General features: G+C 43.5%; 3 protein-coding genes across 3 annotated transcripts; all 3 read left to right on the forward strand.

The window, feature by feature from the left end:
- The first annotated feature begins 20,349 nt into the window (after window positions 1-20,349).
- LOC142445942 (upstream-binding factor 1-like protein 1) lies at window positions 20,350-21,438 on the forward strand. The gene has a single exon (XM_075547791.1). It carries the CDS (start codon window positions 20,350-20,352, stop codon window positions 21,436-21,438), a length of 1,089 nt encoding a protein of 362 aa, XP_075403906.1.
- Window positions 21,439-47,986: 26,548 nt separating this feature from the next.
- Window positions 47,987-49,075, forward strand: LOC142445943 (upstream-binding factor 1-like protein 1). The gene has a single exon (XM_075547792.1). It carries the CDS (start codon window positions 47,987-47,989, stop codon window positions 49,073-49,075), a length of 1,089 nt encoding a protein of 362 aa, XP_075403907.1.
- A 21,361-nt stretch (window positions 49,076-70,436) lies between these two features.
- Window positions 70,437-71,525, forward strand: LOC142445944 (upstream-binding factor 1-like protein 1). The gene has a single exon (XM_075547794.1). It carries the CDS (start codon window positions 70,437-70,439, stop codon window positions 71,523-71,525), a length of 1,089 nt encoding a protein of 362 aa, XP_075403909.1.
- Window positions 71,526-72,089: the final 564 nt, after the last annotated feature.

Consider the following 72,089-nt stretch of genomic DNA (forward strand, 5'->3'; position numbering starts at 1 on the left):
TGTCTGGCCACTGACACGCACGGACTTGGTTTACAGGCACTAGAGGGGAAGATGAGCGTGGGGTGACTGGTCGGAAATTCAAGACCTAGCAAAACGGGGCGAGGGTTGTTGAGAATTTATGATAAATCCATGGTCTAAAGGCAAGGCCAATAATGAACTCCTCGGTGAGGCTAAGCGAGGTGGTCCACATTGAGTTGACCAGAATCTGACCAGATGAAGAGAAAATTTTGAGCCTGTGAAATGGTGCATTTTTGTTGCTGACTTTATGAATGGCCTTCCTGATTTGACTTTGCTTATGGATGCAGATTTCACAGGGTTCCAACTGGAATGAAGTTCATTCACATCAAAGAATATGATTGTCTCCTCAGAGCACTGGGTTGATGAGGGAAGAACGGAAATCGGATACCCAAAATTGGGGGGATAACGGCATGAAGTGATTGGCTTACAAACTTTCATAGGTGGGGGAATATATTCATAGATAGGATTAAGGTGTAGGTGTTCCTTAACTGCAATTGTTAGGCATAGGATATTTTTGCTTTAATCACTTATAGAATGTTATGTTTAAATGAGAGTGGCACATATTTTAATTGTATGCATTTTAGCTTTATCCTATTGGGTACACATAGGAGCCATTGGCTGATGAAGGTGTTTACTAATGGGTGACCAATTAATCCCCTGTGCCTCTGTGTCTTTGCAGACAAAAGCATTGCCAAATGACTGTTATTTGTGACCTTGCTGCTAAAAACATTGAGATAACTCTGTTATTTAGATCTCTTTAAGGTTCTTTTGAATCTTGCATATCCATGTGATTGTCTTAGAACCTAGTGCTTTTATTATTCAAATGTTAAGAAAGCATGATTAGTTAAGTAACATTTGCATAGATAAGAGTTTAAGAATGTTTTTTAAGTTCCTTGATGTTTGTATTGTAAGCAATCCCTAAGAAGGGTATAAAAACCAAGCTTTAAATATACTCTGGACTTCAGTCCATCAGACTGTTGTCCTCCCAATCCCATACTTTGTATATATTTCTTTCTTTTCCTTTCATCCACACGCCTCATTTTGCACCCAGCTTGAGACAGGATAGCTGGTGTAATGGCCCGCATTAGGTGCAGATAAGTTTTTATTATTGTGTCAAATTATATATGGTTAAAGAATTATGTGAAAATGTCAAATTGACAAGGGGTGGTCTGCTGTAGTTACATCATCACAATTTAAGGTGTCAATTTGAGAATTAAGAGTGTAGGGGTGGGGTCTAGCCTGTCAATCGTGATATAGCCAATGAGGCCTCTGTATGGGCGTGGCCTTCTCCTGAGGATTCTGGCAACTCTGGTTTTCCTCCTGGAAGTTGGAGAGACACTGTCGCTTTCTCTCTCTGCTCACTCACTTGGAGACACTCTACCAACAAGTCACGTGGCCTTACGCTAATAGACCATGTGCCCTGGGAACTGGAAATTCCACATGTAGAACTCTGGCCAATGCTGAGATGCTTCTACTGCCACTAGATCTACAAGATTTTGCACACATGGCCCTGTGATCTTCGTGCATTCAGCGTCATTGCATGTGTTTCATGAGTCCGAAGAGGACTTTATAGATTAGTATCAGATGTATGGGCTAATATGGGACTTATGGACTTGTTCTGGACTGGGCTGGGAGGTTTTTCAACATTCACTTGCTCTGTATATAGCTCTTTCTTCTACACCCATGAGTCGGCCTGGATTTGTCTCTCTGGTGACTCAGACTAACACATTATGTTGGTATTGTTTTACCCTGACCACTGCATTTTGCTTTTGTTCTTTATTCTCTGTTGGATTACCAGTTTATGACGCACTGGAGGAGTGAGTGCAGAGAGATAAGAACTAGATGCAAGGATGAGTAGGGGATGTGGAGTGGGGGGGCAGAGATGGGGAAGGTGAAGGGATGTCAGGAGTAAGCACTGAGGGCGGGGTGGGGAGACAGCCCTTTTACTGAATGTGACCACACAGCATATTTTAAAGGTGATATAGTCCTGGGCGAAGGAAAACGTTCTGAAATTGATTGTGGTAATGATTGTACAATTCTTCTTGACATTTGAATGATATAATTGTATGATGTGTATTATGTGCCAATAAAACTGAAGGGGGGGAAAAGAAAGAAATAGGTTGTTCACATCTGAGGAATTAGACACTGAAAACCCTATGGGCAGAATGGAAACATGGTCAGATACAGAAAGCCCCTGTGAAAGAGCCGGGCTTTTTTTTAGATAATGAACTCTTTGAATGAAAAATAAAAAAGAAAAGAAAGCAAACGAACTCTTCAGGTTGGAAAACACTCAAAGTATGATTGAGAAAGCATTGCCTTTTCTTTTTTCTGTTTTTCCCCAAAACCATTTTATTGGGAGCGAATACCGATATCATATATAGTTCAATCACATCAAGCAATAATGTACAATTGCTACCACACTCCATTTCAAAATATTCTCTTCCTTCTTGAGCAACTAGATATCAGCTACCTTCACCAAACACATACATCCCTCACTGTACTCCCCGAAACCCTTATTCTATTTCCTGTCTCTATAGGTCCAACATTGGGTCTCATATGCTGAAAGGATTTTAACCATTCAAATCAGGTTTATCATTTTGATCTCCCATAATCATCTCTCCAAAGCACTCGGTTTGGTATCCAGTTTCTTCCCATTTCTCTTTTATGTGTAGAGGGAAGGCACCTGAGGCTTACTTCCCATGTAGAGCTCCCATCTGTGTCTAGGGTTCCCACTGCCATCCATAGTCTCACAGTTTAGGCTCTGATACTATTCCCTCCTTCATTTTTGGGTATGATTTACAATCCTTCAGTCACTGATGTGGACTTCTTCCATGTGGGCTTAGGTGACATCTCAACAAGCCTTTAAGACCCCAATCAATACTTTATGTGATCACTGGGCATCATCTAATTTCTTCAACACACTTTGCTCTGACACCCATATTTGATGTGTTCCCTTCCTGAGGATGAGTATCAAGCGGGGCTATGATGTAAGGATTAATTGTTCTTAAATTAGAATTAGGATTAGGTGAGCCCCAAACCCATCCCTGCGTCTATGTTTTTTGTTTGGTTTTGTTTTACCTTCCTTTGGCTCCCTTTAGAGACTTCCTTGTTAATGTATGGTAAAGAGTATTATTGACCACCTCCCTGGGGAATAAAGCTCTTCCATTAATATTGTCACTAATTAGCCCCTGGCACTAAGTTTTAAAGCACTGTTGAGGGAGGAGTAATGGGCCAATGAAGGCTAATTGCATATTGCAATATCTGAATTATTCACTTGTACAGAAATAATCCTTTCCTGACTCGATGCTAGTTACATAATCAATTGGAGTTGGTTGTCAAAGAAAGTGTACAGTTATATTCACTGAGAAGTCAGTCAAGGTTGGTCAGAATAACGTATATCTTAATATAGCATGTAGGGCACTGATGTAGTAAGTCAAGGAGTGTCGATCTATAACCACAGTATAGCAGGCCTCTGATTCTTTAAACCCCATGAATTTCAGTTTTAATTCTTCAGGTTACAAGTGTGGGTGAGGTGGAGTTCTTTTAACCTAGTGGAGCATTTATTGAACAGAGCATCCTTTTCCCATCTTATACTTATTGAGCCTTTGTCAAAATCAGTTTTTTATGCGTGTTTTTTGGGGGAGGGTTCTGTCCTGATTGATTCATCTATGAATCTATAATTATACCAGTGTCAGGATATTTTGACACATTAGTTGCATAGTAGGTTTTGAGGTCACGTAGTGTAAGACCACCTGCTTTGTTCATCTCTTGTGGAAGTTGTTTGCCTATCCTGGACATCTCTCTCCATATGTAGTTGATAGTGTTTTCATTTCTTTGAAGAATGATGCTGGAATTTGGAAGGGATTGAATTGAATTTGTAGATTCCTTTAGGTACTGTTGACATTTCCATGATATGGAGTGTTCTGATCCATGAACACAAGATATTGATGCCTTTGTTCAATCCCTTTTTGTTCCTTGTAATAATGTTCTGAATTTTTATTTGTACGGGTCTTTTGTTTCTTTGGTTAGATTTACTCCCAGGTTATTTCAGCTTTAGTGTTATGTGTTATTCCTGGTTGACTAGAGAAACAAATGCAGAGGCACTCATGTATGTATAAGAAAGACGGAAGTAGGGGGAAAATCAGGAGCTGATACCAAAGGCTCAAATACAAAGAAAATGCTTTGAAAATGATGATGGCAACCTATGTATAAAGGTGCTTGAGACAATGGATGGATGGGCGGATTGTGCTGAGTGGTACGAGCCCCCAGGAAAATGATTTAAGATATTCATGTCAAAGGGTAATTTTATATTAAGCAATCTTCCACACTGAACCCAGATCAAGTATAATTCCAATATTAACCCATATGTCCGATACGAGTCTATAAATTCCTTTTCAGACTCAGTACATGCAATGATGCACGCTCTTTCTGCTTCACCTTGCTGATGAGAAGCTTCCTGCATTGTGTTTTATCGCATGCACTGCGTGAGCTCAAAGAGGATTTTATGGATTAGTATTGGTCATGTGAAGTAATATTACAATTATGGACTTGATCTGAAGAGGCTGAGATGTTTCCCCAACATACAACTGCTCTTTGATATAAAGCTTTCTCATCCATTTAGAGAAGTGTGTCTGGATTTGTTTCTCTCGAACCGGAACTGTAAATGATAGATAGATAGATAGATAGATAGATAGATAGATAGATAGATAGATAGATAGATAGATAGATAGATAGATAGACAGACAGACAGACAGACAAACCCAGACAGACAAATGTGGCTATTGTGTTCTTGAGGTCTTTTTTCATATTCCCATCACTAGTATGTAGGAATCCAATTGATTCCTGCTTGTGGCTCTTGAATCCTGCTACCTACTTACCTCCTCAATTGTTTCCAACAATACAATGTTGACACCTTTGGATTGTTTCTATATAAAATTATATCGTCTGTAAATAGCTAAAGTTCCAGTTCTTCTTTGCCAGTTGTACTCGCTTGATTTCTTGCTGTGTCTATTGGTTCTGGCTAGCCCTCTTGGCACAATGTTGAATAAGAGTGGAGATATGGGAGGGACATCCTTGTCGGGTTCCCTTATTTGTTGAGCATGTTTTCAGCTTTTTTCCATTTAATATCATATTAGCTATTGCTGTTACTTACTGACAGGTCTTCAGCAGTGAATGAGTTCCTATCTCTCAACAGCCCCTCCAACACTTGTTACTTTCTGATTTCTTGAATTGGGCTGTCTTTGGGGGTATTAAGAGATATCTCATAGTTGTTTTAATTTACATTTATCTTCTGGCTAATAATAGGAAACATCTTGTCATATATTTATTGGCCATTTGGATGTCCACCCTTGTGGAAACTCTGTTCAGGTCTTTTGTCCACCTCTGTGAGCAATTAGTTTTTTTTCTTATTGTAAGCTAGCATAGTATTGTAGATTTTAGTAATAAGACCTTTATCTGATGTGTCATTGCTAAAGATGTTTTCACAGTCTGTGGGCTCTCTTATACCCTCTTGATGAATTCTTTCAATGTACACAGGTGTTTTAGCTTACAGACAGGGTTTTAACCATTCAAATCAGGTTTATCAGTTTGATCTCCTATCATCAACTCTCCAATGCACTCTGTCTGGTAACCAGTTTCTTTCCATCCCTCTATTATGTATAGCGGGGAATTAGCAACAGACATCTTTCCTGTGTCAATCTCACATATGTATCTTGGGCTCCCACTGTCGTCCATAACCTTCTGCAAACCAGAATCTCACAGTTTAAGCTCTGATACTATTCCCTCCATCATCTTCAGATTATCTGTTTTAAAAGCCTTCAGTCACAGATATTTGTTTGCTTCTTCCATGAGGACTTACTTGACAGCTCAAATAGCCCTTAAAATCCCAGTCCTTATTTTATCTGATAGCCAGGTACCATCTAATTTCTTCTCACACTTTGCTATAACACCCATATTTTCTGTGTTCACTCCCTGACGATTAGTATAAAGCAGGGATATGATGTAAGAATTAACTGTTCTTAAATTAGAGCTTGTTTTTTGCAAGCCCAAAACACGTTCCTGGGTCAACGTTTGTTTTTTACCTGCCTTTGAGTCCCTTTGGAGACCTCCTTGTCAATGGATGGTATGAAGTATTATTGATCATCTCCCTGGGTAATAAAGGTCTTCCATTAATATTGTCACTGATTAGCCCCTGGTAGTAATTTTTTAAAGCACTGTTGAGAGAAGGAAAATAATTAAATAATTTGTAAAAAGCAGGGCTGAGATTCATGAGAGGAAAAACAAGGAAACTATGAAAAAATTAATGCAGCTAAATGTTGGTTCTTTGAAAGGATTAACAGAATTGACAGCCCACTGGCAAACCCAACCAAAGAAAAGAAGGGAAAAAAATGTCAATAGCAAGGATGAAAGATGAAACAGGAGACATAACACTGGACTCAAATGAAATGTGAAGAATAATTACACAGTACTATGAAGGCCTGTCCTCCAATGAATTCAACACCTAGGAACACATGGACAAATACTTGGAAAACCCATCCCTCCCTAGACTATCCCCGATGGACATCAAGGATATCAACAGACCCATAGCAATAAAAGTAATAGACAAGGTTATCACCGGATTATGAACAACAAAATCTCCTGGGCCTGATAGTTTCACAGGATAATTCTACTAAGCATCCAGGGAAGAACTGTTACCTATCCTACACAACCTCTTGCAGAACACAGAAAAAGACGGCAAATTCCCAAACTCTTTCTGTGAAGTCAGTGTAACTCTGATAAAGAAACCAGGCAAGGATCCCACAAGAATCAAGAACTATAAGCCAATTTCCCTAATGAATGTTGATGCAAAAATCCTTAACAAATTACTGGCCAATAGAATACAAAATTATATAAAACAAATAAATCACCATGACCAAGTGGGATTCATATCATGAATGTAGGATGGTTCCACATACAAAAGACTTTTAGTAATGTTCGCCATTTTGACATGGAAAGTTTGAAGAACCGCATGATAACATCTATACATGCGGAAAAAGCACTAGACAATATCCAACACTCATTCCTTTTTAAAGACACTCAAAAAGATAGAAATGTAAGGAAAATTCCTCAATATAATACTAGCTATATATAAAAAAAAAACAACAGCAAACATGGTAGTCAATGACAAAAACACAAATACATTCCCTCTGAAAAAAGGGACAAGGATGCCCTTTGTCCCCACTCTTATTTCACATCATACTGGAGATTTTAGCTAATAAGGCAAAGAAAAGACATCAAAGGTATTCATCTGGAAAATAAGAGAGGAAACTATCATTATTCACAGATGATATGATTTTATATATGGAAAATCCCAAAAACTCTATAAGGGGAGTGCTGGAAGCGATAAAGGAATATGGCAGAGTGGCAGGAGACAAGATCAACAAACAGAAGTCTATTGGACAAGACCGCAGAAGAGGGGATCAAAAAGGCAGTACCCTTCACAAGAGCCAAGCAAAAATGGAAATATCTAGGGATATAACTGACAACAAAAAAAAAAACAAAAAAAAATGTAAGAAAAAACTACAGAACACTATTACAAGAAAGACTTAATATAATAAAGATGACAATTCTGCCCAAGTAACTATATAAGTTCAATGCTATCCCAATATGAATACCACCATCCTTCTTCAAAGAATTGGGGAAAAAAAGATTACCAACTTCATATGGAAGTTGCGTAGAAATAGCAGAGGGAAAAAGCGCAGAAATAGCAGAGAAGGACAGAGTGGGAGGGCTTGCTCTACCTGACTTTGGCACATATTAGACAGCCTCGATGGTAAAAACCTCATGGTATTGGTATGGCAGATACTCAGAACAATGGAAAAGAACTGAGAACCCAGAAATAAACTCATCAGCATACAGACAACTGATATTTGATAATGGCCCAAATATTATCACATGAGAAGTGGATGTTCTCAAGTGGTGCTGGGAAAAAAATGGATACCTACAAAAAAAAAACGGAGCAGACCCTTGCCTCACTCCATGCACAAGAATAAACTCAAGGTGGATCACAGACCTTGAGCTAAAACCCCAAACTATTAGGGCCATCAATGAGGCAATTGAGACAAACCTGAGAACTTTGGATCAGAGAATACATAAGCTATCAGAAACAGGAAAGGACATAAACACAGAGGAGGTACAAATTGACAAATAAGATATACACCGTGTACATCAAAAACTTCACCAAGAGAGTAATAAGAGAGCCACGGATGTGGGAAACATATTTAGCACTGACACGCCAGACCAAAGGCCTTATTACTAAAATCTACAATTCTCTGATAACTTACAATAAGAGAAAAAAAAACTGCCCGCTGAGGAGGTGGGCAAATGACCTGAACAGAGTTTTCACAAGTACAGAAACCCAAATGGCCAATAAATAGATGAGAAAAGGTTCTCGATCATTAGCCCCATAAGATATGTACTTTTAAACAACTATGAGATACTAGCTAACACCCTCAAAGATACGAATTCAAAAAATCACAAAGTAACAAGTGTTGAAGGGGCTGTGCTAAGATAGGAAAGCTGGTAAAAAAAAACTCTGGTACATATATACAATGGAGTCTATGAATCCCTAAAAAGCAGTGATGAACGCATGAAGCACATATCTGCATGGACAAAACTGGGGGATATTAAGCTAAGCGAAGTAACCCAAGCACAAAAAGACAAGTACATGAGCCCACTGAGGTAAGGTTAAAAGTGAAATTATTGTTTCTTTCCTGTCTGTCTAGGCAAGAAGGAGGTATAAACAATCCGGGGGAGAAAACAACATGACCAATGGCTCCAGGGAAATGGGAGAGAGGGCAGAAGGGGGAAAAGAAAAGGGGTACCAACAAACGCAGGGATAAGAGAACAACAAGTGATCAAAAATCCATGGTGAGGAGGGCATGGGATGCCTGGTGGGGCTTGATCAAGGGCAATGTAGCCAAAAGGAATTACTGAAACCTGAATGAAAGCCAAACGTGGTAGCAGGACAAGAGGAAAGTAAAAGGAAATAGAGAAAAGAACTAGGTGGCAAAGGGCATTTATAGAGGTCTAAATACAGGCATGTACATAAGTAAATATATTTATATATAACGATAGGGAAATATATCTATGTGTATAGATTTATATGTTAACTATTAAGGTAGTAGTCAGTCATTGGGATGAGAGCTGTAAGAGCCCCCAATAGATTGATTTTTTTTAAAGCATTTTCATTGTTGCAAATAATTGAGTTCTCTTTGAGAGCAGTTTACTACAAGTATTTCACTCATGAGCACATCATTTGTAAGTTTGTTGTGTCAGTCTGGGTAGAGTAGAGAAGCAAATCCATAGAAACTCATATGAGGCCAAGAAAGAGTTTTCGGGCGGCGGCAGAGAAAGAGGAAGAGCCGGCTCAGGGCCAGCGGAGGGCTCGGCCGGGGAGGGCTCGCTCTGAGGGGCCCCAGAGCAGCGCATCTCGCCAGCACCGTCGGGGTCCAGCGCCCGACCGCGAGCCCGGTGAAGCCAGCCCGGTGAAGCGACATCAGGCATCCGAAGGTGAAGACATGGGGAAGGCTTGCTTGCGCTCTAGGGAATTCATCATACCCTGGCCACGCTGGACACTCGTGGCCTGAAGGGTTGAGCTAACAGTGCTCCGTCACATGTCGAACACTTACGACACAGGTTGGAGTCGACGTGTCGGACGAAGGTGAGAGCAGCGAGCGCAGCGTTATCATTCGTTGCTTCAAAACTTAAAAGTGCAAGTAGAGCAGTGAGTGGTAGTACCCCAAGACTCGCAGGCCATACCCAGAGCTGTGCTCACAAAGGGAGTGGGCCCTGCGCCCCTTTCTCACGTCCTCTAAGTGGCCTTGCTGCGTGTCCCCTGGGAGTGTCTTGGGGCCAGTGGACTGGGCAGAAAGCAGTTAATAGAGAAGGACCCATGGCCGCAGCACAAATGATTCACAAGATCAATCAATAGCTCGCGGCATTGAGTTAGACGTTGCTAATGGCACAGGTGCTGGCGGAGACCTTGGCAGAGCTGCGGGGGACAGGGACAAGGTGCCTGGGGTGAGCTTTCAAAGACGACTAAGTGCTTTCTCCAGCTCCTGCCCAGGCAAAGACCCCGATTTTCTCCAGACGGATAGTATCAGGAAAGTGACTCATGTCGAATCCAAGGTTAAAAAAACGAGCAAACAAACAAAACTCACCACCATCAAGTCAATTCCAACTCTACGGGATAGGATGAACCTGTCCCCGTGGGCTGCTGAGACTGTAACTCTTTACGGAAGCAGAAAGCCTCATCTTTCTCCTGAAGAGCAACTGGTGGTTTCAAACTGCCGACCTTGTAGTTAGTAGCCCAACTGGTAACTGACTACACCACCAGGGCTCCCTCATGAACGGTGAGACACGTGGTAAGGAGAGGAGACGGCGGTGACATGAACACGGCACAGGAGGCAGCGGCGCTGTGAATCTGTTTCTGGACTGTGAAAGCTTTCAGTGACGTGGGCAAGCCCCGCTGTTCGACAGCTGGTGAAGGGCAGGAGGGTGTCCCCAACCTTACCTGAGGGACAGAGTATGTCACGTAAAAACCAAGCCGAAGACAACCGCTCAGCGCTTGCTTCCTCAGAAGAGGGTGGCCTTGGGAAGGAGGAACTAGGTCCTCTTCCTGACATTGAGAATTAGGGGATTTCTGGAACAGCGTGTCCTCAGCTTGGTAGAATGCTGGGAACTGGTTTGGATCAAAAACAAAGATGGGGAAGGAGGCTTCATGGTCTAATGAGCATAGTGAGTCCTCCCCCATTTCTGCAGGGCCTTCCACCTGGCCCTTTTGAACGCAGAGGCCCCGAGGGCAGGGATGCCCAGAGGTATTAAGCCCTGAATACCATCTCCTGTCCCTTCCCCCGTGCCATGCCTTTTAGTGTGTAACCCATTGCTGCGTCAATCTGTGGGCGAGAGTTGGTGCACGCAGATTGAAGGCCGAGAATGGGGAAAGAAAGGGCTCAATCGTGACGACAAAGCGAGGGGACGGCAGGACGAGGCAGCTGACGTTCTCCTTGACGCGTGGCTGTGTGTTGGGACTGACCCGATGGCCCCTCATAACAGTAGCAGGAAAGAGAAGGTCAGGGGTGGTGGCTCAGTCCCACCCAGCCACGGAAGCAAGGCCTGGAAATCTTCCATAAGGGTGACAGCCAAGAAAGAACTATGTAGCAGTTTTCACTCGGTAACATGTGCCGTTGCTGGAGTCATCTGCTCCAAGGTAGGAGGTGTGGCCTGGTTTTTTTTCATTGCCACCTGTGCCTGTGGGAGGGGCCAGGAGAGGGGGCGTGGTCAGAGTCAAGCTCAGTACAAGTCACTCCACACACTGCCCCATCCTTCCAGTACTGAGAGTCCCTGGCCAATTACCCTCCCCCGGGACTGACCTGGAAGTCCCTTGTAGAAAAATGTATGGGGTGACTTGAAGCGTCTCACTAACCTCACTGGCGTGAAGAGCAGCAGAGAATGGCATTTAGCATTTCAGATCCTGGTGTGAAGGGGCCTTTCTGTAGGTCAGTGTGGCTCCACCTTCCTAATGCTGCGACCCTTTCATACAGTTCCTCAGGTGATGGTGACCACCCCAACCATCAAATTATTTTCATTGCTACTTCATGACTGTAATTTTGTTACTCTTATGAATTGTCATGTAAATATCTGATCTGCAGGATGTATTTTCATTGCTACCAATTGAACATCATTAAAGCATAGTGATGAATCACAAAAACAAACAACAAAAAAGAGTCTTCCCTAATGAAATATTTTTTTAAAAAGAGAAAGAGTTTTATAAAAAGGGTAATATACATTAAGAAAGCATCCGCCCCCGCCCCCTCAAAAAAGGAAAGCATCCCAACCCAATCCAGTCCAAATCCATAAGTCTGATATTAGCCCATATGTCTGATACCAATTTATAAAGTCCTGTACTCACTCACAAAACACAGTGAATGATGCCAAATCCAGGAGGATCAAGGCCAGTGCATAGTAAGTCTTTGGATCCAGTGGCGATGTAAGCATCTCAGGGCTGGCAGGGGTCTCCACGTGGCTTCGTTAGCGCCCAGGGCTGCATCAGGGTAGGTCCATGCATCAGGGTAGGTGCAGTGGCTTCTCCTCGGGGATAACTCACAGGGATTCAGTCTTCTCAGTAGAGACTCTCCAAGGGAGTAAACAGACAAAGACAGTGTCTTCGGCCTCCAAGGAGGAAATCCTAGAGTTTTTCCAGAATCGTCAGGGGAAGGACATGCCCACAGAGAGGTCTCATTGGTTAGCTCCTGATTGACAGGCCAAACTCCGCACCTTCACTCCTAAGGAAAGTGTAACTGGCTTCAGGACTGTACAACAGTCAGGAAAGCCTCTAGTCTGATACCTGGCCCTGGACTTGAACCTTGTTTCACTCCAAAAACTGTCTGAGCCACAAACCGATGAGAAACAGAAACCTGGTTTTTGTGCAAACTCATGTGGCTGTCTACTGGAGAAAGATGCACTAAGCCTTAGAAACGCATGATCGGGTCCTTTGGAGTCACAATCCACTAAGGGTGAGTTTGGATTGACTTCCGGATACGGACCTAGGAAGCTTAGATGGCTGAGTTGGGTGAGAGTTGTACTGTAGCCCTTTAGATTGGCTTCTAAACCCACCGGTCTACAGGAGGGGAGCAATGAGGTGAGCTGCTCCCCTATAGATTGACAGCCTCACAGCTCCATACAGGGTGGATGCGGGTTGGAGGTGACACAGTGACAGTGGGTTCTGGATTGGTATATCCCTAGAGAGAGGCCACACAGTATAGTTGGTCACTGTTTGGGTGACTAATGCAAGGACCTGGGGTTCCAACTCGCAGGCAGCTCTGCTTCAGAAGGACGCTTCTGTGCTCCAGCACAATGACTTCATAAGGACACAAAGGTCACCTCGTTCTGAGTTAACGGATTTAGAAGTTAAAGGTTCAGGTTTGCTATCTTCCATGGAAGCTAAATACAATGCTCACGACTCTGCTACAGAAGAGCCCTTTTTAAGTGACAGATGAGGTCCCATCTGGCTTGGGCTTTCTGGAGAGCATACCGGCTTTCGTGACTGTCACATGGCCACCCAAAGACCACCAGTGAGGGAGCTCCTTCTCTGGATGAAGTGAAAATGATAGTCTGATGTCTGGGAGGCTTGTGGAATTTCCCTCAGCTAGACATAGATCTTGTTGTACCACACCCTTCCCTTGCACACAAAATAAATCATTCACTGCTCATGCAAATGCAAACTTAATCCACTCTTGACTGCCCCAGGGACCTGGATCAGCCATTTCAGATAACCCTTTGTTTGGAAGAAATCCCGTGGCTTACTTTAGAGCCAATGGGAAAGCCCTATTTGTGTAAGCACTGGGAGGGAAAGGGTGTGGACTCCAGGGTCCAATCACAGGGCACCCTGGAACCTAATGCCATCTTCCCCAGAGGAGCCTCAGTGTTCACAGAACTGGCTGACCGCAAGGTCTGAAATCTCTCGCTCCCATCCCTGGCGGACCTGGTGCCTGCGCTGACCTCCAAAGCTGCGGTCCACTAGAAGGAACGCTTGCCAGAGCCTTCAGGTGAGCACACACAGTCTAGGCCATTAGTGGTAGGAAACCTTTGCCGTTCTGTGTGGCTCTGTGGGGAAGCTGGTTTGCTTCTCTCTTGCTCGAGATCCTCCACGGGCCTCCTCTGGTAACCTCCTTGTCAAGAAACTCAACTTACTCAATTACTATGGAGTCGATTCTGACCTGTGGCCACCCCATAGGACTGACTACAGATGCCCCTGTGAGCTTCCGAGGCAGAAAGCCTTGGCTGGAGTACAAAGCCAAGGATGTCTCCTGCGGAAGAGCTGCTGGTCCCCAGCTGTGGACCTGCTGGTTATCAGCCCGAGTCCTGACCACTCTGCTACCAGGACTCCTCTGTTACAAGTGGCAGTCATGTAACCTGCCCATGACATTTCATGAAACCCTGACTACAGCAGTCAGGAAAACCTTGAGCCTGATATCCAGCCATGGACTTGGAACTTGCTTGACTCCATAACTGTCTGAGCCAGAACCAGTTAGGAACCTGTTATCTGTACAAACACATGTGGCTGTCTACTGGAGATAGATGGACAATGCCTTAGAAATGCTAGATCGGGTCCTTTTGGGTCACAGGCCACTATTGCAGCTGTTCTCAACCTGTGGGTCGTGAACCCTTTGGGGGCTGAATGACCCTTTCACAGTGGCCGCCGAAGACCATAGGAAAACACATTTCTGATGGTCTTGGCAACTGAGATGCCACTCCTCTAGCCATCTCCTGCCAGGTTCACCCACATGCAGATATGCCCACCTATGAGTACCTGGCTTGAAGACTGTTACCCATGCTATGCCAAGCCTTAAGACAAAATTTCATTTATTTGCAATTAGAAATAAATATTTCACAATATATCATTACATATTGTTTTCATGATTAATCATTATGCATTAACTATGTTCAATGTGTAATAAGGATAATATATCCTGCATATCAGATATTTACATTCGGATTCATAACAGGAGAAAATTACAGTTATGAAGTAGCAACGAAAATAATTTTATGGCTGGGGGGATCACCACAACATGAGGAACAATGTGAAAGGGTCACAGCATTAGGAAAGGGGATGAGATTTAACTTTGACTTCCGGATAGGACCTAGGAGGTTTAAATCGCTGAGTTGGGTGAGAGTTGTACTGTAGCCCTTTGGATCGGCTTCTAAATCCACCACTCCATCGAAGGGAGCAATGAGGTGAGCTGCTCCCCTATAGATTTACAGCCTCACAGCTCCATACAGGGTGGATGTGAGTTGGAAGTGACTCAGTGGCAGTGGGTTCTGGATTGGTATATCCCCAGAGAGAGGCCGCGCAGTATAGTTGGTCACTGGTCGGCGACTAGCACAAGGACCTGGGGTTCCAATTAGCAGGCAGCTCTGCTTCAGAAGGACACTTCTGTGCTCCAGCACAATGACTTCATACAGACACACAGGTCGCCTTTTTCCAGGTTATGGATTTAGAAGTGAAAGGTACAGGTTTGCCCTCTTCCATGGAAGCTAAATACAATGCTCATGACTCTGCCACAGAAGAGCCCTTTTTAAGTGACAGATGAGGTCCCATCTGGCTTGGGCTTTCTGGAGAGCATACAGGCTTTTACCCAAAGCCGGCTTTCATGACCCAAAGACCACCAGTGAGGGAACTTCTCTGGATGAAGTGAAAATGATAGTCTGATGTCTGGGAGGCTGGTGGAATTTCCCTCAACTAGACATTCATCTTGTTTTACCACACTTTTCCCTTGAAAGCAAAGGAAATTGTTTACTGCTCATGCAAATGCAACCTTATTCACTCCTGACTGCCCCAGGGGATTGGAGCAGCCATTTAAGAGAGCTCTGTGTTTGGAAGAAATTCCATGGTTTCCTTTAGAGCCAATGGCAAGGCCTGTTTGTGTTACAATGGGAGGGAAAGGGTGTGGTCCCCAGGGTCCAATCAGAGGGCACCCTGGAACCTAATCCTATCTTCCCCAGGAGGGCTACAGCTTGCCCAGAACTCCACTGACTGCAAGGTCTGAAATCTACTGCTTCAGTCCTTGGCGGACCTGGTTCCTGCGCTGACCTCTGATGCTCCAGTTCTGCAGTGCACACTGAAGAAACTCTTGTCAACGTCTTCAGGTGAGCACTCAAATTCGAGTCATTTAATGCTAAGAAATTCTCAGTTACGTGTGGCTCTGTGGGAAAGCTGGCTTACTTTTCCCCTACTAATGATCCTTCATGGAGCTCCTCTGTTGACCTCATAGCCTTTTTCAAGGAACTAGTTTACCTTATTACCATTGATTCAGTTCTGGCTTCGGATGTAGACTTAAGGATTGTAGCTGCCTCTCTTGTTTAAGAGTTCATCTGTAAACACTTGCATTCGCTTTGACTGCAGCAGCCCAGCAGTTGGGGATAGATGAGGTGATATGCTCCCCTAAAGAGTTACAGCCTCATAATTCCAGAAAAGATTGGTTTTTGTTGGAAGTGACACAATGGGTTTGGGTTTAAAGTCTATCTAGAAGATCACTGGTCATTACTATTTGTATTCCTGACCTATGATCAGTGTGTCCAGGTCTCCTACAGCTTCACTCCAAATAGATAACCATTTCCACCTCTTTAAAAATAAACTTCAGAAATCCCAGGGCCCGAGCTACTGTAGGATCTTCATTACATAAGTCAACCTCATGACGTTGATTTGACAACTTTCCGTTTTCTTTTATCCCCCAACCCATTGTTAAACTAGGGCAGTAATATGTTATTTTTAAAGGGGTTATTTTTTTTTGCATGATCTCATACTGATCCTTAAACATAGTAATTACACCTTACAGAACAGAATACCTAATTCTTTGCTTGGTGGATTATCAGGTCTTTCAGCCTCTTAATTAGCCATAGTTGCTTAGAAGCAGTGATTGGTGTTCTAACATTTTTGTGAAATTTCCTTTGGTAGACACTTATTTTCCCTTGTTTTCTTACTCTTTCCCATTTGAAAACAAAGGAAATGGGTTACCATGGACGCAAATGCAACTGTAAGCACTCTTGACTGCATTAACAGAAGTGTTCATTTAAGATAACCCTTTGTTTGAAAGAAATAACATGGTTTACTTTAGAAACAATGGAAAGGCCTATTGTGTAAACATAGGGGAGGAAAGGGTGTGGTCTCCAGTGTCCAGTCACAGGGCACCTGGGAACTTAATACCATCTTCTCCAGGACGGCCACACCTTGCAGACAAATGCACTGAGTGCAAACTCTTCTGAAATCTACTGCTCCTGTCCCTGGAGTCCTGGTTCCTGCGCTGACCTATGCTCCAGTTCTGCAGCACACACTGAAGGACCTCTGGGCAACGTCTTTAGGTGAGCACTGAAGTTTCAGGCCATTAATGTTAAGAACGTCTTTCAGTTTCGTGTGGCTCTGTGGGAATGCTGGTTTACTTCTCCCTTAATAAGACCCTTCATGAGTCTCCTCTTGTTATTCCATGTGCCCTGGGTCAAGGAACGAAAGGTACCTAATTACCAAGGAGTCGATACTGACCCATGTTTACCCCATAGGATAGGCTACCAATAGCCCTGTGAGTAAGGCTTGACTGGAGTCTGGAGCCCAGGATTTCTCCCTCCGAAGAGCTGGTGGTTGCAATTATAAACCTGGTGGTTGTTAGGCCAAGTCCTACCCACGATGCACCAGGACTCCTGTGTTACAAATGGCAGTCCTCTAACCTGCCCATGACCTTTCATGAAACGTGACTGCAACAGTCAGGAAAGCCTCTAGCATGAGTCCCAGCCATGGACTTGGAAGTGGTTTCAGTCCCAAACTGCGTGAGTCATGAACCATTTAAAAACCTGTCAGAAATCCCTCCGTTCAGACTCACAGGACAGTCTACTTAAGAAGTAGAAATTCATATTGTTTAGTCTAATACCTTTGTGAAATTTCCCTAAGTAGACTTTTAGCTTGACTTGGTTTATTACTCTTTCCCATTTGAAAACAAAAGAAATAGGTTACTGTGGATGCAGATGCAAATGTAATCCCTCCTGACTGCATTAACAGAAGAGTTAATTTAAGATAACCCTTTGTTTGAAAGAAAAACCATGGTGTATTTTAGAGTTTATGGCAAGGCCTTTTTGTGTAAACCCAGGGGAGGAAATGATGTGGTCTCCAGGGGCCAAACACAGGGCACATGGGAACCTAATACCATCTTCCCCAGGAGGTCCACACCTTGCACACAACTGCACTGAGTGCATAGTCTTCTGAAATCTACTGCTCTAGTCCCTGGAGACCCTGGTTCCTGAGCTGACTTCTGATGCTCCAGTTCTGCAGCGCACACTGAAGGATCTCTTGGCAACGTCTTCAGGTGAGCACTCAAATTTGAGGCCATTAATGTTAAGAATGTCTTTCAGTTTTATGTGGCTCTGTGGGAATGCTAGCTTGCTTCTCCCTCACTTCAGATCCCTCATGCCCCTACTTTTTTGACCTCATATCCTTTATTTCAAAGAACTAAATTTAGCTCTATATGATTGAGTCACTTCTGACTTAGATATAAACTTGAATTGCGTAGATGCCCCTCTTGATTTAGAGTCATTTATAAACCTTTGGGTTAGCTTTTAAACCCCACAGCCCATCACTTGGTGCAAGATGAGGTGATACGCTCTCCTAAAGTATTCCTGCCTCATAGTTGGAAACACGATGGCTTGTTGTTGCAAGTGACACAATGGGTTTAAGTTCGGCATAACTCTAACAAAGCACTGGCGATTCTCAGTTGCATTTCTAACCCATGATCAGTGTGTGCCGTTCTTGTGCAGCTCCACTCTCAATAGATAACCATTTCTACCCCTTAAAAATGAATTCCAGAGATCCCAAGACCCGGCTCCTACAGGATCTTCATTAGATAGAGTCAACTTCATGACATTGACTTGAGCATATGTGCACACTACATTTCAGTGAGAGTTTGTCCCCCCTTTTCACAAGTCAATTAAAACTAGGGCTTTATTTTGTATAAAGTTTATTGTTGCATGTTCTCACGCTGATTCTTAAATATAGTAATTCCTCCTTGCAGAACAGATTACCTGATTCTTTTCTTGGGAGATTGTCAGGTCTCTCAGTTTCTTCATTAGCTATAGTTGCTAAGAAGCAATGATTGCTTTTCTTTTGCTGACCCGATTTAGTGAGTACTGCCTGTGTGGCTTTTTGTTTGGAAAATTATAGGTATGGAAGCAACATTATGTAGAAATGCAATCTTAGATATTCCACCCTGATACATTCAAGTCTGTGAAAACTTATTTTTCCTAATTTTTAGTCTAGGCTCATAATTTATTTTTGTAACTGATTATGTAAATTAGAAATAGAAATGTAGAAAGAATCCAATGTGACTGTTTACTTTTCAAGTTGATTTGTCCTCTGTACTAGAAAGCACAATGAAATGCGGTTCACACAAAAACATTGGAGTTTTTTTTTTTAATACTTTAAAGTGTAGGATATTTTGAAAGGGTTTCCAAAATCAGGTAGACCTGTCATTGAAAGTTAAAGATGAGAAATATTTAGCAGATAAATTTTATAAAGTTATATAATTTCCTTTGCATCTTTCCTATTTTTAATAAGGAGTCAATATGGCTCATCACAAAGCCTTTATATTTCTGGCTGGGCCTAAATGAAATCTAAATCAGTTTATTTTCATATTTTGAGATACAACTATAACAATTTACAAAATACTTTGAATTAAAAAATATATAATTTTGATTCCCTGAGTTCTCTAGGGAGACTGTGATTCTGCATGGTCTAGAAAATAAAGTACTTTATACCATGATTTCCCCAGTAATATTGTTATAGCCTCATTCTTCTGTACGTGTATGTATGTAGATATATTTTTATCCAGATAGACCACATAACAATATAGAAGTGGTTCGTCCACTCCAAGTCAAGGCTGGAATGTAACTTGGAGATTTCTCCTGACCAATATAGCTAGAGAGGTTATAAAAATGGATATCAGGGAAGCTCTCAGGTTGCTGGATCCAAAGCTTGTATTAAAGAGAGGGCTGTTCTCAGGAGGAAATTGAACAGGAGCTTAGCAACCATACACAGCACCCAAATGCAGCTGTTGAAGGGAGCTAGCCCCTACACCTGTCAATCATTGCAAAGCTAATGAAACCTCCCGGACTCATTCCAATCTATGACCACACTCACATAGCATCCCATCCTGGAACTGGCAAGTGTGAATTAAATTTTTTCTTGGAAGAATCCAGGCTAATCCAAGCTTAGCTAACACTTCATAAACCCAAGTAGCAATGCACCCACCTTCAGGATGCTGTGACTTTCAACTAAGTTCCTTAGAATCAGTTCTCTTTACATTGTAATTTTCTCATAGCGTATTTACACCCCCCAACTCTCCTATAACTCACTCATCTTGATTAAAAGCCCCATTTTCACTTCACATCTATTGAACGGGGTTGGGGAAGGGGAGAGCGGTGGCTAGTGTGTTTTAGAAGTCAGAGTCAGCAATAGGAATCAATACAGATGCAGCTAGGGAAGCTGAACCTAATGGTTAATTCAAAGTATGAGTAACTTATAAGCATACCCTTACGGTTCATTTCTATTACCCAAGGTACATGCTACAAGCAAACTGTGGTTGATTTTACAGATTGTTCCAGAATGAGAGTTACTCTTGTTCGTTTTCTCTTCAGAACACTGGCATCATACTCCCAGTGGAATCTCAAGGACTAACTCCCTGGCTGCACCTTCAGAAAAAGAAGGATTCTCACCAGCTGGGATTGCCCATCCACTGGTCCAGAGCCCTAACCATGCCCCTGCCAACAGGCCAAGACCGCTGGTCTGAAGCAGACATCCAGACGCTGCTGGAGCGCATAAAGAACGATGTCCCACCAAATGACAACAAGTCTTTCCACAAAACCCTGAAGACCATGAACTGGGAAAGGGTAGCTTTCAAAGACTTTTCTGGGGAAATGTGCAAACACAAATGGTTGGAGATTTCTGACAACCTGAGGAAGTCGCGGACTTTGACAGAATTAGTCCTAGAAGCTCAGCAACATGCTCAAAACCCCTTGAGGAGGAAAGAGGTGATGAAGCATGCAGACTTACCCAAGAAGCCCTTGTCGGCTTATATCCGTTTCTACAAGGAGAATCATTCCCAGTATACTCAACGGTACCCTAAGCTAAGCAGCGTGGAGGTGACTAAACTTCTAGCGAAGAAATATAAAGAGCTTCCAGAAGAAGTGAAGCAGAAATATAGTCAAGATTTCCAAGAGGAGAGAAAAATATATAAAGAGAAGCTGTCTCAGTTCAAGCTGTCTCAACTCAAACCAACAACTCATCTGAAGCACACTTCCAAAAGAAATCATGTCCCCAAGAGGCCACAGCTTCAAATGACTGCTCAAGGAAAGGGGAAAGAAAGGAAGTCCTCTCTGGAAACAGATCACCTCTCCATGCACATGACAGTCTGTGGAGAGCCCAAGAAGCCCCCTATGAATGGATACCACAAATTCTACCAGGATTTGTGGTCCAGTGAGAAGCTGAAACATGTGCCACCCAGGGAGCGCATGGTGGAGATTGGCAGGCTCTGGCAGCCTATCCCCCAGAGCCAGAAGGACCACTATACGAAGCTGGCTCAGGCGATGCAGAAACAGTATAAGATAGACCTAGCTCTCTGGCTGAAGAGCCTCTCTCCTCAGTCATACGCAGCATTCAGAAAGGCAGGCTATGGGAAGGGTAAGGAAATGAGCATGTTAGGAAGCCCAACCTCCACATTTAAAAGGCTGTCTCCAGAGGCTCTGGAGTCTGCATCAGTGAAGAGGATGAAAGGGGAGCCTGAACACAAGCAGGGAGTGCTGGTTCCAGCCAGAGATTCATCCACCACCTCCAGTGCGGGTTGAAGCTCATCCTCCAGCTAATCATCCTCCAATTATCATCCTGAGCAGATAGAGTCCTGGAATAAGCAATTAGATGACGTGGCAGTGGGAGGCGCTGTTCATGGACGGTGTCTTACTGAAATGAGAAGCGGTGCTGGTGTGCTTCACCCACTGGTTCGCTGTTGGACATGCGTGATCACAGACATTTGTCCTATGCCTTTTCAGAGAACTCTGTATTCCTGTGCATTGCCGTCCGTCATGTAGCGTTTGCACAGGCGGGTTGGAGGATTTGGATGTCTCAGCTTTGGGAACATGGCTCTTTGTCCTTTTTTCTCAGACTTATTTCACTGAGCACGTTTTCCCGGCTCACCAGTTCTTCTCATGCTTCATGAACGGATTTGTCTTTGTGATTAAATAACATGTTTCCGCACCTACTGCATTTTCTTGAGTCATTTGGACACAACTCCACTCCATGCCATCTTGTTGATGCCTACTGAAGAGCAGAGGAGAGCTGCCCCTGAGATTTCAAGACTGCCACTATGAATTTCATTTGTCTGTCAGCTTCTCTAGCTGTGCTGACTTGCATGTTGCCGTGATGCTGGAAGTTATGTCACAGATCTCAAACACCAGGAGCATCTCCCAAAATGGACAGGTTTCAGCCGAGCTTCCAGGCTAGGAACAGGCAATGAAGCAGGAACAGGCCGTCCTCTTCTGAGGAATGAGCCACGGAAATCTCTCTGGACAGATGGGAACACGGTCAGATCTGGAGAGTCTAATGAGAGGAGCAGAGCGTTGTTCGAAAATGAGTTTCCAGGTTGGAAAGAACTCCAACTGTGGTTAAGTAGAACTGCCTTTTCAAAGTAGCATCGGGCAGGTTGGTGGACATTGAGTAAAGTGTGGGAGTGGAGTATTTGGGACCTTCATTTACTAATGGGACCTTCATTACTAATGGGACATGACTCAAAACAAGATGAAGCAGCTAGAAACATGTATTGGCAATTGGAAATTGGGAGGTCTTTCATGAAGATTTCCTCCATGTAGGGACATGCTTCTGTGGCTCATTATGAGTAGTCACCAGATTTGCAGATCAGGGGGACATTCAGACCTAGCCCTGGTCTTGGACACCTTGAAGACCTTCTAGTGGTTTCCCCACAGTTGGCATGCCTGTGTTCCCCACCACACGTCCCCCAGGGATTCCCCTACACTAGAGACGTAAGCACCATGGCCCCTGTTGTTTCCTAATGCTGTAGCACAACCAGGGGCTGCTTGACTCTGGGGGCCCAGAGAGTCCTTCCTTCCTTGTTCCCCTGTGACCTGCGTCACCCACCCCCACAAATATCTTAATCCTAGTGCGCCACCGACAAGCCTGGGTGGTCTGTGCATGACTCGTGCCTGTGACTATCTCCTGTGATCGACCTGCACACAGGTCCCCTGAGCTGCTCACTTTCCATTGTGGACCCAAGCACCAGGCTCTGCGAGCTCCCTGACTGGTGGCTAAGTGGCCTGCCTGTACACAGGTCCCCTGAAGGGCTCCATCCCCCAGCGTGGACCCTGATCGCCACTCTGCCTGCTTGAGTTGGCCTCGTGGCACTGAATTTGCCTGGACGTTTCCTCAATGGATTGTTTAGTGGAGGGTTAACAATACACCTTGGTCAAGTGACTAATCTTGTCTCAATATTTAGTGTTCTTGTCTACACATCACTTGTCACAATGGATACGTTATCTTCACAATAAAAATCAATTTATTACTTCTTTTAAGAAGCTCGTCTTGTGTTGTGTATTTTATAGTTCTGTTAAATTCATCAGGATAAAGAGTGGCTTTCCCTTCATAGCAGTGTCTGTCAGGGAAGCATTGTTCCTTCAATGGCTTTGAAACAATGATTGATTTCCCTGGTTCCACTGCTCCTCTGAATGCTCCAATCACATTGCAAATTCTGGTCACTTGACTGATGGACTGAATATGCTTCTCGACCTTTCTATTGAAAAAAAGAACACGTTCTGAAAAAATGCGTAACCTGGTACTGCTCACAATGAACTTTAAGGCATACACATATAAAAAAAGATTTCTGTATATATACACAGACAGACTAAAGTCAGTCGATTGAAACTGTGTACGAGCATTCCCCTCTTAATCTGCAGCTTTGTTTCCAGTTGTTTTTATTTTCTGCCATCCTGCCTAACGGCTACAAGTGTCCCCAAACACAGTTAAAGTAGAATAGTCCTCTCACTGTGTGCCAGTTTCCCCTAATGTCAGGCGCAAAGTTGTAGGACACTTGCAGAGTTCCTTCCCAGCTCTGAGCTGGTGGTGCTGACCCGCCCATTTTTCTGTTGCACACAGGAAGCATCATAGCAGGGTCCATTCAAGCGGGAGAGAGTTCATGCAGTAAGGTGCACAGGGGTAATAATGTAATTACTTTTCCATTATGGCAGCATTGGAACAAAAAGATTATTTTGGAACAAATGGAAAAAAACGTTAAAATATATGACAGTAACTCTATGGAGCAGCTACTGCCCTTAGAGCCGAGATAAAGCAGAGAAGGGAGGGGTCCTCCCACACACCTGTCTCCAGAAATGGCAGAGAGCTCGCTGGAGGTGCTACACCAAGCGAATAGGCTAAAAATCCACATTCCAGAACTAGCCGGACATCATCCTTGGATCCATGGGTTTGGTTATCGGGATGCTTCAGCACTGGGAACACGGGTACTTCTCCTTTTGTGCTAGGATTACTACACCGAGCATGCTCTCATGGTCCCTGAAGAATTCATTTCTCTCTGAGGTTTAATAAAATATTCATCACACACTCCACTTTCTTGATCCAAAAATTTGTCTCTTAATGGACACTAGTGTTCTTTTCACCTTTTTGCAACAATTAAAATGGATATAAATGTGTCTGAGTCTTTAAATTATTTTGAATAGAAGAACTATTTTGCTTGAAATTTTTCTTTTTGTTATTTTGAATATCATTTTCTTGGCGTTTACTTTGCATTTTGTATAATGGAATCCTTCCATCCTAATAAGAAAATTTGTTCAGTAGTCACCACAATAAATTACAGAACATGTTTTTCAGGCACTTCTTAGCTCCCTGTTTAGCACATTCTCAGTTGACATGCACATAGACAATTTCTAATTTTCATATTACTTTTTTATATGTTCGAAGTTAACTTATTCATTACTAAAGACTCCAAAACTCCAAATTCATTTTTCTTTCTTCTTTTAAAATTTTATTTCAGCCACTCAGATCAATGTTTAGGTCCAATGGATGAATAATCTGGAGGTATTTAAAATTTTTGTTTATTGGGGTTTTCTTTGTTTGTTTTAAAAGTTTTATTAGGGGCTCATACAACACTTATCACAATCCATACATATACATACATCAATTGTATAAAGCACATCCATACATTTCCCACCCCAATCATTCTCAAAGCATTTGCTCTCCACTTAAGCCCTTTGCATCAGGTCCTCTTTTTTTTTCCCCTCCCTCCCCACTCACCCCTCCCTCATGTGCCCTTTGTAATTTATACATCGTTATTTTGTCATATCTTGCTCTATCCAGAGTCTCCCTTCCCCCGCTTCTCTGCCGTCCCTCTCCCAGGGAGGAGGTCACATGTGGATCCCTGTAATCAGTTCCCCCTTTCCAACCCACTCACCCTTCAATCTCCCAGCATCGTCCCTCACACCCTTGGTCCTGAAGGTATCATCCACCCTGGATTCCCTGTGCCTCCAGCCCTCATATGTACCAGTGTACAACCTCTGCCCTATCCAGCCCTGCAAGGTAGAATTCGGATCATGGTAGTTGGGGGGAGGAAGCATCCAGGATCTGGGGGAAAGCTTTGCTCTTTATAGGTACTACCTCGCACCCTGACTGACCCATCTATATATATATATATATATATATATATACACACACACATACACATATTCTTTTTTTTTTGCATGATGCTTTATACCTGGTCCCTTGGGCACCTCTTGATCGCACTGGCTGGTGTGCTTCTTCCATGTGGGCTTTTTTGCTTCTGAGCTAGATGGCCGCTTGTTTATCTTCAAGCCTTTAAGACCCCAGACACTATCTCTTTTGATAGCCGGACACCATCAGCTTTCTTTGCCACATTTGCTTATGCACCCATTTGTCTTCAGCGATCCTATCATGGAGGTGTGCAGCCAATGATATGATGATTTTTTGTTCTTCGATGACTGATAACTGATCCCTTTGGGATCACTCGCTCACACAGGCTGGTGTGTTCTTCCATGTGCACTTTGTTGCTTCTGAGCTAGATGGCCACTTGTTTATCTTCAAGCCTTTAAGACCCCAGTCACTATCTCTTTTGATAGCCGGGCACCATCAGTTTCTTCACCACATTTACTTGTTCACCCACTTTGGCTTCAGCAGTTGTGTCGGGAGAGTGAGCATCATAGAGTACCAATTTAATAAACGAAAGTATTCATGCATTGAGGGAGTGCTTGAGTAGAGGCCCAAGGTCCTTCCACCACCTTAATATTAAACCTATAAATGTAGACACTTAGATCTATTTCCCCATCCTCATATACATGTTTGCATGTACATGTCTTTGTCTAGACCTCCATAAATGCCCCTTGACCTCCAGCTCCTTCCTCCATCTCCCTTGACTTTCCTCCTGCCCCACCACCATGCTCCGTCCCCACCTGGGCTACAGCTATACCTCTTCTCTACGCAACCTTACCCTTGATCGTTCCCCATCAGGCCTGCCACTCCCCACTCACTGCCATTTTGGGTCCCATGTTGTTCCCTTGTCCCTGTGTTTATTAACACCACTTCCTTACCCTCCTCCCCCTCCCCCACCCAGAACTGTCTGTCTCCCCCGGAACTGTCTGTCCTATTGTTTTTCCTCCAGATAGTTCATCCAGCCTGTCCTGTTCAGACAGACCTGTGGAGACACTAACATGCACGAAAACAAGACAGAGGAAAACAAAGCAACAGTATACAACCAGACAATAAAACAACAAAAACAAACCACTGACAAAGAACAAAACACTTCACAAAAGAAAGGCTTGTAGTTCGTTCAAGGATCGTTTGCTGCCCCTTAGGAGCGTTTTCCAGTCCAGTCTGTTGGGGCACCATGCCCTGGCCCCAAAGTCCACTTTCAGCATTCCCTGGGGACCTTGCCACTCCATTCCCTTGCTGTTCCGCTGCACTCCCCCAGTGCTTTGCCTCGCTGTGGTGGGAGCAGGTCAGGTGCAATTCCCACACTGTGTCTCCGGTATTGTCCCCTGTATCGCCCCTAGTCACTGAGGGGCATCATGTCTCATAATAGGGCCAGCCATGTTGTTTTATTGGGTTTTTTAAAAAGTCCATAAGGGACAAAATACAACTTTACTGTATAAAATGTTCAGTTGTAGACCACCTGAAGAATAGCTTTGATACTTTCAACTGGCTTTCTGGCTGATGCTCTCAGAGGTCTTATTCCATATTTTTTAATAAATAGAACAGAGAAGGATGAAGATAAGCTAAATAAGTATTGAACTTGACTGTTTAAAGAATTGAGGCTAGGATCTGAATTTACTTTGTTTATATTGATTTCTGCTAATTTTATTGAGAAAATTATTATTAGAAAGTATAAAATAGAGAGTCTGTAAGCCTACTTGCCTTGAGCCATTAAAATTTGATCTTTAAATGGGTTTAGGACATACCTTCAAAGAAGGCTCTGCAAAGATAAGCCCAACCCAATGTCTTGTGTGTTCAGGGAATTCGATGGTGAAGAGACTTCCCTAGGAGTCAAGACTGACAGATTGAAGGGAGAAAAAAAAGGAACGTTGGATATTGCAATTTTGAAATAGTGGATTCTAACAGAAGCTGGGGGGGAAATCTGGAATCATGAAGAAAACTCCTTTCTAGGACTTAATGTTAAAGTGAGCCTGTGGCAGCCTGAAATGCTTGCTAGGTGACCACCTGGATCCACTTGTTGAGTGGACGTGAGAGAAATGCAGCAATATTGTGTCTGGCCACTGACACCCACGGACTTGGTTTACAGGCACTAGAGGGGAAGATGAGCGTGGGGTGACTGGTCGGAAATTCAAGACCTAGCAAAACGGGGCGAGGGTTGTTGAGAATTTATGATAAATCCATGGTCTAAAGGCAAGGCCAATAATGAACTCCTCGGTGAGGCTAAGCGAGGTGGTCCACTTGAGTTGACCAGAATCTGACCAGATGAAGAGAAAATTTTGAGCCTGTGAAATGGTGCATTTTTGTTGCTGACTTTATGAATGGCCTTCCTGATTTGACTTTGCTTATGGATGCAGATTTCACAGGGTTCCAACTGGAATGAAGTTCATTCACATCAAAGAATATGATTGTCTCCTCAGAGCACTGGGTTGATGAGGGAAGAACGGAAATCGGATACCCAAAATTGGGGGGATAACGGCATGAAGTGATTGGCTTACAAACTTTCATAGGTGGGGGAATATATTCATAGATAGGATTAAGGTGTAGGTGTTCCTTAACTGCAATTGTTAGGCATAGGATATTTTTGCTTTAATCACTTATAGAATGTTATGTTTAAATGAGAGTGGCACATATTTTAATTGTATGCATTTTAGCTTTATCCTATTGGGTACACATAGGAGGCATTGGCTGATGAAGGTGTTTACTAATGGGTGACCAATTAATCCCCTGTGCCTCTGTGTCTTTGCAGACAAAAGCATTGCCAAATGACTGTTATTTGTGACCTTGCTGCTAAAAACATTGAGATAACTCTGTTATTTAGATCTCTTTAAGGTTCTTTTGAATCTTGCATATCCATGTGATTGTCTTAGAACCTAGTGCTTTTATTATTCAAATGTTAAGAAAGCATGATTAGTTAAGTAACATTTGCATAGATAAGAGTTTAAGAATGTTTTTTAAGTTCCTTGATGTTTGTGTTGTAAGCAATCCCTAAGAAGGGTATAAAAACCAAGCTTTAAATATACTCTGGACTTCAGTCCATCAGACTGTTGTCCTCCCAATCCCATACTTTGTATATATTTCTTTCTTTTCCTTTCATCCACACGCCTCATTTTGCACCCAGCTTGAGACAGGATAGCTGGTGTAATGGCCCGCATTAGGTGCAGATAAGTTTTTATTATTGTGTCAAATTATATATGGTTAAAGAATTATGTGAAAATGTCAAATTGACAAGGGGTGGTCTGCTGTAGTTACATCATCACAATTTAAGGTGTCAATTTGAGAATTAAGAGTGTAGGGGTGGGGTCTAGCCTGTCAATCGTGATATAGCCAATGAGGCCTCTGTATGGGCGTGGCCTTCTCCTGAGGATTCTTGCAACTCTGGTTTTCCTCCTGGAAGTTGGAGAGACACTGTCACTCTCTCTCTCTGCTCACTCACTTGGAGACACTCTACCGACAAGTCACGTGGCCTTACGCTAATAGACCATGTGCCCTGGGAACTGGAAATTCCACATGTAGAACTCTGGACAATGCTGAGATGCTTCTACTGCCACTAGATCGACAAGATTTTGCACACATGGCCCTGTGATCTTCGTGCATTCAGCGTCATTGCATGTGTTTCATGAGTCCGAAGAGGACTTTACAGATTAGTATCAGATGTATGGGCTAATATGGGACTTATGGACTTGTTCTGGACTGGGCTGGGAGGTTTTTCAACATTTACTTGCTTTGTATATAGCTCTTTCTTCTACACCCATGAGTCCGCCTGGATTTGTCTCTCTGGTGACTCAGACTAACACATTATGTTGGTATTGTTTTACCCTGACCACTGCATTTTGCTTTTGTTCTTTATTCTCTGTTGGATTACCAGTTTATGACGCACTGGAGGAGTGCGTGCAGAGAGATAAGAACTAGATGCAAGGATGAGTAGGGGATGTGGAGTGGGGGGGCAGAGATGGGGAGGGTGAAGGGATGTCAGGAGTAAGCACTGAGGGTGTTGTGGGGAGACAGCCCTTTTACTGAATGTGACCACACAGCATATTTTAAAGGTGATATAGTCCTGGGCTATGGAAAACGTTCTGAAATCGATTGTGGTAATGATTGTACAATTCTTCTTGACATTTGAATGATATGATTGTATGATGTGTATTATGTGCCAATAAAACTGAAGGGGGAAAAAGAAAGAAATAGGTTGTTCACTTCTGAGGAATTAGACACTGAAAACCCTATGGGCAGAATGGAAACATGGTCAGATACAGAAAGCCCCTGTGAAAGAGCCGGGCTTTTTTTTAGAAAATGAACTCTTTGAATAAAAAAAAAAAGAAAAGAAAGAAAATGAACTCTTCAGGTTGGAAAACATTCAAAGTATGATTGAGAAAGCATTGCCTTTTCTTTTTTCTGTTTTTCCCCAAAACCATTTTATTGGGAGCGAATACCGATATCCTATATAGTTCAATCACATCAAGCAATAATGCACAATTGCTACCACACTCCATTTCAAAATATTCTCTTCCTTCTTGAGCAACTAGATATCAGCTACCTTCACCAAACACATACATCCCTCACTGTACTCCCCGAAACCCTTATTCTATTTCCTGTCTCTATAGGTCCAACATTGGGTCTCATATGCTGAAAGGATTTTAACCATTCAAATCAGGTTTATCATTTTGATCTCCCATAATCATCTCTCCAAAGCACTCGGTTTGGTATCCAGTTTCTTCCCATTTCTCTTTTATGTGTAGAGGGAAGGCACCTGAGGCTTACTTCCCATGTAGAGCTCCCATCTGTGTCTAGGGTTCCCACTGCCATCCATAGTCTCACAGTTTAGGCTCTGATACTATTCCCTCCTTCATCTTTGGGTATGATTTACAATCCTTCAGTCACTGATGTGGACTTCTTCCATGTGGGCTTAGGTGACATCTCAACAAGCCTTTAAGACCCCAATCAATACTTTATGTGATCACTGGGCATCATCTAATTTCTTCAACACACTTTGCTCTCACACCCATATTTGATGTGTTCCCTGCCTGAGGATGAGTATCAAGCGGGGCTATGATGTAAGGATTAATTGTTCTTAAATTAGAATTAGGATTAGGTGAGCCCCAAACCCATCCCTGCGTCTATGTTTTTTGTTTGGTTTTGTTTTACCTTCCTTTGGCTCCCTTTAGAGACTTCCTTGTTAATGTATGGTAAAGAGTATTATTGACCCCCTCCCTGGGGAATAAAGCTCTTCCATTAATATTGTCACTAATTAGCCCCTGGCACTAAGTTTTAAAGCACTGTTGAGGGAGGAGTAATGGGCCAATGAAGGCTAATTCCATATTGCAATATCTGAATTATTCACTTGTACAGAAATAATCCTTTCCTGACTCGATGCTAGTTACATAATCAATTGGAGTTGGTTGTCAAAGAAAGTGTACAGTTATATTCACTGAGAAGTCAGTCAAGGTTGGTCAGAATAACGTATATCTTAATATAGCATGTAGGGCACTGATGTAGTAAGTCAAGGAGTGTCGATCTATAACCACAGTATAGCAGGCCTCTGATTCTTTAAACCCCATGAATTTCAGTTTTAATTCCTCAGGTTACAAGTGTGGTTGAGGTGGAGTTCTTTTAACCTAGTGGAGCATTTATTGAACAGAACATCCTTTTCCCATCTTATACTTATTGAGCCTTTGTCAAAATCAGTTTTTTATGCGTGTTTTTTTGGGGAGGGTTCTGTCCTGATTGATTCATCTATGAATCTATAATTATACCAGTGTCAGGATATTTTGACACATTAGTTGCATAGTAGGTTTTGAGGTCACGTAGTGTAAGACCACCTGCTTTGTTCATCTCTTGTGGAAGTTGTTTGCCTATCCTGGACATCTCTCTCCATATGTAGTTGATAGTTAGTGTTTTCATTTCTTTGAAGAATGATGCTGGGATTTGGAAGGGATTGAATTGAATTTGTAGATTCCTTTAGGTAGTGTTGACATTTCCATGATATGGAGTGTTCTGATCCATGAACACAAGATATTGATGCCTTTGTTCAATCCCTTTTTGTTCCTTGTAATAATGTTCTGTAATTTTATTTGTACAGGTCTTTTGTTTCTTTGGTTAGATTTACTCCCAGGTTATTTCAGCTTTAGTGTTATGTGTTATTCCTGGTTGACTAGAGAAACAAATGCAGAGGCACTCATGTATGTATAAGAAAGAGGGAGGTAAGGGGAAAATCAGGAGCTGATACCAAAGGCTCAAATACAAAGAAAATGCTTTGAAAATGATGATGGCAACCTATGTATAAAGGTGCTTGAGACAATGGATGGATGGGCGGATTGTGCTGAGTGGTACGAGCCCCCAGGAAAATGATTTAAGATATTCATATCAAAGGGTAATTTTATATTAAGCAATCTTCCACACTGAACCCAGATCAAATATAATTCCAATATTAACCCATATGTCCGATACTAGTATATAAATTCCTTTTCAGACTCAGTACATGCAATGATGCACGCTCTTTCTGCTTCACCTTGCTGATGAGAAGCTTCCTGCATTGTGTTTTATCGCATGCACTGCGTGAGCTTAAAGAGGATTTTATGGATTAGTATTGGTCATGTGAAGTAATATTACAATTATGGACTTGATCTGAAGAGGCTGAGATGTTTTCCCAACATACAACTGCTCTTTGATATAAAGCTTTCTCATCCATTTAGAGAAGTGTGTCTGGATTTGTTTCTCTCGAACCCGAACTGTAAATGATAGATAGATAGATAGATAGACAGACAGACAGACAAACCCAGAGAGACACATGTGGCTATTGTGTTCTTGAGGTCTTTTTTCATATTCCCATCACTAGTATGTAGGAATCCAATTGATTCCTGCTTGTGGCTCTTGAATCCTGCTACCTACTTACCTCCTCAATTGTTTCCAACAATACAATGTTGACACCTTTGGATTGTTTCTATATAAAATTATATCGTCTGTAAATAGCTAAAGTTCCAGTTCTTCTTTGCCAGTTGTACTCGCTTGATTTCTTGCTGTGTCTATTGGTTCTGGCTAGCACTCTTGGCACAATGTTGAATAAGAGTGGAGATATGGGAGGGACATCCTTGTCGGGTTCCCTTATTTGTTGAGCATGTTTTCAGCTTTTTTCCATTTAATGTCATATTAGCTATTGCTGTTACATACTGACAGGTCTTCAGCAGTGAATGAGTTCCTATCTCTCAACAGCCCCTCCAACACTTGTTACTTTCTGATTTCTTGAATTGGGCTGTCTTTGGGGGGTATTAAGAGATATCTCATAGTTGTTTTAATTTACATTTATCTTCTGGCTAATAATAGGAAACATCTTGTCATATATTTATTGGCCATTTGGATGTCTACCCTTGTGGAAACTCTGTTCAGGTCTTTTGTCCACCTCTGTGAGCAATTAGTTTTTTTTCTTATTGTAAGCTAGCATAGTATTGTAGATTTTAGTAATAAGACCTTTATCTGATGTGTCATTGCTAAAGATGTTTTCACAGTCTGTGGGCTCTCTTATACCCTCTTGATGAATTCTTTCAATGTACACAGGTGTTTTAGCTTACAGAAAGGGTTTTAACCATTCAAATCAGGTTTATCAGTTTGATCTCCTATCATCAACTCTCCAATGCACTCTGTCTGGTAACCAGTTTCTTTCCATCCCTCTATTATGTATAGCGGGGAATTAGCAACAGACATCTTTCCTGTGTCGATCTCACATATGTATCTTGGGCTCCCACTGTGGTCCATAACCTTCTGCAAACCAGAATCTCACAGTTTAAGCTCTGATACTATTCCCTCCATCATCTTCAGATTATCTGTTTTAAAAGCCTTCAGTCACAGATATTTGTTTGCTTCTTCCATGAGGACTTACTTGACAGCTCAAATAGCCCTTAAAATCCCAGTCCTTATTTTATCTGATAGCCAGGTACCATCTAATTTCTTCTTACACTTTGCTATAACACCCATATTTTCTGTGTTCACTCCCTGACGATTAGTATAAAGCAGGGATATGATGTAAGAATTAACTGTTCTTAAATTAGAGCTTGTTTTTTGCAAGCCCAAAACACGTTCCTGGGTCAACGTTTGTTTTTTACCTGCCTTTGAGTCCCTTTGGAGACCTCCTTGTCAATGGATGGTATGAAGTATTATTGATCATCTCCCTGGGTAATAAAGGTCTTCCATTAATATTGTCACTGATTAGCCCCTGGTAGTAATTTTTTAAAGCACTGTTGAGAGAAGGAAAATAATTAAATAATTTGTAAAAATCAGGGCTGAGATTCATGAGAGGAAAAACAAGGAAACTATGAAAAAATTAATGCAGCTAAATGTTGGTTCTTTGAAAGGATTAACAGCATTGACAGCCCACTGGCAAACCCAACCAAAGAAAAGAAGGGCAAAAAATGTCAATAGCAAGGATGAAAGATGAAACAGGAGACATAACACTGGACTCAAATGAAATGTGAAGAATAATTACACAGTACTATGAAGGCCTGTCCTCCAATGAATTCAACACCTAGGAACACATGGACAAATACTTGGAAAACCCATCCCTCCCTAGACTATCCCCGATGGACATCAAGGATATCAACAGACCCATAGCAATAAAAGTAATAGACAAGGTTATCACCGGATTATGAAGAACAAAATCTCCTGGGCCTGATAGTTTCACAGGATAATTCTACTAAGCATCCAGGGAAGAACTGTTACCTATCCTACACAACCTCTTGCAGAACACAGAAAAAGACGGCAAGTTCCCAAACTCTTTCTGTGAAGTCAGTGTAACTCTGATAAAGAAACCGGGCAAGGATCCCACAAGAATCAAGAACTATAAGCCAATTTCCCTAATGAATGTTGATGCAAAAATCCTTAACAAATTAGTGGCCAATAGAATACAAAATTATATAAAACAAATAAATCACCATGACCAAGTGGGATTCATATCATGATTGTAGGATGGTTCCACATACAAAAGACTTTTAGTAATGTTCGCCATTTTGACATGGAAAGTTTGAAGAACCACATGATAACATCTATACATGCGGAAAAAGCACTAGACAATATCCAACACTCATTCCTTTTTAAAGACACTCAAAAAGATAGAAATGTAAGGAAAATTCCTCAATATAATACAAGCTATATATATAAAAAAAAACAACAGCAAACATGGTAGTCAATGACAAAAACACAAATACATTCCCTCTGAAAAAAGGGACAAGGATGCCCTTTGTCCCCACTCTTATTTCACATCATACTGGAGATTTTAGCTAATAAGGCAAAGAAAAGACATCAAAGGTATTCATCTGGAAAATAAGAGAGGAAACTATCATTATTCACAGATGATATGATTTTATATATGGAAAATCCCAAAAACTCTATAAGGGGAGTGCTGGAAGCGATAAAGGAATATGGCAGAGTGGCAGGAGACAAGATCAACAAACAGAAGTCTATTGGACAAGACCGCAGAAGAGGGGATCAAAAAGGCAGTACCCTTCACAAGAGCCAAGCAAAAATGGAAATATCTAGGGATATAACTGACACCAAAAAAACCCCCCAAAAAATGTAAGAAAAAACTACAGAACACTATTACAAGAAAGACTTAATATAATAAAGATGACAATTCTGCCCAAGTAACTATATAAGTTCAATGCTATCCCAATATGAATACCACCATCCTTCTTCAAAGAATTGGGGAAAAAAAGATTACCAACTTCATATGGAAGTTGCGTAGAAATAGCAGAGGGAAAAAGCGCAGAAATAGCAGAGAAGGACAGAGTGGGAGGGCTTGCTCTACCTGACTTTGGCACATATTAGACAGCCTCGATGGTAAAAACCTCATGGTATTGGTATGGCAGATACTCAGAACAATGGAAAAGAACTGAGAACCCAGAAATAAACTCATCAGCATACAGACAACTGATATTTGATAATGGCCCAAATATTATCACATGAGAAGTGGATGTTCTCAAGTGGTGCTGGGAAAAAAATGGATACCTACGAAAAAAACCGGAGCAGACCCTTGCCTCACTCCATGCACAAGAATAAACTCAAGGTGGATCACAGACCTTGAGCTAAAACCCCAAACTATTAGGGCCATCAATGAGGCAATTGAGACAAACCTGAGAACTTTGGATCAGAGAATACATAAGCTATCAGAAACAGGAAAGGACATAAACACAGAGGAGGTACAAATTGACAAATAAGATATACACCGTGTACATCAAAAACTTCACCAAGAGAGTAATAAGAGAGCCACGGATGTGGGAAACATATTTAGCACTGACACGCCAGACCAAAGGCCTTATTACTAAAATCTACAATTCTCTGATAACTTACAATAAGAGAAAAAAAAAACTGCCTGCTGAGGAGGTGGGCAAATGACCTGAACAGAGTTTTCACAAGTACAGAAACCCAAATGGCCAATAAATAGATGAGAAAATGTTCTCGATCATTAGCCCCATAAGATATGTACTTTTAAACAACTATGAGATACTAGCTAACACCCTCAAAGATACGAATTCAAAAAATCACAAAGTAACAAGTGTTGAAGGGGCTGTGCTAAGATAGGAAAGCTGGTAAAAAAAACTCTGGTACATATATACAATGGAGTCTATGAATCCCTAAAAAGCAGTGATGAACGCATGAAGCACATATCTGCATGGACAAAACTGGGGGATATTAAGCTAAGCGAAGTAACCCAAGCACAAAAAGACAAGTACATGAGCCCACTGAGGTAAGGTTTAAAGTGAAATTATTGTTTCTTTCCTGTCTGTCTAGGCAAGAAGGAGGTATAAACAATCCGGGGGAGAAAACAACATGACCAATGGCTCCAGGGAAATGGGAGAGAGAGCAGAAGGGGGAAAGGAAAAGGGGTACCAACAAACGCAGGGATAAGAGAACAACAAGTGATCAAAAATCCATGGTGAGGAGGGCATGGGATGCCTGGTGGGGCTTGATCAAGGGCAATGTAGCCAAAAGGAATTACTGAAACCTGAATGAAAGCCAAACATGGTAGCAGGACAAGAGGAAAGTAAAAGGAAATAGAGAAAAGAACTAGGTGGCAAAGGGCATTTATAGAGGTCTAAATACAGGCATGTACATAAGTAAATATATTTTTATATAACGATAGGGAAATATATCTATGTGTATAGATTTATATGTTAACTATTAAGGTAGTAGTCAGTCATTGGGATGAGAGCTGTAAGAGCCCCCAATAGATTGATTTTTTTAAAGCATTTTCATTGTTGCAAATAATTGAGTTCTCTTTGAGAGCAGTTTACTACAAGTATTTCACTCATGAGCACATCATTTGTAAATTTGTTGTGTCAGTCTGGGTAGAGTAGAGAAGCAAATCCATAGAAACTCATATGAGGCTAAGAAAGAGTCTTCGGGCGGCGGGGGAGGAAGAGGAAGAGCCGGCTCAGGGCCAGCGGAGGGCTCGGCCGGGGAGGGCTCGCTCTGAGGGGCCCCAGAGCAGCGCATCTCGCCAGCACCGTCGGTGTCCAGCGCCCGACCCCGAGCCCGGTGAAGCCAGCCCGGTGAAGCGATGTCAGGCATCCGAAGGTGAAGACATTGGGAAGGCTTGCTTGCGCTCTAGGGAATTCATCATACCCTGGCCACGCTGGACACTCGTGGCCTGAAGGGTTGAGCTAACAGTGCTCCGTCACATGTGGAACACTAACGACACAGGTTGGAGTCGACGTGTCGGACGAAGGTGAGAGCAGCGAGCGCAGCGTTATCATTCGTTGCTTCAAAACTTAAAAGTGCAAGTAGAGCAGTGAGTGGTAGTACCCCAAGACTCGCAGGCCATACCCAGAGCTGTGCTCACAAAGGGAGTGGGCCCTGCGCCCCTTTCTCACGTCCTCTAAGTGGCCTTGCTGCGTGTCCCCTGGGAGTGTCTTGGGGCCAGTGGACTGGGCAGAAAGCAGTTAATAGAGAAGGACCCATGGCCGCAGCACAAATGATTCACAAGATCAATCAATAGCTCGCGGCATTGAGTTAGACGTTGCTAATGGCACAGGTGCTGGCGGAGACCTTGGCAGAGCTGCGGAGGACAGGGACACGGTGCCTGGGGTGAGCTTTCAAAGACGACTAAGTGCTTTCTCCAGCTCCTGCCCAGGCAAAGACCCCGATTTTCTCCAGACGGATAGTATCAGGAAAGTGACTCATGTCGAATCCAAGGTTAAAAAACGAGCAAACAAACAAAACTCACCACCATCAAGTCAATTCCAACTCTACGGGATAGGATGAACCTGTCCCCGTGGGCTGCTGAGACTGTAAGTCTTTACGGAAGCAGAAAGCCTCATCTTTCTCCTGAAGAGCAACTGGTGGTTTCAAACTGCCGACCTTGTAGTTAGTAGCCCAACTGGTAACTGACTACACCACCAGGGCTCCCTCGTGAACGGTGAGACACGTGGTAAGGAGTGGAGACGGCGGTGACATGAACACGGCACAGGAGGCAGCGGTGCTGTGAATCTGTTTCTGGACTGTGAAAGCTTTCAGTGATGTGGGCAAGCCCCGCTGTTCGACAGCTGGTGAAGGGCAGGAGGGTGTCCCCAACCTTACCTGAGGGACAGAGTATGTCACGTAAAAACCAAGCCGAAGACAACCGCTCAGCGCTTGCTTCCTCAGAAGAGGGTGGCCTTGGGAAGGAGGAACTAGGTCCTCTTCCTGACATTGAGAATTAGGGGATTTCTGGAACAGCGTGTCCTCAGCTTGGTAGAATGCTGGGAACTGGTTTTGATCAAAAACAAAGATGGGGAAGGAGGCTTCCTGGTCTAATGAGCATAGTGAGTCCTCCCCCATTTCTGCAGGGCCTTCCACCTGGCCCTTTTGAACGCAGAGGCCCCGAGGGCAGGGATGCCCAGAGGTATTAAGCCCCGGATACCATCTCCTGTCCCTTCCCCCGTGCCATGCCTTTTAGTGTGTAACCCATTGCTGCGTCAATCTGTGGGCGAGAGTTGGTGCACGCAGATTGAAGGCCGAGAATGGGGAAAGAAAGGGCTCAATCGTGACGACAAAGCGAGGGGACGGCAGGACGAGGCAGCTGACGTTCTCCTTGACGCGTGGCTGTGTGTTGGGACTGACCCGATGGCCCCTCATAACAGTAGCAGGAAAGAGAAGGTCAGGGGTGGTGGCTCAGTCCCACCCAGCCACGGAAGCAAGGCCTGGCAATCTTCCATAAGGGTGACAGCCAAGAAAGAACTATGTGGCAGTTTTCACTCGGCAACATGTGCCGTTGCTGGAGTCATCTGCTCCAAGGTAGGAGGTGTGGCCTGGTTTTTTTTAATTGCCACCTGTGCCTGTGGGAGGGGCCAGGAGCAGGGGCGTGGTCAGAGTCAAGCTCAGTACAAGTCACTCCACACACTGCCCCATCCTTCCAGTACTGAGAGTCCCTGGCCAATTACCCTCCCCCGGGACTGACCTGGAAGTCCCTTGTAGAAAAATGTATGGGGTGACTTGAAGCGTCTCACTAACCTCACTGGCGTGAAGAGCAGCAGAGAATGGCATTTAGCATTTCAGATCCTGGTGTGAAGGGGCCTTTCTGTAGGTCAGTGTGGCTCCACCTTCCTAATGCTGCGACCCTTTCATACAGTTCCTCAGGTGATGGTGACCACCCCAACCATCAAATTATTTTCATTGCTACTTCATGACTGTAATTTTGTTACTCTTATGAATTGTCATGTAAATATCTGATCTGCAGGATGTATTTTCATTGCTACCAATTGAACATCATTAAAGCATAGTGATGAATCACAAAAACAAACAACAAAAAAGAGTCTTCCCTAATGAAATATTTTTTTAAAAAGAGAAAGAGTTTTATAAAAAGGGTAATATACATTAAGAAAGCATCCGCCCCCGCCCCCTCAAAAAAGGAAAGCATCCCAACCCAATCCAGTCCAAATCCATAAGTCTGATATTAGCCCATATGTCTGATACCAATTTATAAAGTCCTGTACTCACTCACAAAACACATTGAATGATGCCAAATCCAGGAGGATCAAGGCCAGTGCATAGTAAGTCTTTGGATCCAGTGGCGATGTAAGCATCTCAGGGCTGGCAGGGGTCTCCACGTGGCTTCGTTAGCGCCCAGGGCTGCATCAGGGTAGGTCCATGCATCAGGGTAGGTGCAGTGGCTTCTCCTCGGGGATAACTCACAGGGATTCAGTCTTCTCAGTAGAGACTCTCCAAGGGAGTAAACAGACAAAGACAGTGTCTTCGGCCTCCAAGGAGGAAATCCTAGAGTTTTTCCAGAATCGTCAGGGGAAGGACATGCCCACAGAGAGGTCTCATTGGTTAGCTCCTGATTGACAGGCCAAACTCCGCACCTTCACTCCTAAGGAAAGTGTAACTGGCTTCAGGACTGTACAACAGTCAGGAAAGCCTCTAGTCTGATACCTGGCCCTGGACTTGAACCTTGTTTCACTCCAAAAACTGTCTGAGCCACAAACCGATGAGAAACAGAAACCTGGTTTTTGTGCAAACTCATGTGGCTGTCTACTGGAGAAAGATGCACTAAGCCTTAGAAACGCATGATCGGGTCCTTTGGAGTCACAATCCACTAAGGGTGAGTTTGGATTGACTTCCGGATACGGACCTAGGAAGCTTAGATGGCTGAGTTGGGTGAGAGTTGTACTGTAGCCCTTTAGATTGGCTTCTAAACCCACCGGTCTACAGGAGGGGAGCAATGAGGTGAGCTGCTCCCCTATAGATTGACAGCCTCACAGCTCCATACAGGGTGGATGCGGGTTGGAGGTGACACAGTGACAGTGGGTTCTGGATTGGTATATCCCTAGAGAGAGGCCACACAGTATAGTTGGTCACTGTTTGGGTGACTAATGCAAGGACCTGGGGTTCCAACTCGCAGGCAGCTCTGCTTCAGAAGGACGCTTCTGTGCTCCAGCACAATGACTTCATAAGGACACAAAGGTCACCTCGTTCTGAGTTAACGGATTTAGAAGTTAAAGGTTCAGGTTTGCTATCTTCCATGGAAGCTAAATACAATGCTCACGACTCTGCCACAGAAGAGCCCTTTTTAAGTGACAGATGAGGTCCCATCTGGCTTGGGCTTTCTGGAGAGCATACCGGCTTTCGTGACTGTCACATGGCCACCCAAAGACCACCAGTGAGGGAGCTCCTTCTCTGGATGAAGTGAAAATGATAGTCTGATGTCTGGGAGGCTTGTGGAATTTCCCTCAGCTAGACATAGATCTTGTTGTACCACACCCTTCCCTTGCACACAAAATAAATCATTCACTGCTCATGCAAATGCAAACTTAATCCACTCTTGACTGCCCCAGGGACCTGGATCAGCCATTTCAGATAACCCTTTGTTTGGAAGAAATCCCGTGGCTTACTTTAGAGCCAATGGGAAAGCCCTATTTGTGTAAGCACTGGGAGGGAAAGGGTGTGGACTCCAGGGTCCAATCACAGGGCACCCTGGAACCTAATGCCATCTTCCCCAGAGGAGCCTCAGTGTTCACAGAACTGGCTGACCGCAAGGTCTGAAATCTCTCGCTCCCATCCCTGGCGGACCTGGTGCCTGCGCTGACCTCCAAAGCTGCGGTCCACTAGAAGGAACGCTTGCCAGAGCCTTCAGGTGAGCACACACATTCTAGGCCATTAGTGGTAGGAAACCTTTGCCGTTCTGTGTGGCTCTGTGGGGAAGCTGGTTTGCTTCTCTCTTGCTCGAGATCCTCCACGGGCCTCCTCTGGTAACCTCCTTGTCAAGAAACTCAACTTACTCAATTACTATGGAGTCGATTCTGACCTGTGGCCACCCCATAGGACTGACTACAGATGCCCCTGTGAGCTTCCGAGGCAGAAAGCCTTGGCTGGAGTACAAAGCCAAGGATGTCTCCCGCGGAAGAGCTGCTGGTCCCCAGCTGTGGACCTGCTGGTTATCAGCCCGAGTCCTGACCACTCTGCTACCAGGACTCCTCTGTTACAAGTGGCAGTCATGTAACCTGCCCATGACATTTCATGAAACCCTGACTACAGCAGTCAGGAAAACCTTGAGCCTGATAGCCAGCCATGGACTTGGAACTTGCTTGACTCCATAACTGTCTGAGCCAGAACCAGTTAGGAACCTGTTATCTGTACAAACACATGTGGCTGTCTACTGGAGATAGATGGACAATGCCTTAGAAATGCTAGATCGGGTCCTTTTGGGTCACAGGCCACTATTGCAGCTGTTCTCAACCTGTGGGTCGTGAACCCTTTGGGGGCTGAATGACCCTTTCACAGTGGCCGCCAAAGACCATAGGAAAACACATTTCTGATGGTCTTGGCAACTGAGATGCCACTCCTCTAGCCATCTCCAGCCAGGTTCACCCACATGCAGATATGCCCACCTATGAGTACCTGGCTTGAAGACTGTTACCCATGCTATGCCAAGCCTTAAGACAAAATTTCATTTATTTGCAATTAGAAATAAATATTTCACAATATAACATTACATATTGTTTTCATGATTAATCATTATGCATTAACTATGTTCAATGTGTAATAAGGATAATATATCCTGCATATCAGATATTTACATTCGGATTCGTAACAGGAGAAAATTACAGTTATGAAGTAGCAACGAAAATAATTTTATGGCTGGGGGGATCACCACAACATGAGGAACAATGTGAAAGGGTCACAGCATTAGGAAAGGGGATGAGATTTAACTTTGACTTCCGGATAGGACCTAGGAGGTTTAAATCGCTGAGTTGGGTGAGAGTTGTACTGTAGCCCTTTGGATCGGCTTCTAAATCCACCAGTCCATCGAAGGGAGCAATGAGGTGAGCTGCTCCCCTATAGATTTACAGCCTCACAGCTCCATACAGGGTGGATGTGAGTTGGAAGTGACTCAGTGGCAGTGGGTTCTGGATTGGTATATCCCCAGAGAGAGGCCGCGCAGTATAGTTGGTCACTGGTCGGCGACTAGCACAAGGACCTGGGGTTCCAATTAGCAGGCAGCTCTGCTTCAGAAGGACACTTCTGTGCTCCAGCACAATGACTTCATACAGACACACAGGTCGCCTCTTTCCAGGTTATGGATTTAGAAGTGAAAGGTACAGGTTTGCCCTCTTCCATGGAAGCTAAATACAATGCTCATGACTCTGCCACAGAAGAGCCCTTTTTAAGTGACAGATGAGGTCCCATCTGGCTTGGGCTTTCTGGAGAGCATACAGGCTTTTACCCAAAGCCGGCTTTCATGACCCAAAGACCACCAGTGAGGGAACTTCTCTGGATGAAGTGAAAATGATAGTCTGATGTCTGGGAGGCTGGTGGAATTTCCCTCAACTAGACATTCATCTTGTTTTACCACACTTTTCCCTTGAAAGCAAAGGAAATTGTTTACTGCTCATGCAAATGCAACCTTATTCACTCCTGACTGCCCCAGGGGATTGGAGCAGCCATGTAAGAGAGCTCTGTGTTTGGAAGAAATTCCATGGTTTCCTTTAGAGCCAATGGCAAGGCCTGTTTGTGTTACAATGGGAGGGAAAGGGTGTGGTCCCCAGGGTCCAATCAGAGGGCACCCTGGAACCTAATCCTATCTTCCCCAGGAGGGCTACAGCTTGCCCAGAACTCCACTGACTGCAAGGTCTGAAATCTACTGCTTCAGTCCTTGGTGGACCTGGTTCCTGAGCTGACCTCTGATGCTCCAGTTCTGCAGCGCACACTGAAGAAACTCTTGTCAACGTCTTCAGGTGAGCACTCAAATTCGAGTCATTTAATGCTAAGAAATTCTCAGTTACGTGTGGCTCTGTGGGAAAGCTGGCTTACTTTTCCCCTACTAATGATCCTTCATGGAGCTCCTCTGTTGACCTCATAGCCTTTTTCAAGGAACTAGTTTACCTTATTACCATTGATTCAGTTCTGGCTTCGGATGTAGACTTAAGGATTGTAGCTGCCTCTCTTGTTTAAGAGTTCATCTGTAAACACTTGCATTCACTTTAACTGCAGCAGCCCAGCAGTTGAGGATAGATGAGGTGATATGCTCCCCTAAAGAGTTACAGCCTCATAATTCCAGAAAAGATTGGTTTTTGTTGGAAGTGACACAATGGGTTTGGGTTTAAAGTCTATCTAGAAGATCACTGGTCATTACTATTTGTATTCCTGACCTATGATCAGTGTGTCCAGTTCTCCTACAGCTTCACTCCAAATAGATAACCATTTCCACCTCTTTAAAAATAAACTTCAGGAATCCCAGGGCCCGAGCTACTGTAGGATCTTCATTACATAAGTCAACCTCATGACGTTGACTTGACAACTTTCCGTTTTCTTTTATCCCCCAACCCATTGTTAAACGAGGGCAGTAATATGTTATTTTTAAAGGGTTTTTTTTGCATGATCTCATACTGATCCTTAAACAGAGTAATTACACCTTACAGAACAGAATACCTAATTCTTTGCTTGGTGGATTATCAGGTCTTTCAGCCTCTTAATTAGCCATAGTTGCTTAGAAGCAGTGATTGGTGTTCTAACATTTTTGTGAAATTTCCTTTGGTAGACACTTATTTTCCCTTGTTTTCTTACTCTTTCCCATTTGAAAACAAAGGAAATGGGTTACCATGGACGCAAATGCAACTGTGAGCACTCTTGACTGCATTAACAGAAGTGTTCATTTAAGATAACCCTTTGTTTGAAAGATATAGCATGGTTTACTTTAGAAACAATGGAAAGGCCTATTGTGTAAACATAGGGGAGGAAAGGGTGTGGTCTCCAGTGTCCAATCACAGGGCACCTGGGAACTTAATACCATCTTCTCCAGGACGGCCACACCTTGCAGACAAATGCACTGAGTGCAAACTCCTCTGAAATCTACTGTTCCTCTCCCTGGAGTCCTGGTTCCTGCGCTGACCTATGCTCCACCTATGCTCCAGTTCTGCAGCACACACTGAAGGAACTCTCGGCAACGTCTTTAGGTGAGCACTGAAGTTTCAGGCCATTAATGTTAAGAACGTCTTTCAGTTTCATGTGGCTCTGTGGGAATGCTGGTTTACTTCTCCCTTAATAAGACCCTTCATGAGTCTCCTCTTGTTATTCCATGTGCCCTGGGTCAAGGAACGAAAGGTACCTAATTACCAAGGAGTCGATACTGACCCATGTTTACCCCATAGGATAGGCTACCAATAGCCCTGTGAGTAAGGCTTGACTGGAGTCTGGAGCCCAGGATTTCTCCCTCCGAAGAGCTGTTGGTTGCAATTTTAAACCTGGTGGTTGTTAGGCCAAGTCCTACCCACGATGCACCAGGACTCCTGTGTTACAAATGGCAGTCCTCTAACCTGCCCATGACCTTTCATGAAACGTGACTGCAACAGTCAGGAAAGCCTCTAGCCTGAGTCCCAGCCATGGACTTGGAAGTGGTTTCAGTCCCAAACTGCGTGAGTCATGGACCATTTAAAAACCTGTCAGAAATCCCTCCGTTCAGACTCACAGGACAGTCTACTTAAGAAGTAGAAATTCATATTTTTTAGTCTAATACCTTTGTGAAATTTCCCTAAGTAGACTTTTAGCTTGACTTGGTTTATTACTCTTTCCCATTTGAAAACAAAAGAAATAGGTTACTGTGGATGCAGATGCAAATGTAATCCCTCCTGACTGCATTAACAGAAGAGTTAATTTAAGATAACCCTTTGTTTGAAAGAAAAACCATGGTGTATTTTAGAGTTTATGGCAAGGCCTTTTTGTGTAAACCCAGGGGAGGAAATGATGTGGTCTCCAGGGGCCAAACACAGGGCACATGGGAACCTAATACCATCTTCCCCAGGAGGTCCACACCTTGCACACAACTGCACTGAGTGCATAGTCTTCTGAAATCTACTGCTCTAGTCCCTGGAGACCCTGGTTCCTGAGCTGACTTCTGATGCTCCAGTTCTGCAGCGCACACTGAAGGATCTCTTGGCAACGTCTTCAGGTGAGCACTCAAATTTGAGGCCATTAATGTTAAGAATGTCGTTCAGTTTTATGTGGCTCTGTGGGAATGCTAGCTTGCTTCTCCCTCACTTCAGATCCCTCATGCCCCTACTTTTTTGACCTCATATCCTTTATTTCAAAGAACTAAATTTAGCTCTTTATGATTGAGTCACTTCTGACTTAGATATAAACTTGAATTGCGTAGATGCCCCTCTTGATTTAGAATCATTTATAAACCTTTGGGTTAGCTTTTAAACCCCACAGCCCATCTCTTGGTGCAAGATGAGGTGATACGCTCTCCTAAAGTATTCCTGCCTCATAGTTGGAAACACGATGGCTTGTTGTTGTAAGTGACACAATGGGTTTAAGTTCGGCATAACTCTAACAAAGCACTGGCGATTCTCAGTTGCATTTCTAACCCATGATGAGGGTGTGCAGTTCTTGTGCAGCTCCACTCTCAATAGATAACCATTTCTACCCCTTAAAAATGAATTCCAGAGATCCCAAGGCCCGGCTCCTACAGGGTCTTCATTAGATAGAGTCAATTTCATGACATTGACTTGAGCATATGTGCGCAGTAAATTTCAGTGAGGATTTTTCCCCCCTTTTCACAATTCAATTAAAACTAGGGCTTTATTTTGTATAAAGTTTATTGTTGCGTGTTCTCACGCTGATTCTTTTTTTTTTCATAGTATTTATTTATTTATTTTGTTTTAACAATTTATTAGGGGCTCATACAATTCTTATCACAGTTCATACATATACATACATCAATTGTATAAAGCACATCTGTACAGTCTTTGCCCTAAAGAGGACCTGATGCAAGGGGCTTAAGTGGAGAGCAATTGCCTTGAGAATGATTGAGGCAGGGAATGTATGGATGTGCTTTTTACAATTGATGTATGTATATGTATGGATGGTGATAAGAGTTGTATGGGTCCTTAATAAAATGTAAAAAAAGAAAAGTGGAGAAACGCTGATTCTTAAATACACTAATTCCTCCTTACAGAACACATTACCTGATTCTTTTCTTGGGAGATTGTCAGGTCTCTCAGCTTCTACATTAGCTGTAGTTGCTAAGAAGCAATGATTGCTTTTCCTTTGCTGACCCGATTTAGTGAGTACTGCCTGTGTGGCTTTTTGTTTGGAAAATTATAGGTATGGAAGCAACATTATGTAGAAATGCAATCTTAGATATTCCACCCTGATACATTCAAGTCTTTGAGAATTTATTTTCCTACTTTTAATTCTATGCTCATAAATTATTTTTGTAACTGATTATGTAAATTCGAAATAGAAATGTAGAAAGAATCCAATGTGACTGTTTACTTTTCAAGTTGATTTGTCCTCTATACTAGAAAGCACAATGAAATGCGGTTCACACAAAAACATTGGAGTTTTTTAAAAAATATTTTAAAGTGTAGGATATTTTGAAAAGGTTTCCAAAATCAGGTAGACCTTTCATTGAAATTTAAAGATGCGAAATATTTAGCAGATAAATTTTATAAAGTTATATAATTTCCTTTGCATCTTTCCTATTTTTAATAAGGAGTCAATATGGCTCATCACAAAGCCTTATTATTCCTGGCTGTGCCTAAATGAAATCTAAATCAGTTTATTTTCATATTTTGAGATACAACTATAACAATTTCCAAAATACTTTTAATTAAAAAATATATAATTTTGATTCCCTGAGTTCTCTAGGGAGACTGTGATTCTGCATGGTCTAGAAAATAAAGTACTTTATACCATGATTTCCCCAGTAATATTGTTATAGCCTCATTCTTCTGTATGTGTATGTATGTAGATATATTTTTATACATTTAGACCACATAACAATATAGAAGTGGTTCGTCCACTCCAAGTCAAGGCTGGAATGTAACTTGGAGATTTCTCCTGACCAATATAGCTAGAGAGGTTATAAAAATGGATATCAGGGAAGCTCTCAGGTTGCTGGATCCAAAGCTTGTATTAAAGACCAGGCTGTTCTCAGGAGGAAATTGACCAGGAGCTAAGCAACCATACACACAGCATCCAAATCCAGCTGTTGAAGGGAGCTAGCCCCTACACCTGTCAATCATTGCAAAGCTAATGAAACCTCCCGGACTCATTCCAATCTATGACCACACTCACATAGCATCCCATCCTGGAACTGGCAAGTGTGAATTAAATTTTTTCTTGGAAGAATCCAGGCTAATCCAAGCTTAGCTAACACTTCATAAACCCAAGTAGCAATGCACCCACCTTCAGGATGCTGTGACTTTCAGCTAAGTTCCTTAGAATCAGTTCTCTTTACATTGTAATTTTCTCATAGCGTATTTACACCCCACCAACTCTCCTATAACTCACTCATCTTGATTAAAAGGCCAATCTTCACTTGACAACTATTGAACTGGGTTGGGGGAGGGGAGAGAGGTGGCTAGTGTGTTTTAGAAGTCAGAGTCAGCAATAGGAATCAATACAGATGCAGCTAGGGAAGCTGAACCTAATGGTTAATTCAAAGTATGAGTAACTTATAAGCATACCCTTATGGTTCATTTCTATTACCCAAGGTACATGCTACAAGCAAACTGTGGTTGATTTTACAGATTGTTCCAGAATGAGAGTTACTCTTGTTCGTTTTCTCTTCAGAACACTGGCATCATACTCCCAGTGGAATCTCAAGGACTAACTCCCTGGCTGCACCTTCAGAAAAAGAAGGATTCTCACCAGCTGGGATTGCCCATCCACTGGTCCAGAGCCCTAACCATGCCCCTGCCAACAGGCCAAGACCGCTGGTCGGAAGCAGACATCCAGACGCTGCTGGAGCGCATAAAGAACGATGTCCCACCGAATGACAACAAGTCTTTCCGCAAAACCCTGAAGACCATGAACTGGGAAAGGGTAGCTTTCAAAGACTTTTCTGGGGAAATGTGCAAACACAAATGGTTGGAGATTTCTGACAACCTGAGGAAGTCGCGGACTTTGACAGAATTAGTCCTAGAAGCTCAGCAACATGCTCAAAACCCCTTGAGGAAGAAAGAGGTGATGAAGCAGCCAGACTTACCCAAGAAGCCCTTGTCGGCTTATATCCGTTTCTACAAGGAGAATCATTCCCAGTATACTCAACGGTACCCTAAGCTAAGCAGCGTGGAGTTGACTAAACTTCTAGCGAAGAAATATAAAGAGCTTCCAGAAGAAGTGAAGCAGAAATATCGTCAAGATTTCCAAGAGGAGAAAAAAATATATAAAGAGAAGCTGTCTCAGTTCAAGCTGTCTCAACTCAAACCAACAACTCATCTGAAGCACACTTCCAAAAGAAATCATGTCCCCAAGAGGCCACAGCTTCAAATGACTGCTCAAGGAAATAGGAAAGAAAGGAAGTCCTCTCTGGAAACAGATCACCTCTCCATGCACATGACAGTCTGTGGAGAGCCCAAGAAGCCCCCTATGAATGGATACCACAAATTCTACCAGGATTTGTGGTCCAGTGAGAAGCTGAAACATGTGCCACCCAGGGAGCGCATGGTGGAGATTGGCAGGCTCTGGCAGCCTATCCCCCAGAGCCAGAAGGACCACTATAAGAAGCTGGCTCAGGCCGTGCAGAAACAGTATAAGATAGACCTAGCTCTCTGGCTGAAGAGCCTCTCTCCTCAGTCATACGCAGCATTCAGAAAGGCAGGCTATGGGAAGGGTAAGGAAATGAGCATGTTAGGAAGCCCAACCCCCACATTTAAAAGGCTGTCTCCAGAGGCTCTGGAGTCTGCATCAGTGAAGAGGATGAAAGGGGAGCCTGAACACAAGCAGGGAGTGCTGGTTCCAGCCAGAGATTCATCCACCACCTCCAGTGCGGGTTGAAGCTCATCCTCCAGCTAATCATCCTCCAATTATCATCCTGAGCAGATAGAGTCCTGGAATAAGCAATTAGATGACGTGGCAGTGGGAGGCGCTGTTCATGGACGGTGTCTTACTGAAATGAGAAGCGGTGCTGGCGTGCTTCACCCACTGGTTCGCTGTTGGACATGCGTGGTCACAGACATTTGTCCTATGCCTTTTCAGAGAACTCTGTATTCCTGTGCATTGCCGTCCGTCATGTAGCGTTTGCACTGGCGGGTTGGAGGATTAGGATGTCTCAGCTTTGGGAACATGGCTCTTTGTCCTTTTTTCTCAGACTTATTTCACTGAGCACGTTTTCCTGGCTCACCATTTATTCTCATACTTCATGAACAGATTTGTCTTTGTGATTAAATAACATGTTTCCGCACCTACTGCATTTTCTTGAGTCATTTGGACACAACTCCACTCCATGCCATATTGTTGATGTCTACTGAAGAGCAGAGGAGAGCTGCCCCTGAGATTTTCAAGACTGCCACTATGAATTTCATTTGTCTGTCAGCTTCTCTAGCTGTGCTGACTTGCATGTTGCCGTGATGCTGGAAGTTATGTCACAGATCTCAAACACCAGGAGCATCTCCCAAAATGGACAGGTTTCAGCCAGCTTCCAGGCTAGGAACAGGCAAGGAAGCAGGAACAGGCCGTCCTCTTCTGAGGAATGAGCCACGGAAATCTCTCTGGACAGATGGGAGCACGGTCAGATCTGGAGAGCCTAATGAGAGGAGCAGAGCGTTGTTCGAAAATGAGTTTCCAGGTTGGAAAGAACTCCAACTGTGGTTAAGTAGAACTGCCTTTTCAAAGTAGCATCGGGCAGGTTGGTGGACATTGAGTAAAGTGTGGGAGTGGAGTATTTGGGACCTTCGTTTACTAATGGGACCTTCATTACTAATGGGACATGACTCAAAACAAGATGAAGCAGCTAGAAACATGTATTGGAAATTGGAAATCGGGGGGTCTTTCATGAAGATTTCCTCCATGTAGGGACATGCTTCTGTGGCTCATTACGAGTAGTCACCAGATTTGCAGATCAGGGGGACATTCAGACCTAGCCCTGGTCTTGGACACCTTGAAGACCTTCTAGTGGTTTCCCCACAGTTGGCATGCCTGTGTTTCCCACCACACGTCCCCCAGGGATTCCCCTACACTAGAGACGTAAGCACCATGGCCCCTGTTGTTTCCTAATGCTGTAGCACAACCAGGGGCTGCTTGACTCTGGGGGCCCAGAGAGTCCTTCCCTCCTTGTTCCCCTGTGACCTGCGTCACCCACCCCCACAAATATCGTAATCCTAGTGCGCCACCGACAAGCCTGGGTGGTCTGTGCATGACTCGTGCCTGTGACTATCTCCTGTGATCGACCTGCACACAGGTCCCCTGAGCTGCTCACTTTCCATTGTGGACCCAAGCACCAGGCTCTGCGAGCTCCCTGACTGGTGGCTAAGTGGCCTGCCTGTACACAGGTCCCCTGAAGGGCTCCATCCCCCAGCGTGGACCCTGATCGCCACTCTGCCTGCTTGAGTTGGCCTCGTGGCACTGAATTTGCCTGGACGTTTCCTCAATGGATTGTTTAGTTGAGGGTTAACAATACACCTTGGTCAAGTGACTAATCTTGCCTCAATATTTAGTGTTCTTGTCTACACATCACTTGTCACAATGGATACGTTATCTTCACAATAAAAATCAATTTATTACTTCTTTTAAGAAGCTTATCTTGTGTTGTGTATTTTATAGTTCTGTTAAATTCATCAGGATAAAGAGTGGCTTTTCCTTCATAGCAGTGTCTGTCAGGGAAGCATTGTTCCTTCAATGGCTTTGAAACAATGATTGATTTCCCTGGTTCCACTGCTCCTCTGAATGCTCCAATCACATTGCAAATTCTGGTCACTTGACTGATGGACTGAATATGCTTCTCGACCTTTCTATTGAAAAAAGAACACGTTCTGAAAAAATGCGTAACCTGGTACTGCTCACAATGAACTTTAAGGCATACACATATAAAAAAAGATTTCTGTATATATACACAGACAGACTAAAGTCAGTCGATTGAAACTGTGTACGAGCATTCCCCTCTTAATCTGCAGCTTTGTTTCCAGTTGTTTTTATTTTCTGCCATCCTGCCTAACGGCTACAAGTGTCCCCAAACACAGTTAAAGTAGAATAGTCCTCTCACTCTGTGCCAGTTTCCCCTAATGTCAGGCGCAAAGTTGTAGGACACTTGCAGAGTTCCTTCCCAGCTCTGAGCTGGTGGTGCTGACCCGCCCATTTTTCTGTTGCACACAGGAAGCATCATAGCAGGGTCCATTCAAGCGGGAGAGAGTTCATGCAGTAAGGTGCACAGGGGTAATAATGTAATTACTTTTCCATTATGGCAGCATTGGAACAAAAAGATTATTTTGGAACAAATGGAAAAAACGTTAAAATATATGACAGTAACTCTATGGAGCAGCTACTGCCCTTAGAGCCGAGATAAAGCAGAGAAGGGAGGGGTCCTCCCACACACCTGTCTCCAGAAATGGCAGAGAGCTCGCTGGAGGTGCTACACCAAGCGAATAGGCTAAAAATCCACATTCCAGAACTAGCCGGACATCATCCTTGGATCCATGGGTTTGGTTATCGGGATGCTTCAGCACTGGGAACACGGGTACTTCTCCTTTTGTGCTAGGATTACTACACCGAGCATGCTCTCATGGTCCCTGAAGAATTCATTTCTCTCTGAGGTTTAATAAAATATTCATCACACACTCCACTTTCTTGATCCAAAAATTTGTCTCTTAATGGACACTAGTGTTCTTTTCACCTTTTTGCAACAATTAAAATGGATATAAATGTGTCTGAGTCTTTAAATTATTTTGAATAGAAGAACTATTTTGCTTGAAATTTTTCTTTTTGTAATTTTAAATATCATTTTCTTGGCGTTTACTTTGCATTTTGTATAATGGAATCCTTCCATCCTAATAAGAAAATTTGTTCAGTAGTCACCACAATAAATTACAGAACATGTTTTTCAGGCACTTCTTAGCTCCCTGTTTTGCACATTCTCAGTTGACATGCACATAGACAATTTCTAATTTTCATATTACTTTTTTAATATGTTCGAAGTGAACTTATTCGTTACTAAAGACTCCAAAACTCCAAATTCATTTTTCTTTCTTCTTTAAAAATTTTATTTCAGCCACTCAGATCAATGTTTAGGTCCAATGGATGAATAATCTGGAGGTATTTAAAATTTTTGTTTATTGGGGTTTTCTTTGTTTGTTTTAAAAGTTTTATTAGGGGCTCATACAACTATTATCACAATCCATACATATACATACATCAATTGTATAAAGCACATCCATACATTTCCCACCCCAATCATTCTCAAAGCATTTGCTCTCCACTTAAGCCCTTTGCATCAGGTCCTCTTTTTTTTTTCCCCACCCTCCCCATTCACCCCTCCCTCATGTGCCCTTGGTAATTTATACATCATTATTTTGTCATATCTTGCTCTATCCGGAGTCTCTCTTCCCCCCCCCCCCTTCTCTGCTGTCCCTCTCCCAGGGAGGAGGTCACATGTGGATCCCTGTAATCAGTTCCCCCTTTCCAACCCACTCACCCTCCACTCTCCCAGCATCGTCCCTCACACCCTTGGTCCTGAAGGTATCATTCACCCTGGATTCCCTGTGCCTCCAGCCCTCATATGTACCAGTGTACAACCTCTGCCCTATCCAGCCCTGCAAGGTAGAATTCGGATCATGGTAGTTGGGGGGAGGAAGCATCCAGGATCTGGGGGAAAGCTGTGCTCTTCATAGGTACTACCTCGCACCCTGACTGACCCATCTATATATATATATACACACATACACATATTCTTTTTTTTTTTTTTTGCATGATGCCTTATACCTGGTCCCTTGGGCACCTCGTGATCGCACTGGCTGGTGTGCTTCTTCCATGTGGGCTTTTTTGCTTCTGAGCTAGATGGCCGCTTGTTTATCTTCAAGCCTTTAAGACCCCAGACACTATCTCTTTTGATAGCCGGGCACTATCAGCTTTCTTCGCCACATTTGCTCATGCACCCATTTGTCTTCAGCGACCCTATCATGGAGGTGTGCAGCCAATGATATGATGATTTTTTGTTCTTCGATGACTGATAACTGATCCCTTTGGGATCACTCGCTCACACAGGCTGGTGTGTTCTTCCATGTGCGCTTTGTTGCTTCTGAGCTAGATGGCCACTTGTTTATCTTCAAGCCTTTAAGACCCCAGTCACTATATCTTTTGATAGCCGGGCACCATCAGTTTCTTCACCACATTTACTTGTTCACCCACTTTGGCTTCAGCAGTTGTGTCGGGAGAGTGAGCATCATAGAGTACCAATTTAATAAACGAAAGTATTCATGCATTGAGGGAGTGCTTGAGTAGAGGCCCAAGGTCCTTTCACGACCTTAATATTAAACCTATAAATGTAGACACTTAGATCTATTTCCCCATCCTCACATACATGTTTGCATGTACATGTCTTTGTCTAGACCTCCATAAATGCCCCTTGACCTCCAGCTCCTTCCTCCATCTCCCTTGACTTTCCTCCTGCCCCACCACCATGCTCCGTCCCCACCTGGGCTACAGCTATACCTCTTCTCTACGCAACCTTACCCTTGATCGTTCCCCATCAGGCCTGCCACTCCCCACTCACTGCCATTTTGGGTCCCATGTTGTTCCCTTGTCCCTGTGTTTATTAACACCACTTCCTTACCCTCCTCCCCCTCCCCCACCCAGAACTGTCTGTCTCCCCGGGAACTGTCTGTCCTATTGTTTTTCCTCAAGATAGTTCATCCAGCCTGTCCTGTTCAGACAGACCTGTGGAGACACTAACATGCACGAAAACAAGACAGAGGAAAACAAAGCAACAGTATACAACCAGACAATAAAACAACAAAAACAAACCACTGACAAAGAACAAAACACTTCACAAAAGAAAGGCTTGTAGTTCGTTCAAGGATCCTTTGCTGCCCCTTAGGAGCGTTTTCCAGTCCAGTCTGTTGGGGCACCATGCCCTGGCCCCAAAGTCCACTTTCAGCATTCCCTGGGGACCTTGCCACTCCATTCCCTTGCTGTTCCGCTGCACTCCCCCAGTGCTTTGCCTCGGTGTGGTGGGAGCAGGTCAGGTGCAATTCCCACACTGTGTCTCCGGTATTGTCCCCTGTATCGTCCCTAGTCACTGAGGGGCATCATGTCTCATAATAGGGCCAGCCATGTTGTTTTATTGGGTTTTTTAAAAAGTCCATAAGGGACAAAATACAACTTTACTGTATAAAATGTTTTCCCAACATACAACATACAACTGCTCTTTGATATAAAGCTTTCTCATCCATTTAGAGAAGTGTGTCTGGATTTGTTTCTCTCGAACCCGAACTATAAATGATAGATAGATAGATAGATAGATAGATAGATAGATAGACAGACAGACAGACAGACAAACCCAGACAGACACATGTGGCTATTGTGTTCTTGAGGTCTTTTTTCATATTCCCATCACTAGTATGTAGGAATCCAATTGATTCCTGCTTGTGGCTCTTGAATCCTGCTACCTACTTACCTCCTCAATTGTTTCCAACAATACAATGTTGACACCTTTGGATTGTTTCTATATAAAATTATATCGTCTGTAAATAGCTAAAGTTCCAGTTCTTCTTTGCCAGTTGTACTCGCTTGATTTCTTGCTGTGTCTATTGGGTCTGGCTAGCACTCTTGGCACAATGTTGAATAAGAGTGGAGATATGGGAGGGACATCCTTGTCGGGTTCCCTTATTTGTTGAGCATGTTTTCAGCTTTTTTCCATTTAATGTCATATTAGCTATTGCTGTTACATACTGACAGGTCTTCAGCAGTGAATGAGTTCCTATCTCTCAACAGCCCCTCCAACACTTGTTACTTTCTGATTTCTTGAATTGGGCTGTCTTTGGGGGTATTAAGAGATATCTCATAGTTGTTTTAATTGACATTTATCTTCTGGCTAATAATAGGAAACATCTTGTCATATATTTATTGGCCATTTGGATGTCTACCCTTGTGGAAACTCTGTTCAGGTCTTTTGTCCACCTCTGTGAGCAATTAGTTTTTTTTCTTATTGTAAGCTAGCATAGTATTGTAGATTTTAGTAATAAGACCTTTATCTGATGTGTCATTGCTAAAGATGTTTTCACAGTCTGTGGGCTCTCTTATACCCTCTTGATGAATTCTTTCAATGTACACAGGTGTTTTAGCTTACAGAAAGGGTTTTAACCATTCAAATCAGGTTTATCAGTTTGATCTCCTATCATCAACTCTCCAATGCACTCTGTCTGCTCACCAGTTTCTTTCCATCCCTCTATTATGTATAGCGGGGAATTAGCAACAGACATCTTTCCTGTGTCGATCTCACATATGTATCTTGGGCTCCCACTGTCGTCCATAACCTTCTGCAAACCAGAATCTCACAGTTTAAGCTCTGATACTATTCCCTCCATCATCTTCAGATTATCTGTTTTAAAAGCCTTCAGTCACAGATATTTGTTTGCTTCTTCCATGAGGACTTACTTGACAGCTCAAATAGCCCTTAAAATCCCAGTCCTTATTTTATCTGATAGCCAGGTACCATCTAATTTCTTCTCACACTTTGCTATAACACCCATATTTTCTGTGTTCACTCCCTGACGATTAGTATAAAGCAGGGATATGATGTAAGAATTAACTGTTCTTAAATTAGAGCTTGTTTTTTGCAAGCCCAAAACACGTTCCTGGGTCAACGTTTGTTTTTTACCTGCCTTTGAGTCCCTTTGGAGACCTCCTTGTCAATGGATGGTATGAAGTATTATTGATCATCTCCCTGGGTAATAAAGGTCTTCCATTAATATTGTCACTGATTAGCCCCTGGTAGTAATTTTTTAAAGCACTGTTGAGAGAAGGAAAATAATTAAATAATTTGTAAAAATCAGGGCTGAGATTCATGAGAGGAAAAACAAGGAAACTATGAAAAAATTAATGCAGCTAAATGTTGGTTCTTTGAAAGGATTAACAGAATTGACAGCCCACTGGCAAACCCAACCAAAGAAAAGAAGGGCAAAAAATGTCAATAGCAAGGATGAAAGATGAAACAGGAGACATAACACTGGACTCAAATGAAATGTGAAGAATAATTACACAGTACTATGAAGGCCTGTCCTCCAATGAATTCAACACCTAGGAACACATGGACAAATACTTGGAACACCCATCCCTCCCTAGACTATCCCCGATGGACATCAAGGATATCAACAGACCCATAGCAATAAAAGTAATAGACAAGGTTATCACCGGATTATGAACAACAAAATCTCCTGGGCCTGATAGTTTCACAGGATAATTCTACTAAGCATCCAGGGAAGAACTGTTACCTATTCTACACAACCTCTTGCAGAACACAGAAAAAGACGGCAAATTCCCAAACTCTTTCTGTGAAGTCAGTGTAACTCTGATAAAGAAACCGGGCAAGGATCCCACAAGAATCAAGAACTATAAGCCAATTTCCCTAATGAATGTTGATGCAAAAATCCTTAACAAATTACTGGCCAATAGAATACAAAATTATATAAAACAAATAAATCACCATGACCAAGTGGGATTCATATCATGAATGTAGGATGGTTCCACATACAAAAGACTTTTAGTAATGTTCGCCATTTTGACATGGAAAGTTTGAAGAACCACATGATAACATCTATACATGCGGAAAAAGCACTAGACAATATCCAACACTCATTCCTTTTTAAAGACACTCAAAAAGATAGAAATGTAAGGAAAATTCCTCAATATAATACTAGCTATATATAAAAAAAAAACAACAGCAAACATGGTAGTCAATGACAAAAACACAAATACATTCCCTCTGAAAAAAGGGACAAGGATGCCCTTTGTCCCCACTCTTATTTCACATCATACTGGAGATTTTAGCTAATAAGGCAAAGAAAAGACATCAAAGGTATTCATCTGGAAAATAAGAGAGGAAACTATCATTATTCACAGATGATATGATTTTATATATGGAAAATCCCAAAAACTCTATAAGGGGAGTGCTGGAAGCGATAAAGGAATATGGCAGAGTGGCAGGAGACAAGATCAACAAACAGAAGTCTATTGGACAAGACCACAGAAGAGGGGATCAAAAAGGCAGTACCCTTCACAAGAGCCAAGCAAAAATGGAAATATCTAGGGATATAACTGACACCAAAAAAAAACCCCAAAAATGTAAGAAAAAACTACAGAACACTATTACAAGAAAGACTTAATATAATAAAGATGACAATTCTGCCCAAGTAACTATATAAGTTCAATGCTATCCCAATATGAATACCACCATCCTTCTTCAAAGAATTGGGGGAAAAAAGATTACCAACTTCATATGGAAGTTGCGTAGAAATAGCAGAGGGAAAAAGCGCAGAAATAGCAGAGAAGGACAGAGTGGGAGGGCTTGCTCTACCTGACTTTGGCACATATTAGACAGCCTCGATGGTAAAAACCTCATGGTATTGGTATGGCAGATACTCAGAACAATGGAAAAGAACTGAGAACCCAGAAATAAACTCATCAGCATACAGACAACTGATATTTGAAAATAGCCCAAATATTATCACATGAGAAGTGGATGTTCTCACGTGGTGCTGGGAAAAAAATGGATACCTACAAAAAAAACGGAGCAGACCCTTGCCTCACTCCATGCACAAGAATAAACTCAAGGTGGATCACAGACCTTGAGCTAAAACCCCAAACTATTAGGGCCATCAATGAGGCAATTGAGACAAACTTGAGAACTTTGGATCAGAGAATACATAAGCTATCAGAAAGAGGAAAGGACATAAACACAGAGGAGGTACAAATTGACAAATAAGATATACACCGTGTACATCAAAAACTTCACCAAGAGAGTAATAAGAGAGCCACGGATGTGGGAAACATATTTAGCACTGACACGCCAGACCAAAGGCCTTATTACTAAAATCTACAATTCTCTGATAACTTACAATAAGAGAAAAAAAAACTGCCCGCTGAGGAGGTGGGCAAATGACCTGAACAGAGTTTTCACAAGTACAGAAACCCAAATGGCCAATAAATAGATGAGAAAAGGTTCTCGATCATTAGCCCCATAAGATATGTACTTTTAAACAACTATGAGATACTAGCTAACACCCTCAAAGATACGAATTCAAAAAATCACAAAGTAACAAGAGTTGAAGGGGCTGTGCTAAGATAGGAAAGCTGGTAAAAAAAACTCTGGTACATATATACAATGGAGTCTATGAATCCCTAAAAAGCAGTGATGAACGCATGAAGCACATATCTGCATGGACAAAACTGGGGGATATTAAGCTAAGCGAAGTAACCCAAGCACAAAAAGACAAGTACATGAGCCCACTGAGGTAAGGTTAAAAATGAAATTATTGTTTCTTTCCTGTCTGTCTAGGCAAGAAGGAGGTATAAACAATCCGGGGGAGAAAACAACATGACCAATGGCTCCAGGGAAATGGGAGAGAGGGCAGAAGGGGGAAAGGAAAAGGGGTACCAACAAACGCAGGGATAAGAGAACAACAAGTGATCAAAAATCCATGGTGAGGAGGGCATGGGATGCCTGGTGGGGCTTGATCAAGGGCAATGTAGCCAAAAGGAATTACTGAAACCTGAATGAAAGCCAAACGTGGTAGCAGGACAAGAGGAAAGTAAAAGGAAATAGAGAAAAGAACTAGGTGGCAAAGGGCATTTATAGAGGTCTAAATACAGGCATGTACATAAGTAAATATATTTATATATAACGATAGGGAAATATATCTATGTGTATAGATTTATATGTTAACTATTAAGGTAGTAGTCAGTCATTGGGATGAGAGCTGTAAGAGCCCCCAATAGATTGATTTTTTTTAAAGCATTTTCATTGTTGCAAATAATTGACTTCTCTTTGAGAGCAGTTTACTACAAGTATTTCCCTCATGAGCACATCATTTGTAAGTTTGTTGTGTCAGTCTGGGTAGAGTAGAGAAGCAAATCCATAGAAATTCATATGAGGCTAAGAAAGAGTTTTCGGGCGGCAGCGGAGGAAGAGGAAGAGCCGGCTCAGGGCCAGCGGAGGGCTCGGCCGGGGAGGGCTCGCTCTGAGGGGCCCCAGAGCAGCGCATCTCGCCAGCACCGTCGGGGTCCAGCGCCCGACCGCGAGCCCGGTGAAGCCAGCCCGGTGAAGCGAAGTCAGGCATCCGAAGGTGAAGACATGGGGAAGGCTTGCTTGCGCTCTAGGGAATTCATCATACCCTGGCCACGCTGGACACTCGTGGCCTGAAGGGTTGAGCTAACAGTGCTCCGTCACATGTCGAACACTTACGACACAGGTTGGAGTCGACGTGTCGGACGAAGGTGAGAGCAGCGAGCGCAGCATTATCATTCGTTGCTTCAAAACTTAAAAGTGCAAGTAGAGCAGTGAGTGGTAGTACCCCAAGACTGGCAGGCCATACCCAGAGCTGTGCTCACAAAGGGAGTGGGCCCTGCGCCCCTTTCTCACGTCCTCTAAGTGGCCTTGCTGCGTGTCCCCTGGGAGTGTCTTGGGGCCAGTGGACTGGGCAGAAAGCAGTTAATAGAGAAGGACCCATGGCCGCAGCACAAATGATTCACAAGATCAATCAATAGCTCGCGGCATTGAGTTAGACGTTGCTAATGGCACAGGTGCTGGCGGAGACCTTGGCAGAGCTGCGGAGGACAGGGACACGGTGCCTGGGGTGAGCTTTCAAAGACGACTAAGTGCTTTCTCCAGCTCCTGCCCAGGCAAAGACCCCGATTTTCTCCAGACGGATAGTATCAGGAAAGTGACTCATGTCGAATCCAAGGTTAAAAAACGAGCAAACAAACAAAACTCACCACCATCAAGTCAATTCCAACTCTACGGGATAGGATGAACCTGTCCCCGTGGGCTGCTGAGACTGTAACTCTTTACGGAAGCAGAAAGCCTCATCTTTCTCCTGAAGAGCAACTGGTGGTTTCAAACTGCCGACCTTGTAGTTAGTAGCCCAACTGGTAACTGACTACACCACCAGGGCTCCCTCATGAACGGTGAGACACGTGGTAAGGAGTGGAGACGGCGGTGACATGAACACGGCACAGGAGGCAGCGGCGCTGTGAATCTGTTTCTGGACTGTGAAAGCTTTCAGTGACGTGGGCAAGCCCCGCTGTTCGACAGCTGGTGAAGGGCAGGAGGGTGTCCCCAACCTTACCTGAGGGACAGAGTATGTCACGTAAAAACCAAGCCGAAGACAACCGCTCAGCGCTTGCTTCCTCAGAAGAGGGTGGCCTTGGGAAGGAGGAACTAGGTCCTCGTCCTGACATTGAGAATTAGGGGATTTCTGGAACAGCGTGTCCTCAGCTCGGTAGAATGCTGGGAACTGGTTTGGATCAAAAACAAAGATGGGGAAGGAGGCTTCATGGTCTAATGAGCATAGTGAGTCCTCCCCCATTTCTGCAGGGCCTTCCACCTGGCCCTTTTGAACGCAGAGGCCCCGAGGGCAGGGATGCCCAGAGGTATTAAGCCCCGGATACCATCTCCTGTCCCTTCCCCCGTGCCATGCCTTTTAGTGTGTAACCCATTGCTGCGTCAATCTGTGGGCGAGAGTTGGTGCACGCAGATTGAAGGCCGAGAATGGGGAAAGAAAGAGCTCAATCGTGACGACAAAGCGAGGGGACGGCAGGACAAGGCAGCTGACGTTCTCCTTGACGCGTGGCTGTGTGTTGGGACTGACCCGATGGCCCCTCATAACAGTAGCAGGAAAGAGAAGGTCAGGGGTGGTGGCTCAGTCCCACCCAGCCACGGAAGCAAGGCCTGGCAATCTTCCATAAGGGTGACAGCCAAGAAAGAACTATGTGGCAGTTTTCACTCGGTAACATGTGCCGTTGCTGGAGTCATCTGCTCCAAGGTAGGAGGTGTGGCCTGGTTTTTTTTAATTGCCACCTGTGCCTGTGGGAGGGGCCAGGAGAGGGGGCGTGGTCAGAGTCAAGCTCAGTACAAGTCACTCCACACACTGCCCCATCCTTCCAGTACTGAGAGTCCCTGGCCAATTACCCTCCCCCGGGACTGACCTGGAAGTCCCTTGTAGAAAAATGTATGGGGTGACTTGAAGCGTCTCACTAACCTCACTGGGGTGAAGAGCAGCAGAGAATGGCATTTAGCATTTCAGATCCTGGTGTGAAGGGGCCTTTCTGTAGGTCAGTGTGTCTCCACCTTCCTAATGCTGTGACCCTTTCATACAGTTCCTCAGGTGATGGTGACCACCCCAACCATCAAATTGTTTTCATTGCTACTTCATGACTGTAATTTTGTTACTCTTATGAATTGTCATGTAAATATCTGATCTGCAGGATGTATTTTCATTGCTACCAATTGAACATCATTAAAGCATAGTGATGAATCACAAAAACAAACAACAAAAAAGAGTCTTCCCTAATAAAATATTTTTTTTAAAAAAGAGAAAGAGTTTTATAAAAAGGGTAATATACATTAAGAAAGCACCCGCCCCCGCCCCCTCAAAAAAGGAAAGCATCCCAACCCAATCCAGTACAAATCCATAAGTCTGATATTAGCCCATATGTCTGATACCAATTTATAAAGTCCTGTACTCACTCACAAAACACATTGAATGATGCCAAATCCAGGAGGATCAAGGCCAGTGCATAGTAAGTCTTTGGACCCAGTGGCGATGTAAGCATCTCAGGGCTGGCAGGGGTCTCCACGTGGCTTCGTTAGCGCCCAGGGCTGCATCAGGGTAGGTCCATGCATCAGGGTAGGTGCAGTGGCTTCTCCTCGGGGATAACTCACAGGGATTCAGTCTTCTCAGTAGAGACTCTCCAAGGGAGTAAACAGACAAAGACAGTGTCTTCGGCCTCCAAGGAGGAAATCCTAGAGTTTTTCCAGAATCGTCAGGGGAAGGACATGCCCACAGAGAGGTCTCATTGGTTAGCTCCTGATTGACAGGCCAAACTCTGCACCTTCACTCCCAAGGAAAGTGTAACTGGCTTCAGGACTGTACAACAGTCAGGAAAGCCTCTAGTGTGATACCTGGCCCTGGACTTGAACCTTGTTTCACTCCAAAAACTGTCTGAGCCACAAACCGATGAGAAACAGAAACCTGGTTTTTGTGCAAACTCATGTGGCTCTCTACTGGAGAAAGATGCACTAAGCCTTAGAAACACATGATCGGGTCCTTTGGAGTCACAATCCACTAAGGGTGAGTTTGGATTGACTTCCGGATACGGACCTAGGAAGCTTAGATGGCTGAGTTGGGTGAGAGTTGTACTGTAGCCCTTTAGATAGGCTTCTAAACCCACCGGTCTACAGGAGGGGAGCAATGAGGTGAGCTGCTCCCCTATAGATTGACAGCCTCACAGCTCCATACAGGGTGGATGCGGGTTGGAGGTGACACAGTGACAGTGGGTTCTGGATTGGTATATCCCTAGAGAGAGGCCACACAGTATAGTTGGTCACTGTTTGGGTGACTAATGCAAGGACCTGGGGTTCCAACTCGCAGGCAGCTCTGCTTCAGAAGGACGCTTCTGTGCTCCAGCACAATGACTTCATAAGGACACAAAGGTCACCTCGTTCTGAGTTAACGGATTTAGAAGTTAAAGGTTCAGGTTTGCTATCTTCCATGGAAGCTAAATACAATGCTCACGACTCTGCCACAGAAGAGCCCTTTTTAAGTGACAGATGAGGTCCCATCTGGCTTGGGCTTTCTGGAGAGCATACCGGCTTTCGTGACTGTCACATGGCCACCCAAAGACCACCAGTGAGGGAGCTCCTTCTCTGGATGAAGTGAAAATGATAGTCTGATGTCTGGGAGGCTTGTGGAATTTCCCTCAGCTAGACATAGATCTTGTTGTACCACACCCTTCCCTTGCACACAAAATAAATCATTCACTGCTCATGCAAATGCAAACTTAATCCACTCTTGACTGCCCCAGGGACCTGGATCAGCCATTTCAGATAACCCTTTGTTTGGAAGAAATCCCCTGGCTTACTTTAGAGCCAATGGGAAAGCCCTATTTGTGTAAGCACTGGGAGGGAAAGGGTGTGGACTCCAGGGTCCAATCACAGGGCACCCTGGAACCTAATGCCATCTTCCCCAGAGGAGCCTCAGTGTTCACAGAACTGGCTGACCGCAAGGTCTGAAATCTCTGGCTCCCATCCCTGGCGGACCTGGTGCCTGCGCTGACCTCCAAAGCTGCGGTCCACTAGAAGGAACGCTTGCCAGAGCCTTCAGGTGAGCACACACATTCTAGGCCATTAGTGGTAGGAAACTTTTGCCGTTCTGTGTGGCTCTGTGGGGAAGCTGGTTTGCTTCTCTCTTGCTCGAGATCCTCCACGGGCCTCCTCTGGTAACCTCCTTGTCAAGAAACTCAACTTACTCAATTACTATGGAGTCGATTCTGACCTGTGGCCACCCCATAGGACTGACTACAGATGCCCCTGTGAGCTTCCGAGGCAGAAAGCCTTGGCTGGAGTACAAAGCCAAGGATGTCTCCCGCGGAAGAGCTGCTGGTCCCCAGCTGTGGACCTGCTGGTTATCAGCCCGAGTCCTGACCACTCTGCTACCAGGACTCCTCTGTTACAAGTGGCAGTCATGTAACCTGCCCATGACATTTCATGAAACCCTGACTACAGCAGTCAGGAAAACCTTGAGCCTGATATCCAGCCATGGACTTGGAACTTCCTTGACTCCATAACTGTCTGAGCCAGAACCAGTTAGGAACCTGTTATCTGTACAAACACATGTGGCTGTCTACTGGAGATAGATGGACAATGCCTTAGAAATGCTAGATCGGGTCCTTTTGGGTCACAGGCCACTATTGCAGCTGTTCTCAACCTGTGGGTCGTGAACCCTTTGGGGGCTGAATGACCCTTTCACAGTGGCCGCCGAAGACCATAGGACAACACATTTCTGATGGTCTTGGCAACTGAGATGCCACTCCTCTAGCCATCTCCAGCCAGGTTCACCCACATGCAGATATGCCCACCTATGAGTACCTGGCTTGAAGACTGTTACCCATGCTATGCCAAGCCTTAAGACAAAATTTCATTTATTTGGAATTAGAAATAAATATTTCACAATATATCATTACATATTGTTTTCATGATTAATCATTATGCATTAACTATGTTCAATGTGTAATAAGGATAATATATCCTGCATATCAGATATTTACATTCGGATTCGTAACAGGAGAAAATTACAGTTATGAAGTAGCAACGAAAATAATTTTATGGCTGGGGGGATCACCACAACATGAGGAACAATATTAAAGGGACACAGCATTAGGAAAGGGGATGAGATTTAACTTTGACTTCCGGATAGGACCTAGGAGGTTTAAATCGCTGAGTTGGGTGAGAGTTGTACTGTAGCCCTTTGGATCGGCTTCTAAATCCACCAGTCCATCGAAGGGAGCAATGAGGTGAGCTGCTCCCCTATAGATTTACAGCCTCACAGCTCCATACAGGGTGGATGTGAGTTGGAAGTGACTCAGTGGCAGTGGGTTCTGGATTGGTATATCCCCAGAGAGAGGCCGCGCAGCATAGTTGGTCACTGGTCGGCGACTAGCACAAGGACCTGGGGTTCCAATTAGCAGGCAGCTCTGCTTCAGAAGGACACTTCTGTGCTCCAGCACAATGACTTCATACAGACACACAGGTCGCCTCTTTCCAGGTTATGGATTTAGAAGTGAAAGGTACAGGTTTGCCCTCTTCCATGGAAGCTAAATACAATGCTCATGACTCTGCCACAGAAGAGCCCTTTTTAAGTGACAGATGAGGTCCCATCTGGCTTGGGCTTTCTGGAGAGCATACAGGCTTTTACCCAAAGCCGGCTTTCATGACCCAAAGACCACCAGTGAGGGAACTTCTCTGGATGAAGTGAAAATGATAGTCTGATGTCTGGGAGGCTGGTGGAATTTCCCTCAACTAGACATTCATCTTGTTTTACCACACTTTTCCCTTGAAAGCAAAGGAAATTGTTTACTGCTCATGCAAATGCAACCTTATTCACTCCTGACTGCCCCAGGGGATTGGAGCAGCCATTTAAGAGAGCTCTGTGTTTGGAAGAAATTCCATGGTTTCCTTTAGAGCCAATGGCAAGGCCTGTTTGTGTTACAATGGGAGGGAAAGGGTGTGGTCCCCAGGGTCCAATCAGAGGGCACCCTGGAACCTAATCCTATCTTCCCCAGGAGGGCTACAGCTTGCCCAGAACTCCACTGACTGCAAGGTCTGAAATCTACTGCTTCAGTCCTTGGCGGACCTGGTTCCTGCGCTGACCTCTGATGCTCCAGTTCTGCAGCGCACACTGAAGAAACTCTTGTCAACGTCTTCAGGTGAGCACTCAAATTCGAGTCATTTAATGCTAAGAAATTCTCAGTTACGTGTGGCTCTGTGGGAAAGCTGGCTTACTTTTCCCCTACTAATGATCCTTCATGGAGCTCCTCTGTTGACCTCATAGCCTTTTTCAAGGAACTAGTTTACCTTATTACCATTGATTCAGTTCTGGCTTCGGATGTAGACTTAAGGATTGTAGCTGCCTCTCTTGTTTAAGAGTTCATCTGTAAACACTTGCATTCACTTTAACTGCAGCAGCCCAGCAATTGAGGATAGATGAGGTGATATGCTCCCCTAAAGAGTTACAGCCTCATAATTCCGGAAAAGATTGGTTTTTGTTGGAAGTGACACAATGGGTTTGGGTTTAAAGTCTATCTAGAAGATCACTGGTCATTACTATTTGTATTCCTGACCTATGATCAGTGTGTCCAGGTCTCCTACAGCTTCACTCCAAATAGATAACCATTTCCACCTCTTTAAAAATAAACTTCAGAAATCCCAGGGCCCGAGCTACTGTAGGATCTTCATTACATAAGCCAACCTCATGACGTTGACTTGACAACTTTCCGTTTTCTTTTATCCCCCAACCCATTGTTAAACTAGGGCAGTAATATGTTATTTTTACAGGGGTTTTTTTTGCATGATCTCATACTGATCCTTAAACAGAGTAATTACACCTTACAGAACAGAATACCTAATTCTTTGCTTGGTGGATTATCAGGTCTTTCAGCCTCTTAATTAGCCATAGTTGCTTAGAAGCAGTGATTGGTGTTCTAACATTTTTGTGAAATTTCCTTTGGTAGACACTTATTTTCCCTTGTTTTCTTACTCTTTCCCATTTGAAAACAAAGGAAATGGGTTACCATGGACGCAAATGCAACTGTGAGCACTCTTGACTGCATTAACCCTTTATTTAAGATAACCCTTTGTTTGAAAGAAATAACATGGTTTACCTTAGAAACAATGGAAAGGCCTATTGTGTAAACATAGGGGAGGAAAGGGTGTGGTCTCCAGTGTCCAATCACAGGGCACCTGGGAACTTAATACCATCTTCTCCAGGACGGCCACACCTTGCAGACAAATGCACTGAGTGCCAACTGGTCTGAAATCTACTGCTCCTGTCCCTGGAGTCCTGGTTCCTGTGCTGACCTATGCTCCACCTATGCTCCAGTTCTGCAGCACACACTGAAGGAACTCTCGGCAACGTCTTTAGGTGAGCACTGAAGTTTCAGGCCATTAATGTTAAGAACGTCTTTCAGTTTCGTGTGGCTCTGTGGGAATGCTGGTTTACTTCTCCCTTAATAAGACCCTTCATGAGTCTCCTCTTGTTATTCCATGTGCCCTGGGTCAAGGAACGAAAGGTACCTAATTACCAAGGAGTCGATACTGACCCATGTTTACCCCATAGGATAGGCTACCAATAGCCCTGTGAGTAAGGCTTGACTGGAGTCTGGAGCCCAGGATTTCTCCCTCAGAAGAGCTGGTGGTTGCAATTATAAACCTGGTGGTTGTTAGGCCAAGTCCTACCCACGATGCACCAGGACTCCTGTGTTACAAATGGCAGTCCTCTAACCTGCCCATGACCTTTCATGAAACGTGACTGCAACAGTCAGGAAAGCCTCTAGCCTGAGTCCCAGCCATGGACTTGGAAGTGGTTTCAGTCCCAAACTGCGTGAGTCATGAACCATTTAAAAACCTGTCAGAAATCCCTCCGTTCAGACTCACAGGACAGTCTACTTAAGAAGTAGAAATTCATATTGTTTAGTCTAATACCTTTGTGAAATTTCCCTAAGTAGACTTTTAGCTTGACTTGGTTTATTACTCTTTCCCATTTGAAAACAAAAGAAATAGGTTACTGTGGATGCAGATGCAAATGTAATCCCTCCTGACTGCATTAACAGAAGAGTTAATTTAAGATAACCCTTTGTTTGAAAGAAAAACCATGGTGTATTTTAGAGTTTATGGCAAGGCCTTTTTGTGTAAACCCAGGGGAGGAAATTATGTGGTCTCCAGGGGCCAAACACAGGGCACATGGGAACCTAATACCATCTTCCCCAGGAGGTCCACACCTTGCACACAACTGCACTGAGTGCATAGTCTTCTGAAATCTACTGCTCTAGTCCCTGGAGACCCTGGTTCCTGAGCTGACTTCTGATGCTCCAGTTCTGCAGCGCACACTGAAGGATCTCTTGGCAACGTCTTCAGGTGAGCACTCAAATTTGAGGCCATTAATGTTAAGAATGTCTTTCAGTTTTATGTGGCTCTGTGGGAATGCTAGCTTGCTTCTCCCTCACTTCAGATCCCTCATGCCCCTACTTTTTTGACCTCATATCCTTTATTTCAAAGAACTAAATTTAGCTCTATATGATTGAGTCACTTCTGACTTAGATATAAACTTGAATTGCGTAGATGCCCCTCTTGATTTAGAGTCATTTATAAACCTTTGGGTTAGCTTTTAAACCCCACAGCCCATCTCTTGGTGCAAGATGAGGTGATACGCTCTCCTAAAGTATTCCTGCCTCATAGTTGGAAACACGATGGCTTGTTGTTGCAAGTGACACAATGGGTTTAAGTTCGGCATAACTCTAACAAAGCACTGGCGATTCTCAGTTGCATTTCTAACCCATGATGAGGGTGTGCCGTTCTTGTGCAGCTCCACTCTCAATAGATAACCATTTCTACCCCTTAAAAATGAATTCCAGAGATCCCAAGGCCCGGCTCCTACAGGGTCTTCATTAGATAGAGTCAATTTCATGACATTGACTTGAGCATATGTGCGCAGTAAATTTCAGTGAGGATTTTTCCCCCCTTTTCACAATTCAATTAAAACTAGGGCTTTATTTTATATAAAGTTTATTGTTGCGTGTTCTCACGCTGATTCTTTTTTTTTTTCATAGTATTTATTTATTTATTTATTTTGTTTTAACAATTTATTAGGGGCTCATACAATTCTTATCACAGTTCATACATATACATACATCAATTGTATAAAGCACATCTGTACAGTCTTTGCCCTAAAGAGGACCTGATGCAAGGGGCTTAAGTGGAGAGCAATTGCCTTGAGAATGATTGAGGCAGGGAATGTATGGATGTGCTTTTTACAATTGATGTATGTATATGTATGGATGGTGATAAGAGTTGTATGGGTCCCTAATAAAATGTAAAAAAAGAAAAGTGGAGAAACACTGATTCTTAAATACACTAATTCCTCCTTACAGAACAGATTACCTGATTCTTTTCTTGGGAGATTGTCAGGTCTCTCAGCTTCTACATTAGCTATAGTTGCTAAGAAGCAATGATTGCTTTTCTTTTGCTGACCCGATTTAGTGAGTACTGCCTGTGTGGCTTTTTGTTTGGAAAATTTTAGGTATTGAAGCAACATTATGTAGAAATGCAATCGTAGATATTCCACCCTGATACATTCAAGTCTTTGAAAATTTATTTTACTACTTTTTATTCTATGCTCATAAATTATTTTTGTAACTGATTATGTAAATTAGAAATAGAAATGTAGAAAGAATCCAATGTGACTGTTTACTTTTCAAGTTGATTTGTCCTCTATACTAGAAAGCACAATGAAATGCGGTTCACACAAAAACATTGGAGTTTTTTTAAAAATATTTTAAAGTGTAGGATATTTTGAAAAGGTTTCCAAAATCAGGTAGACCTTTCATTGAAAGTTAAAGATGAGAAATATTTAGCAGATAAATTTTATAAAGTTAAATAATTTCCTTTGCATCTTTCCTATTTTTAATAAGGAGTCAATATGGCTCATCACAAAGCCTTTATATTCCTGGCTGGGCCTAAATGAAATCTAAATCAGTTTATTTTCATATTTTGAGATACAACTATAACAATTTCCAAAATACTTTGAATTAAAAAATATATAATTTTGATTCCCTGAGTTCTCTAGGGAGACTGTGATTCTGCATGGTCTAGAAAATAAAGTACTTTATACCATGATTTCCCCAGTAATATTGTTATAGCCTCATTCTTCTGTATGTAGATATATTTTTATCCAGATAGACCACATAACAATATAGAAGTGGTTCGTCCACTCCAAGTCAAGGCTGGAATGTAACTTGGAGATTTCTCCTGACCAATATAGCTAGAGAGGTTATAAAAATGGATATCAGGGAAGCTCTCAGGTTGCTGGATCCAAAGCTTGTATTAAAGACCAGGCTGTTCTCAGGAGGAAATTGACCAGGAGCTAAGCAACCATACACACAGCATCCAAATCCAGCTGTTGAAGGGAGCTAGCCCCTACACCTGTCAATCATTGCAAAGCTAATGAAACCTCCCGGACTCATTCCAATCTATGACCACACTCACATAGCATCCCATCCTGGAACTGGCAAGTGTGAATTAAATTTTTTCTTGGAAGAATCCAGGCTAATCCAAGCTTAGCTAACACTTCATAAACCCAAGTAGCAATGCACCCACCTTCAGGATGCTGTGACTTTCAACTAAGTTCCTTAAAGTCAGTTCTCTTTACATTGTAATTTTCTCATAGCGTATTTACACCCCACCAACTCTCCTATAACTCACTCATCTTGATTAAAAGGCCAATCTTCACTTGACAACTATTGAACTGGGTTGGGGGAGGGGAGAGAGGTGGCTAGTGTGTTTTAGAAGTCAGAGTCAGCAATAGGAATCAATACAGATGCAGCTAGGGAAGCTGAACCTAATGGTTAATTCAAAGTATGAGTAACTTATAAGCATACCCTTATGGTTCATTTCTATTACCCAAGGTACATGCTACAAGCAAACTGTGGTTGATTTTGCAGATTGTTCCAGAATGAGAGTTACTCTTGTTCGTTTTCTCTTCAGAACACTGGCATCATACTCCCAGTGGAATCTCAAGGACTAACTCCCTGGCTGCACCTTCAGAAAAAGAAGGATTCTCACCAGCTGGGATTGCCCATCCACTGGTCCAGAGCCCTAACCATGCCCCTGCCAACAGGCCAAGACCGCTGGTCGGAAGCAGACATCCAGACGCTGCTGGAGCGCATAAAGAACGATGTCCCACCGAATGACAACAAGTCTTTCCACAAAACCCTGAAGACCATGAACTGGGAAAGGGTAGCTTTCAAAGACTTTTCTGGGGAAATGTGCAAACACAAATGGTTGGAGATTTCTGACAACCTGAGGAAGTCGCGGACTTTGACAGAATTAGTCCTAGAAGCTCAGCAACATGCTCAAAACCCCTTGAGGAAGAAAGAGGTGATGAAGCATCCAGACTTACCCAAGAAGCCCTTGTCGGCTTATATCCGTTTCTACAAGGAGAATCATTCCCAGTATACTCAACGGTACCCTAAGCTAAGCAGCGTGGAGTTGACTAAACTTCTAGCGAAGAAATATAAAGAGCTTCCAGAAGAAGTGAAGCAGAAATATCGTCAAGATTTCCAAGAGGAGAAAAAAATATATAAAGAGAAGCTGTCTCAGTTCAAGCTGTCTCAACTCAAACCAACAACTCATCTGAAGCACACTTCCAAAAGAAATCATGTCCCCAAGAGGCCACAGCTTCAAATGACTGCTCAAGGAAATAGGAAAGAAAGGAAGTCCTCTCTGGAAACAGATCACCTCTCCATGCACATGACAGTCTGTGGAGAGCCCAAGAAGCCCCCTATGAATGGATACCACAAATTCTACCAGGATTTGTGGTCCAGTGAGAAGCTGAAACATGTGCCACCCAGGGAGCGCATGGTGGAGATTGGCAGGCTCTGGCAGCCTATCCCCCAGAGCCAGAAGGACCACTATAAGAAGCTGGCTCAGGCCGTGCAGAAACAGTATAAGATAGACCTAGCTCTCTGGCTGAAGAGCCTCTCTCCTCAGTCATACGCAGCATTCAGAAAGGCAGGCTATGGGAAGGGTAAGGAAATGAGCATGTTAGGAAGCCCAACCCCCACATTTAAAAGGCTGTCTCCAGAGGCTCTGGAGTCTGCATCAGTGAAGAGGATGAAAGGGGAGCCTGAACACAAGCAGGGAGTGCTGGTTCCAGCCAGAGATTCATCCACCACCTCCAGTGCGGGTTGAAGCTCATCCTCCAGCTAATCATCCTCCAATTATCATCCTGAGCAGATAGAGTCCTGGAATAAGCAATTAGATGACGTGGCAGTGGGAGGCGCTGTTCATGGACGGTGTCTTACTGAAATGAGAAGCGGTGCTGGCGTGCTTCACCCACTGGTTCGCTGTTGGACATGCGTGGTCACAGACATTTGTCCTATGCCTTTTCAGAGAACTCTGTATTCCTGTGCATTGCCGTCCGTCATGTAGCGTTTGCACTGGCGGGTTGGAGGATTAGGATGTCTCAGCTTTGGGAACATGGCTCTTTGTCCTTTTTTCTCAGACTTATTTCACTGAGCACGTTTTCCTGGCTCACCATTTATTCTCATACTTCATGAACGGATTTGTCTTTGTGATTAAATAACAAGTTTCCGCACCTACTGCATTTTCTTGAGTCATTTGGACACAACTCCACTCCATGCCATCTTGTTGATGCCTACTGAAGAGCAGAGGAGAGCTGCCCCTGAGATTTTCAAGACTGCCACTATGAATTTCATTTGTCTGTCAGCTTCTCTAGCTGTGCTGACTTGCATG

The sequence above is a fragment of the Tenrec ecaudatus genome, chromosome 4 (genome assembly GCF_050624435.1).
Source record: "Tenrec ecaudatus isolate mTenEca1 chromosome 4, mTenEca1.hap1, whole genome shotgun sequence".
Classification (NCBI taxonomy): Eukaryota; Metazoa; Chordata; class Mammalia; order Afrosoricida; family Tenrecidae; genus Tenrec; species Tenrec ecaudatus.

Coding starts and splice junctions, on each gene's coding strand:
- LOC142445942 (XM_075547791.1), top strand. CDS start 20,350: ATGCCCCTGCCAACAGGCCAAGACCGCTGGTCTGAAGCAGACATCCAG.
- LOC142445943 (XM_075547792.1), top strand. CDS start 47,987: ATGCCCCTGCCAACAGGCCAAGACCGCTGGTCGGAAGCAGACATCCAG.
- LOC142445944 (XM_075547794.1), top strand. CDS start 70,437: ATGCCCCTGCCAACAGGCCAAGACCGCTGGTCGGAAGCAGACATCCAG.